Source organism: Rhinatrema bivittatum, chromosome 1 (assembly GCF_901001135.1).
Source record: "Rhinatrema bivittatum chromosome 1, aRhiBiv1.1, whole genome shotgun sequence".
Lineage (NCBI taxonomy): Eukaryota > Metazoa > Chordata > Amphibia > Gymnophiona > Rhinatrematidae > Rhinatrema > Rhinatrema bivittatum.
Genome location: NC_042615.1, coordinates 669,485,252 through 669,557,340, shown reverse-complemented (window position 1 = coordinate 669,557,340; position 72,089 = coordinate 669,485,252).

Here is a 72,089-nt window from a genome sequence, read left to right as displayed (position 1 = left end):
TTGTTCATTTTTTTTTATGCTTAATTACAGCCACCAGGTTTTACTTGCTTGAATCTTTAACACACTCTCAGATATTTGCATTACACATGGAAATTATCAGTCTTTGGTTAATCTTCAATAAAAGAAATGTTTTATCCATATTAATACACTTACGGTAAATAGGAATAGCCTAGTGGTTAGAGCAGTAGACTATGAACCAGGAGACCAAGGTTCAAGAACCGCTGTTGCTCCTTGTGACCTTGGGCAAGTCACTTTACCCTACATTGCCTCAGGTACAAAAACTTAGATTGTAAGCCCTCTGGGGATAGAGAAATACCTACAGTACCTGAATGTAAACCGGTGTGATATCTCAATTGAGATGAATGTCGGTATATAAAAATAATAAATAAATAAATAAAATACACAGAAATATAAGTTGTCACACTTGAGCTGAATTGTATAAGGCCATCATCTATGGAAATCCATACTGGAACTGTAGGTAGCATTGAAGTTTCAGGCAAAAATAGGACAAATAAAGTACAAAATATCCCTGAGACACTGCTCACACATGAGTACATTTTCAATGGCTTTATGCATGTGCAGCATATGTACATATACCCGGCTTTCTAAAAGAGTGACATATGTGCATAGAATCACGTCCACGAGCAAAAGTATGCAGTTAATGAAAGGAGATTAATACTGGCCACATGGCTAGTATTACCAGACACCAATACTTGCAGTTAATGGTCAGAACAATGAAGCATGGCAAATGGACATCATGAACATATGAGAAAAAATGCAGTTAATGAAAGGAGATTAATACTGGCCACATGGCTAGTATTAATCTCCTTTCATGCAGTTAATTAGAGGAGCAGGACTTGCTGACCGACTAGAGGCCTGTAATGGGCAGCCACACGGGGCCACCGAGCATAAATCATGGAGGTTCCCGCTTCTTTCCTGGACATCCATGACTCTGAGCATCTCTTATGGGCCTGTGCCGGGCTGCTCGAGTCATGAGCACTGAGAAAAGGAGCAGGGCCACCAAACATAAATCATGGAGGTTCCCTCTTCTTTTCTGGGCGTCCATGACTCAGCATCCCTTACGGGCCTGTGCCGGGCTGCCCAAGTCAAGGGTGCTGAGGAAAGGAGCATCCATTACTGCGTCTCCTAGTTGTTGAATATTAAGCGATGCTGATGTTGATCTTGATCTTTCTATTCTGCTAATATGCAAGTCACCAGTTCACATTGGGTCTGTATATAATACAGACCCAATGTGAACTGAATTCAAAAGGACAGTTGTACTCTGAGCAGTGATTTATATACTTCACATTAGGGGAGAGCAAGTCATGAATGTCCAGGGATCTATGATAGATAGCTATGATAGATTTGAAAATGGATACATTGGAAATTCTTTTCTTATTATTTTGTCTAACATGTATGCCCGTCTGACAGACGTTCAACACGATCACAAGAGCACTCAAGATACTATATGAACGTCCGATACAGCAAAATGAGTTGGGTTATGGATGCTCTTTTTTTTACCTCTGCGTGCTTTTTTGGCGCCATTGTGATTTGTGTTTTATTTGAATACTGTATTGCATGCCTAGGAAAGCAGGCTGTACGCGCATTGAAAGAGTGGGCGTCCATAACAGAAGCACTTTTTTTTACCATGCCCGTATTGTATTGGCCTTTGTGTGAGAACAAAATGGATGTGTTTGGGATGGGTCAGGGAATGGTTTGCAACTTCATGAATACTTCACTATTTTGCAAAGAACATGTATGTGAACATTATCAAGATTGTGTGAACACTATTTTACGCGCTGTGTGAAGATTGTGTGAAGCTATTTTATGAGCTAATTTATTAACTTGGTGTTTGGCAGCTGGCTTTCCCCTGTAAGTGGTCACTGCAACAGAATATGATTAAAGCAGGGGAGGAGGGGAAATCAGGAAAATCATGACCCTTGCCAGGAGTGTGTTTGCCTATAATCTTTAATTTAGTATGGTGTGCTCTGAGCCAGATACAAGATTTGCTGGTTTTCGTCAGGAGAACCTGTTAGTGAATGGAAGTGCATTCCAGTGAAGATTAGTATGTGTTTGCATACAGTGACTGGAGCGTACTGGGCAGGGGGAGTGAATGAGTGTGACTGGGGCATACTGGGAGGGTGAGTGACTGTGACTACGGTACACAAGCAAAGACTGGGGAATACTGGGGGTGAGTGTGTGTGACTGAGGCATATGGGAGGGTGAATGGCAAGAGAAATAAATTCCAAAATGACAATATTAAACTTATGGATACTCATAGCACAATGGTTAGGAGAGGGTAACAGAATAGAGGAGGAGGAGGAGGAGGAGAAGGTACCTCCTACAGATATTATACAGTCCAGGGTGCAGTTTTTGGATTTTTCTGAGGATCAAGTCATCCGCAGGTTAAGGTTCAACAAGGAAACCTATGACAGCAATTAGAGCAGGAACTGCACCCTTCCACCCATAAAGGCCATGCCTTACCAGTTTACCATAAAGGTCAATAAGGCCCTAGCCTTTTTGGCCACTGGAATAAGCCAGTCAGCCACCTCTATATGTTTTCATCATTTTCTGGCTGCTTTTCTCAGAGAACACATTACTAAATATCTTTTCCTCAGAGAAGAGAGCATCAACAACAAATTATATCTGATACCTACCAAACTGCATGCTTTGCTTCAGTTTTGGGGGATATTGATTGCATTCACATCCCTATAAGAGTACCAAAGATTGATGGGGCCATGTCAAACAGAGTAATAAGAAATAAGAATGTCCAATTTATCCATTTTCAAATGTATCATAGCTATCTATCATAGCTCTCTGGATGTCCATGACTCCTGCTCCCCCAACATGACATCATGCTGCACGTCATAATCCTGCCTGGGAGGTATATAAATGGCTGCTCGGTGTACAATTGTTCTTTTATATTCACTTCAAATAAGGGCTTCCACTACCTTAATATACAAGAGGTCTGTGATGCCAAAAGGATCATTATGGATATCATACCCAGGTTTCCTGAATCCTGTCATGAAGTCTACATTCTCTCACAGTCAGGAATTTATGACTGCTTCCAGGAAAGTTACATCACTGGGGGTGGATTCTAAGTAGGTATGCTGCTCTCACTACAATGTCACATCTACTAAGCTCTGCCACATTTCTCTCCATGATATCTAGGTGGACTTATCACTTAGGTTTAGGTGGCTACTCCATCCTCTACTTGGGAAGAATCCTGGAACCTACCATGGGATATTTCAACCAGCTCTTCACTGCCTTCTCTCTTACAAGCAATAAAGGATATCCACTCAAATTCTGGATCATAATCCCACTGGCCTAACCACAGACTGCAGCAGATGTATGCTACAACAGGGCCCACCACAGACCACCAACAGTTATCAAGAGAACCTTTGGCCTACTGAAAAATCATTTCTACTGCCTGGAAAGATCCCGGGGATGTCTTCTCTACAACCCCACCAAGGTCTGTAAGATCTTTCTAGCCTATTGTGTGCTCTATAACCTCACTAAAACTAGAGGCCTGCTTCCTCTTGAGGGACTAGATGATCATCATGAGGATAAGGAGGCATATGACTTGAGCTCAGAGGAATTGCAGGAGATGCATTGCCAAACTCACCTGCAGGCTGTAGAGAAAAGGAACATTCTGATTGAAAGAAATTTTCAACAGTGAAGGTGCATTTATTTACAAGATGATGGTAATAGTGCATATACCATCTCTGCATTCATAGAGGGAGGAATTTTCCTTTGTAGAGGTAATTGAGGTGTAGCTGGACGAAGCATTGGTGCAAGTGATATACACAGTGGAGGATGAGGCCTTATCACTGCTGGTGGCAGGTCCACTGGAGGAGCCTCCTACAGGGCTAGTGGAAAAACAAGTGGTGGAACAATCCAAGGTGGTGGTGCTGCTGCTGCTGCTGCAAATGCTGGGGTAGGCAGCAATCAGGGGATTGGTGTCTGCCATGGAGCATTCCATCGGGCTGCAGTTGGCATGTAGTCATCTCCTGTAGCATCTCCCTCCAGACAGAATTTATGCTCTGAAGTACCACCTGTAACATTTTACCTAGGCCCTGGATCTCCTAATGGACACCATGAATTTCCTCATGCACCACTTTCTTATGGCCTTGGATGTCTGTGCTATAAGCCCACAAACTGGTCTGCCACTCTCTCATTGAAACAGGATTCGGCTCTCTGCTGGAGTTTAAGGCACCTCATCATCTCTACCAGAGAAGCTGCCCTCTTCAAATTCCTTGCCTCCCCCTCTTCTCCAGCATACTTCAATACCTCAGGAGTAGGTGGCTAGGTGTAGGTGACCCTTGGCTCCTCCTCCTCCTTCCTCAGCAAAGCCTGGTGGAGCACAGTATGCTCCACCAGGCTTCCCTCTCATTCTCATGTCAGCCCTGGACTCTGCTGACCCTCCTTCTTATCCTCGCTTTCACTGGACTTTCTTGCAGTACTCATGCACACTGTTTAGCCCTTCCAAGGCCACAAGTTCCAGGACTGTCATATTCTTGACTAGTCTTCTTTCCCTGTATAAAGATAAAAGTATACACAATGTCACTACATACTCTGTCAGTTTCTCTTTTCTGCCACTGTTTCTTCCTTATAGCCATAAGGGTAGATTTTTAAAAAATTGCGCAATCGCGTACTTTTGTTTGCGCACCAGGAGCAAACAAATGTACGCTGGATTTTATAAGATACACGCGTAAGGAATTAGTTTTATAGGGCCGGGGTGGGTTTAGGGGTTGTTTGGGGGGGCTGGTTTTCCCGCCCTCCCCCCAAATAACTCGTGAAAATTTCTATTGTATCGTGCACTGTACCGATTTTTGACAATTTAAAAAATATCAGACAAATTTTTAAATCGTCAAAAAAAGATTCACATCCCTATCAAATTGCATGCATACTTTCCCTTTGAGAACTGGTACAAAGTCTATGGTGGAAAGTGTCCATGGAATCTGCACCTTATTGCATAATTTTGAAAATTTCCACCATAGAGGGTAATTTTTCATGCAATTTCAACAGGTAAATCAGTGCTTTATCCATGCAAAATGTCCTTTCAAGAAATTGTCCACCTGACATGTGGGTAAGCATACACATGCATGGTCTGTATGCACATATGTTCGCCTCCAGTGTGCAGTGGCTTTCCCTGGGGGCAGGGTTGAGTGGGGTTTACACCTACATGCAAACTTGCATTTTCAAAAGTATGCACAACGTTTTTCATGAAAAAAACTGTGCACACAATACCAGATGTAACTGTGTGTAGGTAGTATTAGTGGAATAATTTTCAAAGGGAAAGTACATGTATACTTTTACTTAGACGCTTGGTGTAAAGTAAGTAGGCAATTTCATTTAAATGTATTCAGGCTGTTACAAACTTTTCCCCATAAAGTTTATCCATAAAGCAGGAAATTATATAATATATGTATATATATATATATATATATATATATATATATATATATATTGCAGGGGAAGCGCTCAGTAACCCACAATCCAGTGGGAGCACCGAGAGGAGAGGATATCCTTGCTGGTGGCTGAAAGGAATCAGTTAAGTTTTGCTTGGGAAATGTTTTTAAAAGTCTTGGGGAGAAGTAAACTATTGGGGTATATTATTTACTGTGTTTGTATGTTTGTGCTTTTAATAGTTAGTAAGGCAGCTAATAAACAGAGGTTAGTGTGTTTGTTTTTCCCAACCCCCCCAACCCTCTCCCACCCACCCCTAGCCCATCCTTTAATTTATAGGCAAGTACCACTTTCACACTAAAAAAAGATTCAGCCTTTTAACTTCACTTCACAAATTCCTCACACCTTATTGAGAGTTTGATCATTCCCCTGTAGGCCACTACCAGACATATAGAGGTAGATTTTCAAAGGGGTACGCGCGTAAGATACGTGTGTGCCCCCCGAAAACCTACCCCAAACCCCCCCTCCGCGTGCCGAGCCTATTTTGCATAGGCTCGGCGGCGCGCACAAGCCCTGGGACATGCGTAAGTCCCAGAGCTTGCAAAAAGGGGTGGTCAGGGGCGTGGCCAGGGGGCGTGGCTAGGGATTGGGGCATGGCCGTGGGTGTGGGCGGTCTGGGGGCGTGGCCGAGTGCCCCGAAACAGCGGCCTGTGTCGGGGCCTGCCGTGACAGCGCGCGTAAGTTACTACTGCCGCGACGGCACGCGTAAGTTACTACTGCCCGGAGGCAGTAGTAACTTCTCCGATAAAGGTAGGGGGTCTAGATAGGGCCGGGGGGGGGGGGGGGGGTGTTAGGTAGGAGAAGGGAAGGGAAGGTGTGGGGGGGTAGAAAAAAAGTTCCTTCCGAGGCCGCTCCGATTTCGGAGCGGTCTCGGAGGGAACGGGCAGCGCACGCAGGGCTCGGCGTGCGCAAGTTGCACAAATGTGCACCCCCTTGCCCACGCCGACCCCGGATTTTATAAGATACGTGTGGTTACGTGCATATCTTATAAAATCCAGCGCGAACAAAAGTACGTGCGCGCGTATGTTTTCAAAATCTACCTCATAGTGAATACACCAATACATTTAAAGGATGCTAATTAGACACATTCCTACTCCATTAGCAACCTAAAACTTAACTAGGAACTGAACAAATTTGAGATGAAAGCAGCAGTCCAGCAGCAAGAGGGGGGCCTCCGAGTCTTTTGCATCAAGTGTCACATGTATGAATTTTACCCACCGGTGAGAAGTTGTATGTGTGCATCCGATGCAAAGAACTCCTGTCTCTCAGAGAATGAGTCCGATCTCTGGAGGCTAGATTGGCAGACCTGGAGGAGCTGAGGCAGACAGAGAGGTATATAGATGAGATCTTATTGGACATAGTTGCCAAATCCCAACTTCAGACTTATAGCCCTGGTGCTGGAGGAAGAAGGTCTCATGATTGGAGAGCATCAACCTGGTACAGCAGGAAAGGATCCTGTAGCAAGGATCTACTTTTGAGGTGGTGCATTGTCCTTTCACACCAAGGATGTGTCTCCCAGGGCTACTGCCCAGGAGGGAAGGGTTAGGCCGGCCGTCATAGCTGGTGATTCGATTATTAGGAATGTAGACAGCTGGGTGGCTGGTGGGCATGAAAATTGCATGGTAACATGCCTACCTGGTACAAAGGTGCCATGTTATGCGTCACCTAGATAGGATTTTAGACAGTGCTGGGGAGGAGCCTGTGGTTGTGGTATATGTGGGCACCAACTACACAGGAAAATGTGGGAGGGAGGTTCTGGAAGCCAAATTTAGATACTTAGGTAGAAAGCTGAAATCCAGAATCTACAGGGTAACATTCTCTGAAATGCTCCCTGGATTGGCCACTGTTGGAAGCAGGATGCTGGGCTTGATGGACCCTTGGTCTGACCCAGTATGGCATTTTCTTATGTTCTCATGCTCCACACACGGTCTCCAGAGGCAGCAGAACTCCAGAGTCTCAATACGTGGATGAGACAATGGTTCAAGGAAGAGGGATTCAGTTTTGTAAGGAATTGGGGAACCTTTTGGGGAAGGGGGAGTCTTTTCCAAAGGGATGGGCTCCACCTTAACTAGTGTTGAACCAGACTACTGGCACTAACCCTTAAAAAGAAGATAGAGCAGCTTTTAAACTAAAGCAAAGGGGAAAGCCAATAGTCGCTCAGCAGCACATGGTTCAGAGGGAGGTATCTTTAAAGGATGCCAATGATGCATTAGAATTAGGGCATCCCAAAAGTGAGTTTCCAATAATAAGAAAAGTAGTCCAAGAACCTATAATTAAAAACTCACCTGAGCTAAAAAATTCCAATTTATCCCTATCAATTAAAAAGCAGAATGAGAATACAAACAAAAAACACACTTTGAAATGTTTGTATGCTAATGCCAGAAGTCTAAGAAGTAAGATGGGAGAATTAGAATGTATAGCAGTGAATGATGACATAGACTTAATTGACATCTCAGAGACATGGTGGAAGGAGGATAACCAATGGGATAGTGCTATACCGGGGTACAAATTATATTGCAATAACAGAGAGGAGCATCTAGGAGGCGGCATGGCACTTTATGTCCTGGATGGCATAGAGTCCAACAGGATAAAGATCCTGCATGAGACTAAATGCTCAATCAAATCTTTATGGGTAGAAATCCCTTGTGTGTTGGGGAAGAGTATAGTGATAGGAGTATACTACCGTCCACCTGCCAAGATGGTGAGATGGACAGTGAAATGCTAAGAGAAATTAGGGAAGCTAACCAAATTGGTAGTACAATAATAATGGGAGATTTCAATTACCCCAACATTGACTGGGTAAATGTAACATTGGGACATGCTAAAGAGATAAAGTTCCTAGATGGAATAAATGACAGTTTTATGGAGCAATTGATTCAGAAACCAAAGATATAGAGAGCAATTTTAGATCTAATTCTCAGCTGAGCACAGGATCTGGTGAGAGAGGCAATGGTGGAAGAGCTGCTTGGCAATAGTGATCATAATATGATCAAATTTGAATTAATGACTGGAAGGGGCACAGTAAGCAAATCCATGGCTCTTGTGCTAAACTTGCAAAAGGGAAACTTTGATAAAATGAGAAAAATAGTTAGAAAAAAAATTGAAAAGAGCAACTTCAAAGGTAAAAAGTGTGCAAGAGGCATGGACATTGTTAAAAAATACCATCCTAGAAGAACAGTCCAGATGTATTCCACACATTAAGAAAGGTGGAAGGAAGGAAAAATGATTACTTGCATGGTTAAAAGGTGAGGTGAAAGAGACTATTTTAGCCAAAAGATCTTCATTCAAAAATTGGAAGAAGGATCCAACAGAAGAAAATAAGATAAAGCATAAGTGTTGGCAAGTTAAATGGAAGATATTGATAAGACAGGCAAAGAGAAAATTTGAAAAGAAGTTGGCCATAGAGGCAAAAACTCACTGTAAAAACTTTTAAAAATATATCTGAAGCAGAAAGCCTGTGAGGGAGTCAGTTGGATCGTTAGATGATTAAGGTGTTAAAGGGACACTTAGAGAAGATAAGGCCATTGCGGAAAGATTAAACAATTTCATTGCTTCGGTGTTTACTAAAGAAGATGTTTAGAAGATACCCATTCCAAAGAAGGTTTTCATGGGTAATGATTCAGATGGACTGCACCAAATCACAGTAAACCTAGAAGATGTGGTAGACCTGTTTGACAAACTGAAGAGTAGTAAATCACCTGGACCAGATGGTTGTGAAGGAACTAAAAAAATGAAATTTCAGATCTGTTAGTAAAAATTTATAACCTATCATTAAAATCATCCATTGTACCTGAAGCTAGAGGGTGGCTAATATAACCCCAATATTTGAAAAGGGCTCCAGGGGCTAACTGGGAAACTACAGACCAGTTAGCCTGACTTCAGTGCCAGGAAAAATAGTGGAAAGTGTTCCAAAGATCAAAATCACAGAATATATAGAAAGGCATGGTTTAATGGAACAAAGTCAGCATGGCTTTACCCAAGGCAAGTCTTGCCTCACAAATCTGCTTCACTTTTTTGAAAGGGTTAATAAACATATAGATAAAGGTGAACTGGTAGATGTAGTGTATTTGGATTTTCAGAAGGCATTTGAAAATTTCCTCCTGAGAGGCTTCTGGGAAAAGTAAAAAGTCATGGAATAGGTGGTGATGTCCTTTCGTGGCTTACAAACTGGTTAAAAGACAGGAAACAGAGAGTAGGATTAAATGGACAATTTTCTCAGTGGAGGGGGGTGGGCAGTGGAGTGCCTCAGGGATCTGTATTGGGACCCTTACTTTTCAATATATTTATAAATGATCTGGAAAGGAATATTATGAGTGAAGTAATTAAATTTGAAGATGATACAAAATTATTCAAAGTAGTTAAATCACAAGAGGATTGTGATAAATTGCAGGAGGACCTTGGGAGACTGCAAAATTGGGCATCCAAATGGCAGATGAAATTTAATGTGGATAAGTTCAAAGTGATGCATATAGAGAAAAATAACCCATCCTATTGTTAGACGATATTAGGTACCATATTAAGAGCTACCACCCAGGTAAGAGATTAAGAACATAAGAAAATGCCATACTGGGTCAGACCAAGGGTCCATCAAGCCCAGCATCCTGTTTCCAACAGTGGCCAATCCAGGCCATAAGAACCTGGCAAGTACCCAAAAACTAAGTCTATTCCATGTAACCATTGCTAATGGCATCATAGTGGATAATACATTGAAATCGTCGGCTCAGGATGCTGCGGCAGTCAAAAAAGTAAACAGAATGTTAGGAATTATAAGGAAGGGAATGGTGAATAAAACGGAAAATGTCATACTGCCTCTGTATCACTCCATGGTAAGATCGCACCTTGAATACTGTGTACAATTCTGGTCGCCACATCTCAAAAAAGATATAGTTGCGATGGAGAAAGTACAGAGAAGGGTGACCAAAATGATAAAGGGAATGGAACAGCTCCCCTATGAGGAAAGATTAAAGAGGCTAGGACTATTCAGCTTGGAGAAGAGATGGCTGAGGGGGCGGGGGGAGGGTATGATAGAGGTCTAGAACGGGTAAATGTGAATCAGTTATTTACTCTTTCGGAGAACAGAAGCACTAGGGGGCATTCCATGAAATTAGCATGTAGCACATTTAAAACTATTCGTAGAAAGTTCTTTATCACTCAATGAACAATTAAGCTCTGTAATTTGTTGCCATGGGATGTGGTTAGTGCAGTAAGTGTAGCTGGGTTTAAAAAAGGTTTGGATAAATTCTTGGAAAAATTCCATTACCTGCTATTAATCATTGAGTTAGAAAATTGCCACTGCTATTACTAGCATCAGTAGCATGGGATAGACTTACGGGAGGATTTTCAAAGCCCTGTTCGCGTAAATCCGGGCGGATTTACGCGAGCAGGGCCTTGCGCGCCTATTTTCCATAGGCCGCCGGCGCGCGCAGAACCCCGGGACGCGCGTAGACCCCGGGGTTTTCGGAAGGGGGCGTGTCAGGGGCATATCGGGGGCGGGACCCAATGATGTGGCGTTTCGGGGGCGGGGCGCGGCGTTTTGGGGGCAGGACCGGGGGCGTGGCGCCAGCCCGGGGGCGTGGTCCAAGCCTTCGGACCAGCCCCCGAGTCGGAGCACGGCGCTCCAGCACTCTGCTGGCGCGCGTAGATTTACATCTGCTTCTCGCAGGCGTAAATCTACGGACAAAGGTAAGGGGGGGTTTAGATAGGGCCGGGGGGGGGTGGGTTAGGTAGAGGAATGGAAGGGAAGGTGAGGGGAGGGCGAAAGAGAGTTCCCTCCGAGGCCGCTCCAAAATCGGAGCGGCCTCGGAGGGAACGGAGACAGGCTGCGCGGCTCGGCGCGCGCCGGCTGCCCAAAATCGGCAGCCTTCCGCGCGCCCATCCAGGATTTTATAAGATACGCGCGGCTACGCGCGTATCTTATAAAATCCAGCGTACTTTTGTTTGCGCCTGGTGCGCAAACAAAAGTACGCGAACACGCTTTTTTTTAAAATCTACCCCTTATTGGATACTTGCCAGGTTCTTATGGCCTGGATTGGCCACTATTGGAAACGGGATGCTGGGCTTGATGGACCCTTGGTCTGACCCAGTGTGGCATGTTCTTATGTTCTTAAGAATATATTTTCTGAGTTAGATATCTGACATTATTATTACTACTACTTTATTGCAAAGGGCATTAACATTGTACATCAGTGTTTCCCAACCCTTTCTGGGAAACATACCTAACCATTCAGGTTTTCAGGATATCCATAATGAATATGCATGAGCTAGATGTGTATACACTGGAGCTCAATGTATACAAATCTCTCTCATGCATATTCACTCTGGCAATCCTGAAAACCTGACTTGGTATGTGTGTCTCCAGGAAAGAGTTGGGAAACACTGTTGTAGATCACTACAGTAAAAATATAAAGCTTGTTATACTGAAAATGTGACCATAAAACTAAACCTTACAACACAGACTTTTACAAAAAGCCACTTAAACAAATTGACTGGAAAATGTTACCTTAAGATCTTGAGTAAATAGCAATCATTTTAACACTGTGCTAGATCAGAAGGAAAATATAAGCAAAGGCCTTGGAAATTATTGATATAGAAAGAAATATGCAGCAAAAACAAGCATGAAAGCTTCCTATGCTTTAACATTAATCTTAACTTTAGCCCAGCCTAATTGCCAATTTGTCTGTTTGCCAGGTTGATCCACAGCATGGTTTCCTTTAACAAGAATAGGGGGTAATTGTCATAGCACCTGACAGGAGGATACTGCACAAAACAATGTTTAATACGGTAATGACACCTGGGGGGCAGCTTATGAGTTTTGAGAACAGTGTTAAAGAAGGTACAGCCTGCTTTCAAATTCATACAGGGTCACTTGCACAAACAGTGTGAGATGGGAAAAACATATTGAAGGCTGCAAATGAAGATTCTAAATGTATCTTGGTGCCTCGTTACATTCAAACTGCTATCTACTTTAGCCATTATAAACAAAATGTTCTTTGTAATTGAAAAAGAGAATTTGGGTTTATTCTTAGTGGGTAGCTCTATACTGCAGAGTTAATACTGTTAATACTGACTTAAAGGTGAACTTTCAAAAGATGTACCCATAAAAAAATAGCATGTGTGCAACTGCGCATGTAAAATAGCATCTACGCGAGTATATGCCATTTTAAAAATAATAACCTATGCGCATAAATCAGGATCCACGAGTAAATTTGTGCGGGCTAGGAGTGTTCTGAGGATGGACCAAGATTTCCTATTGCTATTTTACAACCTGCCAAAGTGACGTGTGTAAGTCTTTCACTTGCATAAATGATCATAAACATCTTAAAAGTGAAAAAATGACCTGGGTGTGTGTGTGTGTGTGTGTGTGTGTGTGTGTGTGTGGGAGGGGGGGAGGGGTCTGGGTGAAATGAGGAGACTTCAGGCTGAAAAGCCAAGACAGTCTTTACAAGCTGCAGATGGACTGAACGAACTGGTAGACTAGCAAAACTAGATATTTCATTGCCTTGTGCATGTTAGAAAACCCTCTGACTTACGTGTGTAAAAGCCAATTTACAGGGGGGCCAATAAGCTAAATAATGCATGTACACACACCTATCCAGCTAAATTCCAATTTTCTGGTTAAGTAGTGCGTCTCATGCTACTTAGATGAACAAATTTGAACTTATCCAAATAAGTAGTGGCATTCTTTTAGATGTATTTGTCTATTTTATATACTCAGACAAGTTCAAAAAGTGTTATTAGACAGACAAGTGGTGCTTTTCAGACTTAGGCCTAGATTCATCAAAATGCTATAAATACAGCAAAAATAGTGCCTGCGATAAAAAAGGGTGTGTGATTATGTAAATGTGATGGCTATAGCTAACTAACACATGGGCCGATTCAGTAAAATGTGCGGGAGAGCCGGCGCTCCAAGGCGAGCGCCCGCTCTCCAAACGCGTGCCCAGGCCACTCTCCTGGGCGCACAATTTTGTATGCAAATGAGGACCCGCGGTAAAAAGGAGGCGTTAGGGACACTAGCGCGTCCCTAGCGTCTTCTTATTGGCAGAAGCAGCATCTGTCAGTGGGTGTGACAGCCGACGCTTAATTTTACCCTGGCGTCGGTTATTGAACCTGCTGACAGCCACGGGTTCGGAAAACGGTCGCCGGCAAAATTGTGCGTCCGTTTTCCAACCCACGGGCCACAGGCAGATTTTTTTTTTTTTTGTGGGGGGGACTCCGACTTAATATCGCTATGATATTAAGTTGGAGGGTGTACAGAAAAGTAGTTTTTTCTGCTTTTCTGTACACTTTCCTGGTGCCGGCCGAAATTAACTCCTGCCTTTAGGCAGGTGTTAATTTCTGAGAGTAAAATGTGCGGCTTGGCTGCACATTTTACTTTCTGTATTGCATGGGACTAATAGGCTCATCAACATGCATTTGCATGTTGAGGGCACTATTAGTTTCGGGGGGGGGGGGGGGGGGGGGGTTGGACGCGCGCTTTCCATGTGTTATTACCCCTTACTGTATAAGGGGTAATAATAGCGCATGGAAAATACGTGTCCAAACAGGGGCTAAAGGTGCGCACGGCCTGAGTGCACTGTACTGAGTCGCCCTTACACTCAGCCAAGTTGACGGCCCAAAACAAACACCGAAGAATGATAGGAGGAGGAGCTCCATGTCCCATAGTGCTCACAGAGATAGAGAATCACCTAATACAAAGGCTGGGACCGGATGTATTTGAGGGAATGGATGAGCGGCTGGACACCACAAGAGATATAGCTGGTAATAGGGATGTGCAGAGCAAAATTTTATGTTCATATTTTTTATGTCCGAAAGGGGGTCCCACTTGCGGCCAATATGGACATAAAAAAAATCCAATGAGTTGGGTATATGTACATATCTGCAAAAAAAAAATTTAAACCCCCTCACCCTCCTTAATCCCCCCCCCAGACTTACCACAACTCCCTGGTGATCGAGCGAGGAGTGAGGACGTCATTTCTGCAATCCTTGGCGAGAAGCATGTGACGTCGGTGGCACGTCGAGTGACGCGGCGTCACGTGATTCCCAGCTCGTTCGCGCCGGACGGCTCGTTCGGCCCAAAAAGAACTTTTGGCCAGCTTGGGGGGGCCTCCTGACCCCCCCAAGCTGGCCAAAAGTTCTTTTTGGGCCGAACGAGCCGTCCGGCGCGAACGAGCCGGGAATCACGTGACGCCGGCGTCACGTGATTCCCGGCAAGTTCGCGCCGGACGGCTCGTTCGGCCCAAAAAAAAACTTTTGGCCAGCTTGGGGGGGCCTCCTGACCCCCTCAAGCTGGCCAAAAGTTCTTTTTGGGCCGAACGAGCCGTCCGGCGCGAACTTGCCGGGAATCACGTGACGTCGCGTCTGAGTGACGCGGCGCCACGTGATTCCCGGCAAGTTCGCGCCGGACGGCTCGTTCGGCCCAAAAAGAACTTTTGGCCAGCTTGGGGGGGCCTCCTGACCCCCTCAAGCTGGCCAAAAGTTCTTTTTGGGCCGAACGAGCCGTCCGGCGCGAACGAGCCGGGAATCACGTGACGCCGGCGTCACTCGACGTGCCGCCGACGTCACATGCTTCTCGCCAAGGATTGCAGAAATGGCGTCCTCACTCCTCGCTCCATCACCAGGGAGTTGTGGTAAGTCGGGGGGGGGGATTAAGGAGGGTGAGGGGGTTTATATTTTTATTTTGGCTCAACAATCGCGATTTCCCACATATCGAACATATCTATGTTCGATATGTGGGAAATCTGATCGTTTATGTCGAATCAATTTTTTAAGTAAAAAAAAAATATGAGTTGCGTTTTACTAATGCAGTCAATCCGAATGCACACCCCTAGCTGGTAAGTTTATATCACCTATAAAAAGCAAGGCAGCAATAGGTGTACACATCATTTGGCATCAGATGCTCACAATGCAAAGAAGCAAAGTGCACCTCTGATGTCAAAAGAAAAAAGGTTTCTTACTCCCATTGGTACTTTTGTTTTGTTTCCACAGCTGTCACCCAGCAACATACTGGTTCCAGCCAGGAGGCCCCAGGGACCAGCCTGCAAGGGCCATGGCTTAGCCAGCCACAAACTGCTTTTCAAAAACCTTTTGTCATGGATGCAGAGATGCAGATCAGCACTGAGGAGGAGGAGGTCGAGCATCAGGAGCAGCCTGTTGCGTCCGTCACTGCTCGATGCCCTCATTCCGCTCTCTTTACCTCTGTGGCGACTCCCTCCGGGTCTGATGGACGGCTGGCTGCCGCAGCATCTCCATGCCATCTCCCTCTGGTGTCCCCGGACCGGCTCGACGTTGCAGTTCCACTATGTTGCCTGATGACCTGGGGTGCGCGCGCGTGTGCTCTGATAGAAGTACCAGCAAGAGCGTGAACCTCAGGGGCGTCCCCCTGAGATGATGTAATCCACTTCCAATATTTAAAGGTCTCTAATTCACTATCTAACTGCGTTAGCAAGGGGATTGCTTCGGCTTTACTCCCAAGCTCCTCTGCCTCCTCGGACTTACCAGAGGTACTCGCTCCTCAGGGGCCTCACTCTTTTCTTTACTTTCAGATTACAGATAGTAACCGGTACTCGCTCCTCGAGGGCCCATGTTCCTGGACACTCTGAAGATTCTCTATTGCCTGGAAGCTACCGCTGCTACAAACATGTGAGTTACCATCGCTCTCTCAGAGCTTTCCCTGGAACCAGGTACTCGCTGTTCGAGGGCCTAAGCCTTTCCAGCTCCTGAGCTTCCTCGAGACCTTATGTGAGTTTTGTCATCTAGTTCTGTTCATGAACCTTGTCTATTCTACCTACTCACTTTCTACAGTTTCTCAATAGCTCAGCCATCCTGGATCGCGGTTCCAGTGCCTGAGGGACTACAGCCCTGCCGGGCATATCAGCTCACTACTGCCACCTCTGGTGGTTTCCAAAACCTGTTTAATAAAAGAACTAATGTGTGTCTGTCTCCATACTCAAGCCTAGCCGGTGGTCCCTCTCGGGATATCCTCCAGGGGGCGTGGTCATCTGGCACCATCCCAGGGATTCACCACTACTATCTCAGATTCATAACAGATTGCTAACTACCAGCTGTTGGAAGACTGGCTGCTAGATGAACTCGGCCTTCACAGCTTAAAAGGTTAGTGTGCTGTTGAAAGGGCTCATAGACTGGGGGCTAGAGGGACCAACAACAGCAGGCCCTGGGTAGTCATTGCCCGCTTCTTGAACTATGCCCACAAGATGTCCATTTTGCAAGCCTACCGCAAGAAATCCACCTTAGAGTTGGACAAAGCTAAAATTCTTATTTTTCAGGATTTCTCTGCCCTGGTCTCTGCCCAAAGGAGAGAATACTTGGGGATATGTAATACTTTGTTCAAAAGACACATAAAATTCACCTTGCAATATCCGACGAAACTTCAGCTAGAGCACAAGGGAGCCTGGCGTACCTTTGAAACAGCTGCCAGTGCCCAAGAATTCCTAAATTCTCAGTTGGACACCTGAATGCATGAGATAAAGTATATGCTGGAACGTTTTCCTGTTTTTCTCTGGTTTTTGTTGTGTTGAGGATACACGCCTGATTTGGGTTGCGAAGCATCTGAGCAGTGACTGTTTTTCAAAACTGCTCAGTGACAGGCCAGCCAAAGTCTACTTTTGGCTATTCGGAGGTTTACCCTGTTTCTGTTCATGTTCATGTTTCTGTCTGGTTGGTGTAGTGGAGGGGGCACTGGACTGGGTCGAGAATGTGGTCTCTGTGCCTCTTAATTTTTGAGGCCCTTTGTTTATTGGGTAATTACTACAGAAAATTAAGGGGTTGGGAGGGAGGGAGGGGGAGGGAAAGGGGAGGGAGGGGGAGGGAGTTAAGGGATTAGGATCATCTCAGGCCTCTATGTGTCGTCAGAATAATAATGTAAGTCACTATATAGTGAAAAGTGGGAGGTAACTCCAAAGGTTCATTTCCTAGGCTGGGGGGAATGGAACTTAACTATAATGGCAAGATTTGTGCTAGAAGCGGTATCACTGAGAGAAATAACCGCTTATATGATTTGGAAATCTAAATTGCTAACTAACGCAGTCTCGAATTAGAACACCACTTATGTAGGGCAAGAGATAAACTGATCAGTCAGCCCTCAGAGAGTAATAAGCAGGCCTTTCGAGAAGTGCTATATTCTTTAAACTGTTATATACACCAAAGAACGGCATACTGTTGTATGCCTCTCATAATTAACTATACTGATTTGGAAATCTGTAAAGTATTTAGGGCGAAGAGTGCAACTGGAGGGACTTTCCTCCCGCTGGAGGGAACTACGGCGAGAGGGTCTGCTCAGAGGCTGCCAAAAACACCTGAAACTATTTTCTCCATGAAGTGAGCTGAGCCAAGCCTCCTGTAACGTCATCGGACCGTGACTGAAACTGGTTAAAACCAGGGGTTTGTGAGAGGTATCCTGACAGTGCAACTGGAGGGACTTTCCTCCCACTGGAGGGAATTACGGCCAGAGGGACTGCTCAAAGTCTGCCAAAAACACCTGAAACTATTTTCTGACGAATATGAATCCCGAATGCAACGTATGGCGTCCCTCTGCACATCCCTAGAACTATATGTTAAGGGCATTGAATAGATATGGATTTGCAGGGGATATTATTCGATATATTTTTCTCCTCTACCAAGCACACTCCTCTAGTATTTTAGTCAATGGGATCATGTCTCAGGCATTCAATTTGCATCGGGGAACTTGGCAGGGATGCCCATTATCGCCACTGCTCTATATTTTGTCCCTGGACCCTCTCCTGAGGAAAATTGCTATGGATCTGGAGATACGGGGGTTTTAAGATCAGTCCTTCAAAATTGTGGCCTTTGCTGATGACATATTGATATTTCTAATGAATCCCATGCATTCACTGGCAAAAGTGATGGAACTCCAGAGGCAGTTTGGCACCTTCTCGGGTCTAAAAATTAACTTAGACAAATCTGAAGCCCTGGATGTAACTAATTCCCTAAAAATGTAATGGCCAGGCAGCTTCCCCTTGAGGTGGATCGCCAAGGAGATGAAATCCCTGGGGATTAAGATACCTAGTAATATAGACCATGTTTATGACCACAATATTATGCCTCTATTGGCCAAAACTAAGGGGAGGCTGGAAGGGTGGAGAGCACTCCCTCTCTCTATCAGTGGCAGACTTCAACTATTCAAAATGATGGAACCCCGCGCTGGATCTATGTGTTGCAGATGTTGCCTATCTGGCTTAAAAGGAAGCACATAAAAGAGCTGGAAAGGTGATTAAGCTCCTTCATCTGGCAGGGGAAGCGAACACGGGTGTCCCTAATGATGTTACAGCTTCCATGGGACAGGGGGGGTATGGCGTGCCCCAACATTCAAGATTACAATTTGACATGCCTTCTTAGGCATATCCAAGACTGGCTGCTGGGGTCTGAAGTATACTCATCGGTTCGTATCTTGCAAGCCTGCTGTAGTCCATATCACCTTCAGAACTTGTTACAGGTTCCAAGGCAAGCCTTACCTAGTGGGATCTCTCAGAACCCTCTTCTTACCCATTGTAGGATAGCGTGGTGGGGGCTCTGTGATAGACTCGGAGTCATCAGGATGGTTTCCCCATTTATCACCATCCAGGACCATCCGGGATTTCTTCCTGGTTTGGAAAATGTGGTCCTTGATGCATGGGAGAATAAGGGGTTGGAATATTTGCCACAATTCCTGCATAGTGATACATATATGACACTACCTTTCAACACTTTGTGAAAGACTAATGATCTCTCACACAAAGAATTTTAAGTATACCTGCAGGTTCGACATTTCATTGAACAGGACTTACTTCCCAGGTCTAGCTCATCTAACATGCCTATCTTCCTAAATTTCTTTGCTATCCCAAAGGAACATAAAATGTCATGCACTTCTCTGCATAGGGCACTGCGGGGGCTTAAGGGACCCAGCCAACTGTCTAGCCTGATGGATAAATGGAATAAGGAGCTAGATGTTATGATTCCCATAAAGGTCTTGGGTAAATGCTTCGCAGACCTGCAGAAAGTATCAGACAATGTCTTATTGAGGGAAACACAATTTAAATTCCTGAGACGATTATATGTGTCCCGTACAGGGGCATTTAAAATCAAACTTAGTGACACCGACCTTTGTTCTAAGTGTAAGTTAAGCCCCAGTATGTTCTTCCATCAATTTTGGGGATGTGTTAAAATGCATGGGTTCTGGCTCAATGTTCTAATGTATCTTAGCAAACTTTTGATTATTCCACTCCCGGATCACTCACACTTCTGTTTATTCGAAGTTGTGGACCAGGTAGTTCCTAAGGTTTCCGTCAGACAACGGGAATTTCTACAAAAAGCCTTATGGCTGGCCAAAAAATCGATATTGGACATGTGGCTCAAGGAGGAAGCTCTGACAGTGACGATGTGGAAGCTGAAATTACTTCATATGGCAGTATTGAACATATATCCGCTAAGAGCGCCACCCCTGAAAAATACAAGGAATTCTTGGACAAATGGACTGTTTATCTAATGTCTCTAAATGTCAAAGTTAGGAGCAGATTGTTTGCCATGCAGTGAGGGCCCCTCACCATTCCACTTCCAAAGAGGAGTGACCACTCACAAGATCTGGCGGAGCTAGGCTCTCCCTAGGATGACAAGTTTGACGACTCATGTATAGGGATGGGGGAATGGGGAGGGGGTTGGGATATTCTGGGGATTTAATGAGTGCATCATACATTGTTTGTACTTTGTAATGGGTTGGTGTTTGAAAAATTGAAAATAAAGAAATACAAAAAAAAAAGAGGTACTAGGCATAATAGTGTGTGTGTCCCTGGTACCTCCTTTTTATGAGAAACCCAGGAGAGGTGGCTGTCAGCAGGTAAAAATAAAGTGATGCTGATGTTTCCAAGCATGGCTATTCAGAACCCACTGACAGCCATCGATAATGAAAATGGAAACCGTTGAAACAGTGTGTCCGTTCTCCTAACCTGACTGTCTGCTATATGTTTTTTAATAACATTTTGGTTTATCTGTATTTTTTTTTTTTTGTGTGTTTCTCTGAATTTGTATAGCTAGGATATTAAGTCAGAGGGTGTAAGAAAAGCTTGTTTTTCAGTTTTTCTGAACACTTTTTTGGGCTGCTCAGAAATGTATGCCTGCCCTTAGGGCAGTCATTAATTTAAAAGCATTAAATGTGCAGATTGGGCACACAGTTTACTTGAAGTATCACGGGTGAATAAATATAAGCATCATTAATATGCATTTGCATGAGATGAGTACTATTAGTTTCTGGGGGTTGGGCTGCGCATTTTCAACGTGCTACACCCCTTACAGTGGAAGGGGTACTGGATGCGCATTTCAAACACGTGTCAGAAGGCTTGATAAACTGCTTTCGGCCAAGTGCACTTTACAGATTCATCCTGAATGAAAGCTGCCTATCTGCTGGTAAGGAAGACAGGCAGAGGGAAATAAGAAACACTATTTCTTACTGCACTCTTGTTGCCTTATTCAGACTGCATTCCGTTTGGTTCCTTCAGCTTACATGTGCGTGTATGTTACATGCTGACTACTAGGGGTGTGCATTCGTTTTGAACGCATATGTAAAACGCAACTTTTTTTTTTTTTAACTTAAAAAAGTGATGAGGCGCAACGATCGCGATTTCCAACTTATTCAACATAGCTATGTTGAATACGTCGAACCTAAATAAACACTTAAACCCCCCACCCTCCTGACCCCCCCAAGACTTACCAAAACTCCCTGGTGGTCCAGCGGGGAGTCAGGAAGCCATTCCTGTATTCCTTTGCGAGGAGCACGTGAAAGTGACGCGGACGTCACGTGATTCACCGCGCCTCCGCTCCGGGACCCCCGTTGGACCCAACCGGAACTTTTGGCCAGCTTGGGGGGGTCAGGAGGCCCCCCCAAGCTGGCCAAAAGTTCCGGTTGGGTCCAGCAAGGGTCCCGGAGCAGAGGCACGGTGAATCACGTGACGTCGGCATCACTCCGCTCCGGCGTCACGTGCTCCTCCGCGCCTCCGCTCCCGGACCCCCACTGGACTTTTGGCAAGTCTTGTGGGGATCAGGAGGCCCCCCAAGCTGGCCAAAAGTTCCGGTTGGGTCCAACGAGGGTCCCGGAGCGACCTCCTGCCACATGACCTACCTGTCACGTGGAAGGAGCACAAGATGGCGCCGGTGACCATGTGACAGGGGCTGACCAATGGCACTGGCAGCCCTGTGACACAGGCTATCGGCGCCGTGAGGAAATCACAAATGAGTGCAGGGATGGCTTCCTGACTCCCCGCTGGACCACCAGGGAGTTTTGGTAAGTCTTGGGGGGGGGGGTTAAGGAGGGTGGGGGGGTTTAAATTTTTATTTAGGGAACCGGGAAACGTATTGACGGATCGGCAACTTATGGAATTTTCCATACTTCCGCATGAAACGGAATCGGCCATCCACGAATACGTATCCCGAATGCGACGAAAACATTTGGCCTGCACATCCCTAGTGCAAGGCCTATGTTCCTGCAATGTTTGTCATAAAACTACATAGAGGTGTGTGCTTGCTTGCAGTAGCAGCTAATGATGCTAGGTGAATCCTTCCTATACAAACATTATCTATATCTGGCCTCAGGAAACAATTCTGTCAGAGACATATATCACCTGTACTTAGCGCAATGGTGTGACATGGACCCCTCAAGGCCATAGGTGACAGTAAATACGCCTCTGTGAAGACAGAAACACAGAAAGCCCATCAACTATCATGGCAAGCATATGATATGTGTGGTAGGAGTAGGCCTATACATTCCTGACTGTGGGGAAGTTCGTCTGAGCAAAATTGATTATTGATGCGAGGAATGGGGAATACCAGTTGTTGATGCGACACACTGGGGAAATTTGTTTAAGCACGCAAAAGATGTGGAAGACTGATTGCTGTTGTCAGGAATGGGGAATATTGATTGTTGACGTTATATATTATGGTTTGAGACGTTTGGGGCAATTTTTGATGCAAGAGGTCTCGTCTTTAACTAGTTGATAAGAATTGTTTCCATGATGTGATAGACATTGTGACATCTGTAATACATGTATTAGATCAAAAAGTAATTTTATGAATGAGGGGAAAATGTGTAATTTGTGATATATATGTATATTAGATTAAAGGTGTATATATATATATATATACATGTATTAAACCAAAGGCATTTTCAGGAATGATGGAATAATGTAGAATTTGAGGCATTTTTTGTATTTTGATTGTAATTGTATTGTGATTGTATTTGTATTGTGATTGTATTTTATACAGTGAAGCATAGCTTTTTTGGTGTGCTTCTGTTTTTATTGTATGAATGAGGAGCGAGGGAGATAGTGTTGTATTTATATATGTTTCAAGCTGCTGTAATAACAGAATTTGTATATTGTTTTGTAAAAAACATTTTTGTATTTGTATGGATATTTCCCATTGTTTAAGTGTTACTAGTATAAATTGTCAATAACATGCAATTTTCACCCGTGAGATAGTTCTTTACCTGATAAATTTCCGGCATTTAGTATAGAGCCAGCTCATAGGCTCAGAACCAGTTCAGCTGACCATACTTGATCAACATTGAATGCAATATACAGACGAGTATATCGAGTGAGTGGGACCCAATCTCATTTGCTCACAACTAACTGTAGAAGTCATTAACAGCACTTACTGCTGAGCTGTTCATCTGTACACAGACCTGGGCACAGGCATGTGCATCTGCAACACCATGCAACCTTGAAAGCATCAAAATGTGTGCAGCGATGTGTGTTCCTGTACGAATGTCGCTGCCCGACGTCTCCACTCCACCCTCCTTACCTCTCTGGCAACTCCTGCGGTTGATGGACATTTGGCTGCCGCAGCATCTGCCTGATTTCCTCTTGGCGTCCCTGGACCGGCTTGGGCGCTGCCTCCCACCATGCTGTTCAGTTGCCTTAGGGCACGCATGCCGCGTGGCCCTGCTTCAAGTACCTTCAGTGGCGTGAACCTCAGGGGCGTCCCCTTGTGATGCATCATGCATCCAGGATACAAAAGGCCTATGCGATTGCTAGCTAATCGAGTTAGCAAAGGTTTCCTATCAGATGGGATTCGCTCTCCGTACCTTGCAACTCTGCCTCCTTTGGACCTACTCTATTTGGGGTACCCGCTCCTCGGGGGCCTCTCTCTCTTTCTTATCTTTCAGGTCGCAGTCTGGAACCGGTACTCACTCCTCGAGGGCCCATGTTCCTGGACTTGCTACTTGAACTCCACTTCTGCCAGGAAGACACTGCTGCCTATAACATCTGTGAGTTACCATCTCTATCTCTCAGAGCTATTCCCTGGAACCAGGTACTCGCTCCTCGAGGGCCTGCCTTTACTCCAGCTCCTGTGCTCCACACTGAGAGACCGCTGCGTGAGTACATTACCAACAAGGCTCTATTCCTGAACTCTGCATATCCTGCTACTACTCACAATATCAGTTCTCTCTATTACAGCACAGCCATTGTGGGATCGCTGTTCCAGAACCTGAGGGAGTACAAGCCCAACCAGGCTACTTTCCAGCTCACTACTGCCACCTCTGGTGGTTCACCAATCCTGTATAATAAAAGAACTAGTGTATGTGTGTCTCCTACGCTGAGCCTGACCTGTGGCCCCTCACGGGACTTCCCCACGTGGGCTTGGTCATCTGCCACAGGTCCAGGGATCCACCCAAAACCCTTACAAATAATAACAGTTCCTCATCACTATCAAAGCATTTTGGACAGGAGTGCTCAGCCAATGGACTCTAACACAGATCACTGCTGCAGTGTAAGACATAGTAGGTATAGGTAAAGCGTGAAGAATTTGCATATGTTTGGTGTACATATATATTTGCTTACTGCTGCACCACATGACTATCTGTGACACATAACGGACTATGACCTTGGAGCTACCTGATATGTCCCCTTCACAGTGAGACTATGTGTGACATGACAGTTTAAGACAGGAGTTTCACACACATATAAATGTGGAAATTGCTTGTGAAGGCCGGACAGTATCAGATTTCCAATCCTGCCTTCTCAGAGCAGGACATGTATCCTTGTGTTGGGTCTCGGAGAAGGCAATGATACCTACATGACATCCCAACAGGAAAGGCCCTCGCCTTTTCCAACTAAATATGACTACATTGCCTAGCTTGGGGCCTCATTTTCTAAAGTATCGCAGGCCTGCGATACTTTAGGTAATGAGGAGCGGGGGGCTAAAACGGGGGGCGGTCCTGCGCTAGCCGGCAGCGATCACACCACCGCGGTGCGATCACTGCCGGTTTCGCACCCAATAGCGCCACCATAGAAGGTGTAGCTATTGGGCACGAAATAGGTTACGAAAAGGCCCTTACCTTTTCGTCATCTGCGGCTTCTTCGCGGAGTCGGCCCCGGTGACGCCCCGACTTTTCCTCTTCCGGGGCTGACTCCGCCCCCATCTTGGTATCGCATGCGATAAGGGACTTTTCGCGTGCGAAACGGCCCTTATCGTGTGCGATCCACCTGGTAAATGACCCCCTTGGTGTAGTACGGTGCATGGGTGTAGGGGTGAGGAATGCTACCTTTGAAATAAATGTGCATATACAGAAAACTGCACCAGGTACCAAAGATGCTTTCAGCAATGCTATAAGGAAAGTAGTGATTCATCACCTGTGTGAGGTGTGCACTATTGTTGCTACATAGCTCCTATATTGTGGACATTAAATTCCTGTGCAGTTTTTTGTAATGTTCCCATTGCAGCACAATTGCAAACATTTTATTAAACTAAACCCATTTCTCTGTGTACCTGCAGCCTTGTGAGTAAGATTTATTTATTTATTTATTTATTTATTTGTTGAGTTTTATATACCGTCATTTGGTAAAGCCATCATAACGGTTTACAAAATTTAAATTGTAACTCTCTTAACAATTTTGGAAAAAGTATTACAATGTGCATATTAAACAGAGGTTAAACATTTCAAGTCCAGAAAGTATCATTATGTGGGAGGAGGAGGGATTGTTTGTTCTGGTTAGAGAGAAGTTATTTTGAGGTTTTTGGATGAAAGTTCGATTGGGAGTTAGGATGTTCAGAAGTATGAAGGTTAGTGTAGAATTTGCGAAACAGCAATTTTTTAGGTCTCTTTTGAACATTTTGAGGTTGGGTTGGGTTCTCAGATCTTTAGGTAGGGAGTTCCAAAATTTAGGTGAGGCAATGGAAAAGGCTCTTTCTTTTGTTGTTGTTAGATGTGCATCTCTGATGGGGGGGATCTTTAAGCATCCTGAGTTGTTTGAACGTAGGTTTCTTTGAGGATTCTGGGGGGTTATGTTTAAGCCATTTAGTCCTTGATGATCATTTTTTAGAATTTTATGAATGATGGTCATTGATTTGTGTTCGATGCGTGCTTTAATTGGGAGCCAATGAAGTGAGATCAATATGGGCGTTATGTGTTCATTTCTTTTTGTTCCTTTCAGAACTCTGGCTGCTGAGTTCTGCAGAATCTGGAGCGGTTTGAGGTTTGAATAAATAGTAAGGAGTTGCAGTAGTCGAAGGTGGAGAAAATGAGTAGTTGTAAGACCGTTCTGAAATCATAAGGGCTAAGAAACGGTTTTAAGTGTCTTAGGGTTAGAAGTTTGTGATATCCTTCTTTAGTTTTATTTGATATGTGGTTCTTAAATGAAAGTTCTTTATCGATGATAACTCCAAGGTTCCTGGTGTGGGTGGTGGGGAGTATAGAGTTCATTTGTTTGTCAAGTAAAGGCAGGTGTGGCGGAGTTGGATTGGGTTTTTTGTCCATGAGTATTATTTCAGTTTTGTCTATGTTGATTATGAGCTTCAGAGAATTTAGGAGATGTTTAATTGAGATAAGTAGAGTCGAGATTTTGGATGGGAATTAGAAGTTGAATGTCATCGGCATAGAGGAAGTGGGTGATTCCATTATCTTTTAGTAATTAGCAGATGGGGAGAAGATATATGTTAAATAGGGTGGCGGATAACGCTGATCCCTGGGGAACTGCAGTGTTGAGGTTGATCTTTTTGGATGGGTTGTTATTGATTAAAACTTGGTAGGTTCTGTCAGATAAATAGGAAGAGAACCATTGTAGGGTGGTGTCAGTTAAGTTAATTTGAGTCAGTCATTCTAACAGTATATTGTGGTTTACTGTGTTGAAAGCAGCTGATAGATCAAGGAGGATGAGTAGGTATTTTTCACCTTTGTCAAAGCCCCTTAGTATTATGTCATTTAGTGAGAGAAGGAGAGATTCTGTGTTTAGGTTTTTTCTGAATCCATATTGAGTTGGAGGTAGGATGTTTGTTTCAAGATAGTCGTCAAGTTGGGTGTGTACGACATTTTCAATGGTTTTGGCTATGAACGATAGGTTTGAGATGGGGCAATAGTTAGCGAGGATTTCAGAATCTAAATTGTTCTTTTTTAGAATAGGTTTGATAACTGCAGATTTGAGGCATTTGGGGTAATTACCTTCAGTCAGGGATAAATTGACAATTTTGGTGATAGTTTTAGATATGGTGGGTTCAATTGTTTTGAGGGTTGTTATAGGGATGTTGTCTATTGGATGGCTGGTGGGGTTCATTTTATTTATAATAGATTGAATTTCGAGAGTGGAGACGGTATCAAAATTTGACCATGATGAGGTTATCTTAGTGTTCAGTTTGATGTTTTGGTTGTTGTTGGTTATGTTGGTTTGTATTAGATGAGATATTTTGTTGTTGAAGAAGTCAGCAAAGTCATCACTTCCATGTTTGGTACATGTAGAATCTTGGGTGGTTTTAGTAAGTTTCTGAACTATTGAGAATAACATTCTGGGGTTATGATGAAATTTGGAGATTTTGTTGGAGAAGAATTCCTTCTTTGTATTGTTGATGATATTTTTATATTGTGCTAAGTGGCTCTGATAAATATTTAGTGTGGTTATATTTTTGTTTTTTCTCCATTCTCTTTCTTTTTTCCTGAGTATATGTTTGGCAGTTCTGATGTTATCATTATACCACTGGTTGTTGTGTTTGGATTGTTGTTTTGTCTTTGTTTAAATGGGATTGATGCTGTCTGCTACTAGTTTCGTGATATTTAGCCATGATGTTGTTGCATCCTCAGAGTTAGATAGATTTATGTTGATTAATTCGGCTTGAAGAGTTTTTTGTAGAAGTTCAGTGTTGAACGGAGGACGGTAAGATATTTTGTTTGGAATGATTTGAAGTGCTTTAAGGTTGAAGTTGATAGATAAGTTGGCTTGGATTAGGTGGTGATCAGACCAAGGTATCTCTATGGTTTGAGTAGTATTTGATTGCCAGACTTCAGTGTTGATAAAGATGAGGTTGATGGTGTGACCTGCTTTATGAGTTGGAGATTGGATTATTTGCTTTAGGTTTAGTGTTGATAGTGCATCAATGATAGTTTGGCAGGTTTTTGAGTGGTTGGGTAAGTTGAAATGTATGTTAAAGTCACCAAGGATGATGATGGGTTTGTTGAGAGATATGTTATTCATGATATATTCAATTAGTGGGGAGCAGTTTTTTTCGAGAGCTCCTGGAGGACAGTAAATGAGGCAGATCTGTACAACAAGTAGCTATGATGAAAATAGGTATGTGTTTATAAATCCTAGTCTACACTTGGTGTTTAATTGCTGAAGCACTGGTGAGACTTTGGTCATGGAATGCCTATGTGACTGTATGCACACTCAGTACAGAGCAATTACTTCACCTGCATACCTTTAAGCACTTATGAATGAGTGTGCAAACATCGTTTTCTGTCACTGTAACATTAAATTGTGTACTGGTTACTTTCCCATGCAGGGTTCACCTTCACTGCTCTTGGAGCTTAACATCATTAGCATAGGTATAGTTCTGCAAGGTCGCCATCCATGTGGGCTGCCATCACACTTATGGCACTATGTCATTCTCATGTGAGCAGTAGCATGCACTCTGTTGGTGAGGACTCTCAGGCCATAGATATTGCACGCTGCGCTACCACCCCCTATTTTACATTTAGCATGGCTACACTCCACCCACATGAATACAAATACCTTATTTGCATATGCAATTTGCGATAACGGCCTATTGCAAAATGATGAATGACCCTGTCATATAGCTAAGTGCTGCTACATAACCGCGTACATTGGAACTTATCCAGACAAGTACCGCCATTTTTCCAGATAAGTCTGAACATGTGTGGCTCATGGCTTATATGCATGCATATGTATTCATATTTTATAACCTGCACATATTGAATCCATGCAAGTTATAAAATACAGTAACAATTTTGCTTATGCCCATATACATGAATGTACACATGCAAGCAGTTTTGAAAGTTATCCTTCCTGTCTCCATTAATCTGCATTAACATTAACAAAGACTTAAATCAGCCTATTCCAAAAGAAACTGTAATGAGTTGTGTCGCATGAAAATTCATACACAGCTTCTCATTAATTTTAAAGAAGGTAATTTAAAAGCTATTTCCATGGATAAAACCATGCTTCGCCTGCAGAATTGGGCTTTTCAAAATTTCCTTCCGTATGTACGTGTAGAAGTACATACAGAAGGTCTGTATGCACATACTTTTATCCACAGTGTGAAGAGGTGTTCCTTTGAATGGGATGGGGATGAATTTTCAAATGTTTGTACAGATTTTGTTCTCATAAAACTTACCTGTACAAATTAGCAAGTGTAATTGTGTTTGGGTAATTTCTCTTTAAAAATTAGGGCATGCACATCCTCTTTAATAAAGAGTGTAAAGTCTGTGGGTAAAAAGTACCTATAAATTTTCCATAAATGCAGTTTTAAAATGACCCCCAAAATAGATTAACACAAATCACATGAATCATTTTCTAACAATTCTAAATGGCGATGTATTATTAAGCTATATTTAACAAAATAATTGTTAGATGCTTGTAAAGATGTTATTTGAGTAGTTATTACCTTAACATTTTCTTCAATTTGATTTATCAGAATCTCATGTCTTTCTATCTTATTGTTAATCTCAACTGTATCTTTCTTAAATTGTAAACTAGAAAGTTTTCTTTACGTCAATGAGTACCCTCCAAATATCACCTAAAGTGATATTTTGAGGATCCAATAGTTCTGTTTTCATATTACCATCTATAAACACTTCTTGTGATATCTGTGCATCAGAACTATCTTGTATCCTTGGTCCTTTTCATTTTAGAGACCTCTTCCCTCAATTTCTTTAAGAACAGTATGGTGCATAAGTTTTGTGTTCAGGTATGTATTTATTTACTTATTTACTTATTATTTTATACAATTATTTTTTTCTTTTCACTTTTTGTCCATATATATATATGTATATGCATGGGACCACTTGTATTATATTTTTTTTCCAGTGTTTGCTTTTGATTTTTGTCATTTATATGTATGTATATGTATGGGACTACTTGTACCTTTTTCTACTGTTTGCCTTTGAATGTTTTCATTTAAGTATTGATTAATTTTCTTTCCTCCTGTTTCTGTTTTTGCTTTCATTATTAGTGTTGTCTATTACTCATCATAATTCATTTATTCTAGCCCCGACTGGTTTATCTGGGGTGTTACAATTGTTTCCATGTATGTCCTTATTTTTACTTACTTAAATTTAAATATTTTGACATTTCACAGAGGCGAACTCAATTCTTTTGTCATTTTTTGGTCCATTCTGATGAACTTTTGTTTTTGTTCCCGTTTATAGGTCTGGTCCTTCCCAACACAGTCAAACAAAACATGGTCCATGTCGGGAGTCCGTGAACATGATTCATTAAGATGTTATCTCCAGTTAATGAATAAAACACCTCTTTGAACAGCTATTTGAGTTCTGTGGACTATAACTTTTGCCTAAACATTATTACTATAACTTAAGTATACCAGTGATTTGGGGTTTTCACCTACTTCATTGGTCAGTAACTAGGATAGAAATCTTGATGTTTGACACTATTGCTCACATATTTCAAAGTTGTGCTAATTCAACATCTCAGTTTGATTCAGACTTAAAATCACCATGTGGTGTAAAGTAATAATAGTATTCTGGCTTCCCAAATTTATTCTTGCAGTCTTAAAGGTGAATTTTAAAACTCCGATACGTACATCAATTGGGGTATGTGCAAATAAGTTAGGCTCACCAAGTGGATTTTAAAAGATGCTAAGATACACGTGTATCTCCTATAGCATGGGAATCTCAAGTTTTCAAAAAGAATCTGGGAGTAGTCAGGGCATGGGTGTTTTCAGGGCATGAATCTAAAATGTCTGCATAAATACTAGGGATGTGCAGACAAAAGGTTTATGATCATAAGTCCATAAGTCGAAAAGGGGGGTCAATTTCGGTCAATATGGACATATGGAGAATTCCATAAGTTGAGTCTATGTCCATACGTGCACCGGTTCCCTAAATAAAAATTTAAACCCCTCACCCTCCTTAATCCCCCCCCCCAAGACTTACCAAAACTCCCTGGTGGCCCAGCAGGGAGTCAGGAAGCCATTCCTCTATTCCTTTGTGAGGAGCACGTGACGTCCGCGTCACGTCGGAGTGATGCGGCCATCACGTGGTCCACCGTGGTTCCGCTCCCGGACCCCTCGTTGGACACAAACGGAACTTTTGGCCAGCTTGGGGAGGTCAGGAGGCCCCCCCAAGCTGGCCAAAAGTTCCGTTTGTGTCCAACGAGGGGTCCGGGAGCGGAACCACGGTGGACCACGTGATGGCCGCGTCACTCCGACGTGACGCGGACGTCACGTGCTCCTCGCAAAGGAAGAGAGGAATGGTTTCCTGACTCCCCGCTGGACCACCAGGGAGTTTTGGTAAGTCTTGGGGGGGATTAAGGAGGGTGAGGGGTTTAAATTTTTATTTAGGATCAACGATCGCGATTTCCAACGTATTCAACATAGCTATGTTGAATAAGTTGGAAATCCGATCGTTTTCGCCTCATCACTTTTTTAAGTTAAAAAAAAAAAAAAGTAGCGTTTTACATATAAGTTCAAAATGAATGCACACCCCTAATAAATACTGACATGACCAGGCACGTGCCGAGCCCCCTGTCATGTAACTTTACTTCTGCTATGGATGCTGTATAAGTTAAAATTGAAAGAAAACTGGAGGACAAAATAGGTGGCATGTTAAGACGCTACAGATATCAAGAGGAAGGGGTGACTTAAGGGTGATACCCCAGCTACCCCCTGAGCTCCCCAGGCCAGCAGAAAATAGTGTGCGGGAGCGGAACCACGGTGGACCACGTGATGGCCGCGTCACTCCGACGTGACGCGGACGTCACATGCTCCTTGCAAAGGAATAGAGGAATGGTTTCCTGACTCCCCGCTGGACCACCAGGGAGTTTTGGTAAGTCTTGGGGGGGATTAAGGAGGGTGAGGGGTTTAAATTTTTATTTAGGATCAACGATCACGATTTCCAACGTATTCAACATAGCTATGTTGAATAAGTTGGAAATCCGATCGTTTTCGCCTCATCACTTTTTTAAGTTAAAAAAAAAAATAAGTAGCGTTTTACATATAAGTTCAAAACGAATGCACACCCCTAATAAATACTGACATGACCAGGCACGTGCCGAGCCCCCTGTCATGTAACTTTACTTCTGCTATGGATGCTGTATAAGTTAAAATTGAAAGAAAACTGGAGGACAAAATAGGTGGCATGTTAAGACGCTACAGATATCAAGAGGAAGGGGTGACTTAAGGGTGATACCCCAGCTACCCCCTGAGCTCCCCAGGCCAGCAGAAAATAGTGTGCTTTCTTACTTTGGCATCAGGTGGGGCTGCGGAGCGAACTGTCCTTCTGCTTGATACCACTCTCACTCCCAGAGCTCCTCGAACTCCCTTCCTACTGAAATTAAACAACTTGATCAGAGAGGTCCTGCCTTTAAGCTTTCCAACAGTTTGGGATGAGCTGACAGCTGTGGCTAGGATAACCCCTCCTTCTGATGTCATGGGATTCAGAGCAGGAAGCATAGCACAGTTTTCGGGAGATTAATCGGCCGCGTTTGGAAGCGGCAATGATCGTGGCCCTTCCTTCCTGTTGTCTACTCAATTCGCCAGTGGGACTATGCTAAACCCAACGCTGTGTTGAGTGAAGATATCGATGGTGAATCTTTGAATTTGGGAGCTTTCAGAATCCTGCAAAAGCCTGCTACTATTCCTTTGGACTATTTTGGAAGGGCTCTTACTGCATTGGAAATGTCTCCTATTTAACCACTATTGCTACTGATATACACAGATGGATCCAGGCCTCTGAGATCTTGGCAGTAACATAAAAAAGGAAATTAGAAGACTTGGAAAAACAACTTACTGATATTTGTAATGTTCAAACAAAAATGGTGCAAGGAAATATAGTTCAAGGTAAAAAGTTGGAAAATCTAGAGAACTCCTCCAGATAACTAAACTTCAGAGTATTACATTTTCCTTTACTGGATTATATTTCTCCATTAGATCATTCTAAAAATTATATGGTAAACATATTGAAGATTCCAAATGAAGCTATTTCACCTATGGCCAAAGTCTATTTCTCCCTATGGAAAGAGAGGAGGCCACTAGTGATAGGGCTCCTGTGGATCCCCGCTCTGCTAAGCTGGGTAATAATTTGACTGATTTCCTTGAGCATTGAACATATTTGCAAATAACTAATAGAGGTAGTCTTTTGGTCTCAATTGCTTTTCAAGATTGAGATTATAGTATTTCTTTATAAATGTTTGTCCCATTTAAAGCCCAGAAAGTTTGGATTTATCCAGATGTTGCTAGAGTAACTCAGGATTGTTGTCAGAAATTTCTGGCTATGAAAAAGGAAGCTATGACTTTAGGGGCACAATTTGTAGATCATTATCCTTGCAAATGTATATTAAAATTCCAGGATACTGTTGTGTTCCGCGGTCGTGGTTTGCCATGACCGCGGCCCCCTACCTTATCTGCGGCGTTCCTTTGCCGCGGGAGCCCGGGGGAGGGCTCTGACTCAGGCCGTCACTCCCGTGCGGCCCCCGGTGCTGCTCGCTGCAGGGGGAACTGTCCTGCTCCCCCCTCGTGGCATCCAGTGGCGTCTCTCTTCCGCGGGGGAAAATCAAAGATGGCCACCGCCATCCTTAGGCGAGGCCGCGCCTCCTGTGCAGATTTAAAGGGACCTAATCCCTTTCAAGGGAGACTGTGGCGACTGCCTCCGCAGTCGCCACAGTCTCCAGTGCCGAGGGTCAGCTGGTCCCGTCTTCCGCTCTGCCTGGCCACCCGACGAGAGAACCTACGGATCTTCCGGATCATCCTCCTGTCGGCCAAGGGTTCACAAGCCTGAGCATAACAGATACTAGAAATGTTTATTTTGAGACATCCCAATTAATGATTTTCTTGGACTCTCACAGGCCCATGACACCAAATTCTCATGAGGTTGAATTCAATTTGTAATTATCTGATGCTTTGTCTTGCATAATTTCCTTCTCCCTTTTCTTAATTGCAATGCTCCTGTGACTCTTGTCCTCCTTTTTACTTTTAAGTAGTTGGGTATTGGAATTGGTAAGATTTTCCTGTGTTTGATGATTTTATGTACGGTAAAATTTGTGAATTCCAGTTGCTCCATGATTTGTGTGTCAAGTATATCTTGTGCTAGCAATAAAACAGGGTCATTCATCATTTTGTGTCAGGCATTTATCGCGTTTGCAAATTGAAAATTAATATTAAAGTAGGCAGAGTGTAGGCGGGATAAATGTAAAATAGGAGGTGGTAGTGCTGCATGCGATACATATTGCACATTATCATGTGTTTTTTTCTTGGGAAATAACTACACCTTTTTTCATGGTGATATGGGCTGAAAAATATTTATCGTAGCTGGTATCGCGGACCATGGTGTTATCGCAGCACGTATCGCGAATGATAAAAACTTCAAACATTAACAACACACCTATCAGGCCTTCCTGGACCAATAAAACACCTGTTTTTACTGGGTCAGGCTTCCTAAAGCCATTTTGTTCATGTGTACTTGTGTTGGCATACTTGATACTTCACAAGACACAAACATGAGGATCCTAAGTACCTTATTAACTGAGATTTGTCCGGTGAGAAATACACAGTGGGGCAGATGTGCAGCCGCGCACATGTTATAAAATCTGGGGTCGGCACGCACAAGGGGGTGCACACTTGTGCACCTTGCACACGCCGAGCCCTAGGGGAGCCCCGATGGCTTTCCCCGTTCCCTCCAACCCCCCCCCCCCATCTTTCCCTCCCTTCCCCTATCTAGCCCTCCCCCCAGCCCTACCTAAATCCCCCTACCTTTAATTCTTTATTTATGCCTGCCTCTAGGCAGGCGTAGGTTGTGCGCGCCGGCCAAGTGCCGGCACGCGAGCCCCCGGCACAACCACTGTGCCGGAGGCCTCGGTCCCGCCACTGCCCCAGCCCACCCCCGGCGCGCCCACTCCCCGCCTATGCAAAATAGGCTCGGCGCACGCAGGGGCACTTTCTCTGTGTTATGCACGTAAGTTACGCATGTAACCCTTTGAAAATCTGCCCTAGTGAGAATAACTTTAAACTTACTTACTGAACTGTATTCCCTCCATTTTTATTCTTTATTCAAAACATATTTTTTTGTGTTTAGTTTTTATTTTCTTGGTTTTTATTCTCAAATTAGTTGCTTCTGATGGTTCTCAAAAGTGTCTTGAAAGTGAAAAGATTCTCGTTTTTTTTATTTAATTTTTTATTTATTGAATTTTCAAAATATAAAAGAACCAATGTTCTTAACATTAACTGACATCAATATTACAGAAATTTTCTTAATCACAGAAAAAATAAGAACTCGCAGCTGGGAATGAAACTCTTCTACTGAAAAGGCCAGTGATTCCAAAGCTTGGTGATGTTCTTTGACTGTGGCGGCCAAACCCGGTAGGGCCCTGGAGGAGGGAGACTCTGCCGAGTCCATGGCCTTGGCAACCTGTTGTGCTCGGGGTGGACCCTTGTTCTGGGCCAGTGGAGAACTGTTCCCTGGTAGGGACCAGGAAGCACCTGCCCCCAGGGGGCGGAGCACTGGAGGAGACAGATGCTGGGATGAGCTTCACCACTGGAAGCCCACAGTCCCCCCATAGGGACCCAGGCCGCTTGGACTTAGGTGGGCCTTGCAGGGTCTCCTGGAGTGGTAGTAGACAGGCGTGCCCATGGACAACAAGGGAGCGAGGTCGGACTCGAGGCTGTAGGTCTGATGGAGCAAGGAGGACCAGAACAACGTAGGCGATGACAAGGATAGAGACAGAACCAGAATCAGAGCCGTGGTCAAGGGCAGCCAAGATCAGAATCCGAGGATCAGTCTGAGGAGAGGTCAATGAGGCAGGGGTCAAGTTCCAGAGTTCAGACAAGGTCACAAGGCAGGCAGAGGTCAGGATCCAAGCAGCAGGCAGAATGGTCGAGGAACAGGCTGAGGTCAGTACTAGAGAGACAGTCCGAAGGTACTACCTGGGGAGATGAGACCGACGGACACTGGAACGGAAGGACGTTGGGACAAGGCTGGAACAGTAGGATGCTGGAACAAGGCTGGAACAAGACTGGAACAAGACTGTGAATGTGGAGGCAACCTTGCACACATGCAGTGTTGACCCAATTGCCAAGGCAAGGAAGTGCAGGCAAGAACTTCCATATATTGGCCAATCAATCAGGAAGCGTCGCGGAGCTAGGACCCTCCCCCAGCCCTACAAGGTACCGAGCGGAGCGCGTGCGTGCACGTAGGGGCGTGGCAAATGCCACTGAGGATGCCGAACTCCGGCGTGAGGCCTGGTGCTCAGTGGAAGGCCCGGCGACCGCCGCCGCAGGACACCGAGGCCTGGAAGAGCTCGTGGCTACTGCTGGGGAGGCTAACCCTGCAGAGGAACCAACGAGGTGAGCAGGCCCGTACACGGGCCTGGCACGGACGGGGAGCATAACAATGATATGGGTATCCTCTTATGATGAAACATTTTTTCATAACGTCTACTTGTGATTTGAACTCGTCATCAGTTGAGCAAAGACATCTAAGCTATAAAAATTGCCCCGTAGGTACATTATCTTTGAGATGTCTAGGTTGAAAGCTATCATAATGTAACAGAGTGTTCCGGTCTGTGTCTTTATGCAAAATGGTGAAATGAAATCCTTACTTGGCTAAAAGAATCTGTATGTCAAGGTAAGAGATTTGTCTGGGGTCAAAATTAAATGTGAACTGAAGATTAACATCACAGGTGTTAAGCCACCTCATATACTTTTGTAAATCTGTAGTATCTCCTGACCATAGCATGAAGATGTCATCAATATATCTTTAATGGTATTATATCACTGAAGGTACACATGTTCCCCAATACAATTATATACTTCACACAAAGGAAACATTTATTTGCTTTATCACAAATGAACTGTTTAATAATACAATGTTGTATACAACCACATAATCTAAAAATACCCACTCATATCCCCCCACATTATCTTATTCATACCTACACCATTCATACCATTTTCTTAAAACCCACAAATACAAATGCCCAACACTATAGGATCCTATTTGTTTCACCTTCCTTGGGCTTCCTCAGGGGTTATAACAAACAATTTTTTCATTACATTATCCTTAATAATTCTTATATGCTGATTCTCCTATTGCTTTCTTCTCTTGTCTTCTTTAACCTGCCATAATGTTCTTCACATATTATTACTCTTGCATACTATATTGTTGTGTATTCTTCAAAAAGCCTTAACTTTAATGACAAGATAGATCTTTTATTTTTCTCTTCAAATTCTCCTCACAATGTTAAACGGTGCCAGAACACTGGGTGCCTGCACATAGGGATGCCACACACCATCACTACCGGGCTCCCTGAAATAACAAACAGTGATGAGAAAGACAGAAAGAAAGAAAAAAAAGGTGAAAGAATCCATCTGGAATTGATATGGGAGGGGTGGTGTGTGATCCTTGATTGGGAGACCCGCCCCCTCTGATGTCACTGAGGACTGTGATGGACGTTAAACGGCGCCAGAACACCAGGTGTCACGCGCCATGCGTTGCGCGCTGAAGGAGTGCGACAAAGGGGCACTCCCCTTTGTGCACCTCTTCGTGCATCCCATAGTGTTATCCATTCCCCATGTTCTTTTATATCCTTTGTTAACAATCCCCATATTTAAAAGTTTAATGTATTTGACAAAGGTAACGCATGAGTTCTTGCAAATTTTGTTTAAATGTAAACCGATGTGATATGTAAAATTGAACACCAGTATATAAAAATTAATAATAAAAAAAATAAATAACATTTACCCACAAACTTTTCTGCACTTTATTTCCTATGGCAAATCTCATCCTCATCCGGTTCCATTCCACCAACCGGGTACTGCGCTAGGGATGTGCAGACAAAAAGTTTATGTTCATAAGTCCATAAGTCGAAAGGGGGGGTCAATTTCGGTCAATATGGACATATGTAGAATTCCATAAGTTGAGTCTATGTCCATACGTGCACCGATTCCCTAAATAAAAATTTAAACCCCTCACCCTCCTTAATCCCCCCCCCCCAAGACTTACCAAAACTCCCTGGTGGTCCTGAAACATTTTATCGTCACCTGACCCCCCCAAGCTGGCCAAAAGTTCCGGTTGGGTCCAACGATGGTCCCGGAGCGAACGCGCGGGGAATCATGTGACGTCCGCGTCACTCCAACGTGACGCCGACGTCACGTGCTCCTTGCAAAGGAATACAGAAATGGCGACCTGACTCCCCACTGGACCACCAGGGAGTTTTGGTAAGTCTTGGGGGGTGGATTAAGGAGGGTGAGGGGTTTAAATTTTTATTTAGGATCAACAATCGCGATTTCCAACGTATTCAACATAGCTATGTTGAATAAGTTGGAAATCCGATCGTTTTCGCCTCATAACTTTTTTAAGTTAAAAAAAAAAAAGTTGTGTTTTACATATGCGGTCAAAACGAATGCACACCCCTATACTGCGCCATAAGCTGCCGCTTCTTCCATTTGCCTTAAACACACATGTAGTTCTATATGATCCCCTTCCCTTAATTTTCAACTCTGACTCTCTATTACTGTTCTTCTCTTTTACTCTTGATTTCGCCGTTTTTCTACTCCTACGACCTCGGCCACGCCGCGCCTGCGTACCACAATAATTTGTGATAAAGCAAATAAATGTTTCCTTTGTGTGAAGTATATCAATATATATTTTCCAAAACTTCACATAATGTTGATATGGAGAGGTAGAAATGTATTTCTTTTCAAAATTGCCTACATACAGGTTAACTATATACGGGACCATCGAGGCTCCCATAGCTGTACCCTTTATTTGCAGAAAAAATGTTCCATTGAAACTAAAAAAATTAGGGATATGATGTGAGGGATTTCTTTGTGTAAATGTCTCTTTTTGAGAAATATTTGTGTAAAGTGATATTATATCTATCATGACCATATATAAATCTTGAAATCTTGAAATGGTCCCTGAAATTGTTCTAAAAGAGAAATAAAATGTGCCGTGTCCCTGATATATGATGGTAGCAATGGAATATATTTGTGTAATAAAATATCAACAAATTTAGAGACCAGTTCCAATAATGACCCTTTTACATAAATAATAGGATGCCCAGGAGGATTGGTTACTAATTTGTGGATTTTAGGTACCATATAAATTACTGGGTAAATGGGATTTTGAAGATGAAGAAACATGCTTTCTTTGTTGTTAATCCTGCCTTCTTCTAAGGCTGTTTTGATCTGCCGGTCTATTTGTTCTTTTAAGACTGGTGTCAGATTTTGTGTCAGGTGACGATAAAATGTTTCATCGCAAAATTGTCGCATAACTTCTGATTCATAGTTTACTGCATCTTGTATGACAATAGATCCACCTTTATCAGCTGGTTTTATCACTATAGAGGAATTGCTACTTAATTCATGTAGAATTCGAATCTTGTCATTTGTCAAATTGTTTTGCACCTTAATGTTGTAATTAGGTTGTTTCTACAGTGAATGATAAGTTTGGTTAATTATTTTGCACAATTTTTTGCACTTTTCACACCAAAAAAAACATTGTGGATGGAAGGGGAGATGTTAATGATTAAATACATTGAATAACACCTGGGTGGTGTTGTATAATACAATATGGGGCGGATTTACAGAGCCCTGCTCGCGTAAATCCGCCCAAAACCGGGCGGATTTACGCGAGCAGGGCCCTGCGCGCCGGGAAGCCTATTTTACATAGGCCTCCCGGCGCGCGCAGAGCCCCAGGACTCGCGTAAGTCCCGGGGTTCTCGGAGGGGGGCGTGTCGGGGGCATGTCGGGGGGCGGGCCCAGTCGTTGCGGCGTTTCGGGGGCGTGTCGGCAGCGTTTTGGGGCGGGTATGGGGGCGTGGCTATGGCCCGGGGGCGTGGCCGCACCCTCCGTACCCGCCCCCAGGTCGCGGCCCGGCGCGCAGGAGGCCCGCTGGCACGCGGGGATTTACGCCTCCCTCCGGGAGGCGTAAATCCCCCGACAAAGGTAAGGGGGGGGTTTAGACAGGGCCGGGCGGGTGGGTTAGGTAGGGGAAGGGAGGGGAAGGTGAGGGGAGGGCAAAGGAAAGTTCCCTCCGAGGCCGCTCCGATTTCGGAGCAGCCTTGGAGGGAACGGGGTAGGCTGCGCGGCTCGGCGCGCGCCGGCTATACAAAATTCATAGCCTTGCGCGCGCCGATCCAGGATTTTAGTGGATACGCGCGGCTCCGCGCGTATCTACTAAAATCCAGCGTACTTTTGTTTGCGCCTGGAGCGCAAACAAAAGTAGGCTATTCGCGCGCCTTTTAAAATCTGCCCCTTTATGAAACGTTCCTGCCATTCTTAAAAAAAAATTTTCTTTTGTAAATTTTTTGGAAAATTATTTTTTGAAAATATATAAATATTGAAGGTACCCCTGGTGGGATTTGAACCCTTTTGTTTGGTGAAATTTGTTTCAAATATTTTTTAAAAATTATTTCATCAAGAGGTGATACGTTTTTTCGTTTTAATGTGTAATTAGATTCATGCATTTCTTACGCACTAATAACATCAAAATGCATTATGGCATTAACACACATGATAACATGTTAATTAACGCCATAAAGCATGCAAAAAACACTGTAGCACACTGCACAAATGTACATTTTGGGGTGGGTGGGATTTAGGTAAATGAGGGGCAATATCGCAATGAATTTTTGGAATTGCATTTTGGCCATGGGAGGGGAAGAGAGAGAGAGAGAGAATAGGGATTATTGCACCGCACTGTAAACTTACCACGCCATGTGATAATATCAATGCGAAACAGTAAGTTACTGCACCATGCGGTATCTCAAAAATTTCCATAAACACACCCCTTTTCCTTATCATGGGCATTATTAACACTTTTTGATGAATGTTGGGGTAAATTTGTAAATATGATTATTGCTGCATCAGTAGGGCCCTGAGGTATTCACCTAGAGTGATGAAGAACTTCTGTCTGCTCTGAACCTACAGGAACAGTAGTAAAAAATAACCTTAATTTAAGTTTCTAATAAATCTTTGTAAGTACTTTTCTTCCTCAAATGATGAGTGTGAATAGCAGGAATAAATGATAGCCCTTTGTTCAAAAGTGATTCTTGTGCCGAAGTAAGTGATTCTTGTGCTGAGCCTGATGTGAAAGATTAACTACCACTGTATTGCCCTAGATTCCCAAGAATTGGTTAGTATCACAGTTGCCACAGACATAGATGAATTCTTTGATCTATGCGTGCTATCCCCATTTCGTGCTTGGATCCGCTGTTTGTGGGTAAAAGAGGCCGCTCTGTATTTGTGGTACCCTGATTTGGTGTGTCAACACTTTCTGATCTTTTCTTCCGATAAGTTGCATGTTGGTCTTCACCTGATGAATCATCAGATGAATCTTGGAAAGTAACATGTTATTTCTTATTTTTAGAAAAGGATGTTGATAACTTATGTATACTACCCTTCTTATAATCCAGTTCATCTCTTTGGAATATGGCTAACTTCATTTGCTTGATGTCTGCTTTAAACTTGTGCATTTGGATTTGGAACTCATTTAAGGAGCATGTGTAATTATCTCCCAGTTCTTTTTCTTACAATGATTTGAGAGATGTATCAATTTCTTCCTTTAAATGTATTCAAACGGTCTAAGCCTTTTCAATAATCAGAATCATTAAGTGTAATGAACATTTATTGAGAAGTTTGTTTCAATCTGTACAAAATCTGAATATTCTTGATATAGTCTAGGTTCCTTTTGAATCCTAAGGCCTCTAGGAATCCGTTGCATGCGGCAATATTCAATGAGGGTGCCTTGCCAGGCTCACCGCAGACAACAAGATGAGGAAGAAGAGGAACTAGAACAACAGCCAAGGCCACTTCTGAGACCTCCGAGGGAAGTACCAGCAGCGCAGGCAGAGGTTCTGGTGCTTCCGGCTCAGGATCCACTCCAGCATTCTACACACAGGCTGCCACAGTGCTGGAGATACAGGGAGCGTAGCTTTCCTACACGCACCTCCTTGCTGGGCAAGCCAGAGGACTTTGTGGTTAGCAGGTATTGCCTCAGCACTTGAGCAATCCAGGAATTATATGAAAATATCCAAGGAGATCTGGATCCAGTCACCCGTCAGAGGGAGGAGATGTACTGCAACAAAAAGCTGTTCCACTCCCTCAATGTCCAAGTGGTCTGTGACGCTGGAATGAGCATCCTGGACGTGGTGGCAAGGTACCCGGGAGCTGTGCACAGTTCCTTTTTTCTCAGGCATTCAGAGCTGTTTGAGAATTTTGAGGCCAGCCTGTACGGTGAAGGTTGGCTAGTAGGTAAGACATACTTTTCTTTGTTAATTCCATGTCTGCCTATGTGTATGTGGCTAATTGCACCCAAATGGGGGGAGGATACGACCAGTGGCATGTCAAGTGCCCTGTGCAGTCATGTACGCAGGCCATTGGCCCAGGCCTTTCCTTTATGTCCCCATGTTTCAGAAGCTCACAAAATAAGTGAGGGCAAACAATGCACGGGAGCTAAAGGTTGCTGAGTGAGGAACCACTGTACACTTTGGACGTCTACATTAGCATAAGAGTCCCATTCCTATCCTCCCCTTGGGAGCTCTTACAATGTTACTGGTGAATCTGAAGCTTGACCCATCCACTCCACTGGCACAGTACCATCACATGTGGCCCATTACTGACACATCAGGAAGATTTATGCACATTGTATCTGTTCAGCCTGACACACTGGAACCACGATCAATATCCTGTGCATATTGGTGGCCTGCCATATTCCCTGTGTGGGCTCACTAATGGGTTTCTATGGAGGACAGACTGCAGAGCATGCACAGCATGAGGTACGGCTTTTGCTGCTAACATAGGTGTATCACCTCTTACATATCTCTTAAACGTTGGCAGCCAGCTGCACACCAGTAGCCTTTGCTATAGTCATGCAATACCTCCAATAGCCACATCTGATTTAGTAGACATGAAGAGATGAGCTCCTTATGCCTACAGCTAGCCTGCACATATTAGAGATGTGAATCGTGTGATCGATCGTCTTAACGATCGAAATCGGCTGGGGGGGGGAGGGAATCGGATCGTCACGGTTTTGTTTTTTCCAATATCGTGTAAATCGTAAATCGGGGGAGGGCGGGAAAACCAGCACACTAAAACATCCATAAAACCCACCCCGACCCTTTAAAATAAATCCCCCACCCTCCCGAACCCCCCCAAAATGTCTTAAATTACCTGGGGTCCAGTGGGGGGGGGGTCCCGTTGTGATCTTCCACTCTCGGGCCACGGGTACGTTGATGGAAATGGCGCCAGCGCTACCTTTGCCCTGTCATATGACAGGGCAAAGGTAGCGCCCGACATCACGGGCAAGTCTTGTGGGGGTCAGGAGGCCCCCCAAGCTGGCCAAAAGTCCATGGGGGTCCAGCGGGGGTCCGGGAGCGATCTCCTATGCTCATGACGTCGGGGGACAGGAACCAAAATGGCGCCGGCGCTACCTTTGCCCTGTCATATGACAGGGCAAAGGTAGCGCCGGCGCCATTTCCATCAATGCACCCTTGGCCCGAGAGTGGAAGATCACAACGGGACCCCCCCACTAGACCCCAGGTAATTTAAGACATTTGGGGGGGTTCGGGAGGGTGGGGGATTTATTTTAAAGGGTCGGGGTGGGTTTTAGGGATGTTTAGGTGTGCCGGTTTTCCCACCCTTCCCCTTCCCCTCCCCCTTCTCCTCCCCCTTCTCCTCCCCCTTCCCCCGATTTACGATTTTTGACGATAAATCGGGGGAATTCCTATTAAATATCGCCTCCAACGATTTTTGACGATTTAAAATATATCGGACGATATTTTAAATCGTCAAAAAATGATTCACATCCCTAGCACATATAGTGGCCAACAATAATGTGAAAGCCATTTTGGCCACGCTAATCACCCTTTAAGGCTCAGCAAAGGTATATGCTACCTTAACAGTCTTATTGGATGCTTTGGTTTGCCACTCACATCTGCAACGCTATCAGTCATGTGTTTCTTCTATCGGAGCCACAGGAGATTCAGGGTACGGTTGCAGGCCCTGGCTTCTCACCCCCGTTGCCATTCCCAACATGCTGGCAGAGATGAGAGATGCATCTTCGGCCTTCTGAAAAGTAATTTTTGCTGTTTGGACAAGACGAGTGTAGCTTTAATGTATGCCCCACCCTAAGTTGCAAAGATTGTGCTGCTGTGCTTCATATTCCATAATCTGGCTATATGCCATGGATCCATATGCCATATTCCATAATCTGGCTATATGCCATGGATCCGTATCTCCCCTATGATCCCCCATGTCCCCCTGCATGAGCCCAGAGACCATGCTGAGTGGCAGCCAGATTCGGCAAAACCTTATACAAAGACACTTTGCCTGATAGGCCTCACCTACCACTTCCCCTTGCAGGGGAGGGCTGCCTGCAGCCTATTAGCAGCTCCTCTTTTCTCTAGCCCTTTTCTTTCTCACACTGCTTGGCTGTGTAGTTCACCGTGTTGCATAAACCATGTATGGCTACTCTGGATTTGTATTGACAAAGCACCAGTACACTGTACTTGAAAAGAAAAGAATAGATGCCTGGTATCATTATTTGTTTATCCAACCGTGGTGTCTTTTAATTATCCACTGAGATTGTCTTTATTTTAGGCAACTTTTAAATATGCTAGTTCTCGCACGATTTATATACTCTACATGTTACCTTGAGTTCTCTATATGTCACGTTGAGTTTCTTGTTTATTCACTCATTCATTTTTTATTTATTTATTTATTTATTCTTTGTATTTATATTATATAGTGGTTACAATATTTTAGACATTCATTTTAGACATTCAAATATGATGTTACTCTTAGTAATGTAAATTTTATTCTTAAAGTTTTTTATTTATGTTTTAGCCCCTGAGGCAGCCGTTTTGTGACGGCGAAACTCGGCCAGAGTCGGGCTTCCCTTGTGTCTCCACTTCAATAAAGGATTAATTTTAGACTACAGGCATCTATTCTTTCTTTTTATCCTGACGGCTGTTATAGATCGCCTTCCTTTGTGCTTTTTGGGTCCACTGTACTTGAAATACAGTTGTGAAAGTAAACATTACATGAAAGACATGTCACTGCCACCATGTGTTCTGCCTAATAGTGACAATAAAAGAGACATGTGTGGCATTCACTTAGTAGCATACTTAGCACGGTGTGGCCTGCGAGCCCTCATGAGCGAAGCACATTCTAGCACTCATATATGGATGACATGTTGCCATAAGTGTGATGGCACCCCACAAGTTCCTCAACCCTGGAGAGCTACACCTATAGAAATGCTGTAAATCTCAAAGAGCAGTGAAGGTGAAACATCCATGTGAAAGTAAGAGTTAGACAATTAAATGTTTGAATGATAGATTTCCAATATTACACACTTATTATGAAGGCTTAAAGGTGTGCTGGTGAATTTATACCTCTGTAGTGGGTGTGCTTACAATAACATGGGCATTACCAGACCGACATCACACCAGTGCCTCAGCAATTAAAGAGACAGTGTACACTAGGATTCATAACAGCATACCGATGAGCAGCAAATATACATCTAGTCCTTGTCTTACTGGCATGCCTGTAGGTATAAATGTTATGATATCGAGGTGTTTGGTGGATTATCAGGGGCAACAGTGATGGTATCTCCTATGGGGAGGAGCCCCGTAGGGAACTGAAGCACCGGGCTAGACTGAGATGCACAAACACAGAGAATATATATTTTATTATACAGCTAGTGTGGTCCACCAGAGGTGGCAGTAGAGAGCATATTAGGTAGTAGAGATGTGAATTGGAACCGGAATCTGATCGGTTCCGGTTCCAGTTCCGATTCAAATCTTAAAATTTTTATCGTCCGGCTCGATTTTTTTTTTGTTATCGGCTGCTCCCGATCCGATAACAAAAAACCCTCCCCCACCCTCCCGAACCCCCAAAAAACATTGAAAATTACCTGGTGGTCCAGTGGGGGCATGGGGAGCGATCTCCCACTCTCGGGCCATCGGATGCGTTAATAAAAATGGCGCCGATGGCCCTTTGCCCTTACCATGTGACAGGGAAGCCATGCCATTGGCCGGCCCCTGTCACATGGTAGGAGCACTGGATGGCCTGTCACATGGTAAGGGCAAAGGGCCATCGGCTCCATTTTTATTAGTTGCAGCCGATGGCCCAAGAGCGGGAGATCGCTCCCCGCGCCCCCACTGGACCACCAGGTAATTTTAAAAGGTTTTGGGGGGGGGGTCGGGAGGGTGGGGGAGGCTAAGGGGTAAGTTTTAAAGGGTCGGGTGGGGTTTTTTTTTATCAGGCGATCGGCGCCATTTTTATTAGTGGCAGCCAAAATGGCGCCGATGAACCGAGAGCGGGAGATCGCGCCGGGAGCCCCCCGCTGGACCACCAGGTAATTTAAAACATTTTGGGGGGGTTCGGGAGGGTAAGGGATTCATTTTAAAGGGTTGGGTGGGTTTAGGGGTTGTTTTGGTGTGCCGGTTTTCCCGCCCTCCCCCCAAATAACTCCCGTACCCGATTAACGATTTTTCATGATAAATCGGGGGAATTTGTATTGTATCGCGCACTCTAATGATTTTTGACGATTTAAAAAATATCAGACGATTTTTTTAAATTGTCAAAAAACGATTCACATCCCTATTAGGTAGCAACAGTCTGTGATCCTTGGCGTAGGAGACCCGTCCCACAATGGTGGTGTAAGGCCCCGATGGAGATGTCCAGTAAGGCACTGTAGGAGAGACAGACTGGCAGATGTTATAACACACTCCCTGGTAGCTGAATATATAGAGTTCCCAATGAGCAATAGAGAGAGGATAGGTATTAACAGTCTGTAATCCTCGGCAGAGGAGACCCGTTCCACAATGCAGATGAGCAGTGATGAGCTGTAGATAGACAGACTGGGAGAAGTTGTACTCACTCTCTGTAGCTGATAGGTAGTGTTCCAGCAGGTTGAAGAATTGGTAGCAGGCACCAGGATAGACACACAGGCCCTCGAGGAACGAGTACCTGTATTTAGAATAGGCACCTGGAAATAAGCAAAGGGCCCCTGAGGAGTGGGTACCCAGGTTCGTAGAACCCCAGAGGGTGAAGGTGGCTTCCAGCAGTGTAGAAGTGGCAGAGCAACTTCAGACCGGAGCGAATCCAATCTGTTGCTAACTCGGTGAGAGTCAGCAAATGGGCAACCTATTGTATGCAGAAGCAGTGACGTCACTCGAGGGGGACGCCCCCGAGGTTCGCGCCAACACTGCTATAAGACATGAGGTGTGCGCATCCTAGGAGGCTTCAGGTCAACATGGCGGGGCGCTGTGCCAGAGCCGCTCTGGGGAAGCCGGAGGGTGCGGCAAGGAGATGCTATGGACGCCATTCTCCCGAGGCTGATGGAGAAGGCTTAAATAGAGGTGAGGCATGTCGAGCAAAGCCACCTGAGACCATCGGATGCAACAGTACCCCCCCTTCAAAGGGCCTCCTCCAGAGCCCCTACCTGGTCTTGGTTTCTGAGAATGTGAATGATGATACTGCTTCAACATCTCTTTGTCCAAAATGTTAGACATCAGTTCCCATGAGTTATTTTCTGGTTCAAAGCCCTCGCATGGCAGGAGGTGATCCCATACTCTGCCTCTCTTCCTTATATCAACTATAGCATCTACTTTGTACTTGAGGTCCTCTTCTGTGTCAACAGGAGGGGGATCTAGTGTCTTGGTGCTGAATTTGTTTAGTATGAGCAGTTTCACTAATGAGACTTGAAACGCGTTACTGCACACCCACCTGACGGACCAGGCCCATACCACAGCCAATATTCTAGCATGCATCAGACAGATGCTGGAGGGCTGGCAACTACACCAGCAAGACAGGAAAACTCAGGCAGGGTTCTTTGTCACAGACAATGGTGCAAACATGGTTAAGGCAATAAATGACGGGCGCTTTAAGAACATCCGATGTTTTGCACACACTCTGCACCTGGTAGTGAAGTAAGCTCTGGGGTTGGATTCCAATGACAAAGAGAATGAATACCTGCATAGGTTAATACACAAGTGCAGGAACATAGCAGCACACTTCCACAGAAGTGTGAAGGCGGGGCAGGTTCTCCGACAAAAGCAGACTGATTTGGAGATGCCTCACAAACGTCTCATTCAAGACATTGCCACAAAGTGGAATTCCACCATTATGATGCTGGAGAGGTTAGTGGAGCTGCAGACACCCCTTCATGAACTTTCTGGTACAATGGATAAGGGTGTGCAGAATCCCCTAGGGCATCATTATTGGTTAGTCATGAGTCAGCTGGTAAAAATCCTGCAGCCCTTCAAGGATGTCACGGAGGAGCTGACTTCCAAAAGTGCCACCTTGGCTGACATCATCCCTATAGTTAATCTCCTGGATGAACATTTGGAGGCCTTTAAACAGGATGAGGGAATGTCAGTTGAGGTGCTGCATTGTCTGGACGTTTTGCAGCAGCAGGTGCAAGAGAGTTTAAGGCCTTTAACAGAACAGAACACATACATGCTCGCCACAGTCTGTGATCCCTGTGTGAAAGGGAAGCTCGCCCTACAGTACAATTGTCTCATATTGGTGAAGGACCTGCTGTTAACTAAAGTCCGTGAACCGCAACGCCATAGGCAGAGACAGATTAGGCTTCAAGCAGAGGTGGAAACAACGGGCACTTCAGAGAGTTTTGCTGCTAGCCCAAGCAGGAGCAGCACTGTGTCAGCGACAGATAGTACCTCCTCCTCCACCACGTCACAATGCCCAAGGCTCGTTGCCCTTAAAGATTCATCTTTTTGCAATGGGCAAGAGAGAAAGCAGCTGGCATGAGTGACTCTCAGCCCGCCCAAGCAAAGGAGACACCAGCACAGCTGTCAGTAACACGGTATCTCTCAGAGCCGATAGAGAACATGCAGACAGATCCGCTGGCATATTGAGCATACAAGTCCACTGTCTGGCCACGCCTAGGCAAAGTGGTTCAGCGATATCTGTCATATCCACCAACCAGTGTGCCCAGTGAACGTGTATTTTCAATGACAGGGGATATCATGAGCCCTCACCGTTCAAGGCTGGCACCAGAGTTGATGGAAATGCTAGTGTTTAGGAAAGTAAACCTGTCTTTGCTTGGGTTTCCAAATTTTCCCTGTGAATGGCAAGAGGAATAAAAGCAATTGAAAGCCTTGCAGCAGCTCCAACTCCCTCCTATGCTCCAGATAATATAAGCACTGCAGCACATGTACCTGACCTCAAACGCTGTGCCTGACCGTCAACTGTCCAGGCCTTATTTTCCTACAAGGGTTTGACTTGGATTGTAAGCCCTCTGTGGATAGGGAAATACCAACAGTACCTGAGTGTAATTGACTATGAAGTGCAGTAAACGTTTGAAAATAGCAAGATAAAAAAATAAAGAAGAAAAACCTGCTGTGCCTGTCCATCCAGATCTTATGTTCCTACAAGGGTTTGACTTGGATTGTAAGCCCTCTGTGGATAGGGAAATACCAACAGTACCTGAGTGTAATTGACTATGAAGTGCAGTAAACGTTTGAAAATAGCAAGATAAAAAAATAAAGAAGAAAAACCTGCTGTGCCTGTCCATCCAGGCCTTATGTTCCTACAAGTGTTTGACCTCGATTGCTCTGCCTGTCCATCCAGGCGTTATGTTCCTAAAAGGGTTTAACCTCGATTGCTGTGCCTGTATGTCCAGGCCTTATGTCCCTACCTGGGATTGACCTCTGTCCTCAACTGCTCTGCCTGTCAGTCCAGGCCTTATGTTCCTACAAGTGTTTGACATCGAATGCTTTGCCTGTTCGTCCAGGCCTTATGTTCCTACAAGTGTTTGACCTCAATTGCTGTGCCTGTTTGTCCAGGCCTTATGTTCCTACAAGTGTTTGACCTCGATTACTCTGCCTGTCCATTCAGGCCTTATGTCCCTACAAGAGTTTAACCTCGATTGCTGTGCCTGTCTGTCCAGGCCTTATGTCCCTAGCTGGGAGTGACCTCTGTCCTCAACTGCTCTGCCTGTTCGTCCAGGCCTTATGTTCCTACAAGTGTTTGACCTCGATTGCTCTGTCTGTTCGTCCAGGCCTTATGTTCCTACAAGTGTTTGACCTCGATTGCTGTGCCTGTCTGTCCAGGCCTTATGTCCCTAGCTGGGAGTGACCTCTGTCCTCAACTGCTCTGCCTGTTCGTCCAGGCCTTATGTTCCTACAAGTGTTTGACCTCGATTGCTCTGTCTGTTCGTCCAGGCCTTATGTTCCTACAAGTGTTTGACCTCGATTTCTCTGCCTGTCCATCTAGGCCTTATGTCCCTACAAGGGTTTAACCTCGATTGCTGGGCCTGTCTGTCCAGGCCTTATGTCCCTAGCTGGGATTGACCTCTGTCCTCGATTGCTCTGCCTGTCCATCCAGGCCTTATGTTCCTACAAGTGTTTGACCTCGACTGCTTTGCCTGTTTGTCCAGGCCTTATGTTCCTACAAGTGTTTGACCTCGACTGCTCTGCCTGTTCATCCAGGCCTTATGTTCCTACAAATGTTTGACCTCGATTGTTCTGCCTGTCTTTGTATGCCAAGCAGTACTCTGACTGCTCTCCGGCCTACCTGTCTTTTGTCAAGGATATTCTCACACTATAGTCCCTGGGGATCCCGGGTACAGCCAACCTGATTTTTAAAGACTAGCGAGAGCCCACTGGACCCCAATGGAAACCCCCCACTTTAGGGGCGAACCCATTCTAGGGAGCCCTTTCCTGCTCGTAGGAAAGGGAACTCTCCCCGGGTGTAGCCTGCCTATTTCTACCCTCTGACCCATGTTGAACCGCTGTTTAGGGGTGAACCCATTCTAGGGAGCCCTTTCCTGCTCGTAGGAAAGGGAACTCTCCCCAGGGCTCTTGTTTGGATATTTGCTACTACCACCAAAATCGGCACCCGCAGATGTTCCACTCCACCCAGGCATAGTTCATCATGTTTCAGGTCCTAGCACTCGTGTTAGGCTCCCTGGTCCCTGTTTCATGATGGGTCGGGTGCACAGTACGCCCAGTTGACAGTCCCACCACATGCTGAGCCTCGTCTTGTCTTGCCTCCTTGTCTTTCCCTTATCAAACAACAGGGACCTGACTCCCTCGGCTCTGCCAGTCTGTCTTGCCCCTATCAACTTTCTGCCACTCTGCCTTGCTGCCAATCACCAGATGACTCACTTAACTCCTTGTGGTGTTCTTGCCACTATCATGGTTCCTCAGTGTGTTGGTGCTAGTCTTTCTGCTTGCTATGTTCCCTCTTCATTGTGCTGTAGGATGTCAATGCCACTTGTTTTGCCGCTTTGCCTGTCGTGCTGCCTTCGAGGGTTCATGCATCTGTTATCGGTGCTCTCTATTGAAGCTGTGGTGTATTTTTTACACTCTCATTGCACTCTTGTCACTTCTGGTACCCCTTTGCACCTTTACAGTGCCTTAGGCTATTCATGCCACTTTGGTGCCACTTTGCCACAGTCTAAGTACCTTGGAGCTCTTTTGTTGTTGTGATAATTGCTCCCCAGAAGTTTCATCAAAATTGATAATAAAACCCCAATTCTGCAGCCAAAAATAGGCTGGAAATCCTTTCCCCATTGACTTTAATTGGGAACCAGAAAATGAATTCACATATCAACATATTGGGACGCCATACGTCCGAATGCAATGGAAATGACCCCCGACGAATATGTATCACGAATGCAACAAAAAAGTTTTGACTGCACATCCCTACCCCATCCCTTCCATGCCACCTATCTCTACTCCTCAACACCTCTCCACTCCTCCTCACCACCTCACCACCTCCATTCCTCCTCACCACCTCCACACTAAAAACAGACTGACAAACTGCACTAACAAATAAAAACTTTCACTCTCACAAAGGTGTCAAAAGACAAAGGGAAAGGGAAACAGATGACAACAGCAAACAAGACACCACAATCGGTAATCATTATAAATCTCTTAGAAATCACCAACAACACCTACCTCCTCTAACCAAACTCCTGGCTCACCTCAAAGAGGCACGTGCAGGAAGGCAATATTTATAGTGGACAAAAAAATAACGAGCTACACGATGAGTTAAGTGGCGCGTGAATTCACATCGTGGCACATGAAGCTGCAATGCCACATGTGTTATTTAACAATGCAATGCAGCTGGCCAACAATTTGAATATATGTGCCCCTTCTTTTATCACAGGCGCTATTCATGCAAAATTTATGACAAAATGATGAATCTAGGTCAAAATTTGCAATAAAAGAAATTGAAAGAAAACTAGGCAGATCTTCAGGGTTTTAAGGGTCAGGGCTAACTGGGGTGAGTGAAGGCTATCTGACTAGGGGGTTAGAGGACCTATCGCTTAAATGGGCAAACTGGGGACAAACTGGTAAAACTGGGATTGGCATCGGCGTATGCTCCTTTTAAAATTCCTGATTTATACGATAGAAGTGGGATCTGCAGACACATGCATGCGCTCACTTAAAATTTGGCACACGTGTGCACAGCCAGACTATTTGATAACATGCGCACATATACGCACGCAAGTTATAAGATAACCATGTTCCTGGGCACGGGCCAATGAACGTGTGCATGTGTGCACCCACATGCTGGTTTGAAAGTTACTGTCCTTTAGTATTGGGCTCATAAAGCTTTTTGTTGCTTTTTTTGCCTCCCCCCCCCTTTTTTTTTTCTTCTATGTGAGGCTATCTCCCATACGAAAACTGCCAGAAAATGAAACTGAGGCCTTGTTTATGATCCCCTAAAATCTACAATCTGATAAGTGTGCAATAAATAATTTTTAATAATATCCTACCACCCTCTACCAAAAAGGAGCCTTTTTACAAGAGCAATTAGTGTACCTTGTGCAGTGTTCATTCTTCCTATATTTTACTTATAAATGCAATCAATACTTGTAGATAGAATTAATAAACTGTGGCCAGACTACTCATTTGTGGCATAACATGACTTTAAATTCTGTCAAATTTATGTCTTTATTTGATTACAGACTCCAGAATATTTTTAAAGTTCTGGTCATCATCTACTCTAACCCTCTGCACCAGCAAATTTGGATGCACGAACTAACAGTAAAGTATCTATTTTGTTGCTGGATTAAATAGAGCATATGATTGACTTATTTAAATTAAGAAGTCTCCCATCTAACTTAAAATGGATTGATTATTATGGTTGACTTAGAAACACAGATGATATCAGCAACTAAGAACCACTTAGTAAGCTCATTCTATTGTTTTTTAAAAACTGGAAAGTGTAAAAGGCAACATGGATATTTCAAACTTCTCTTGCCATATTACCTAGGCAGCATGCTAAAGTTCATGGCAACAGCTGAACACATTGTGCTGTACTCCCAGCCCATTGCACCATCCTTCTTTTTACATCCATTGTAGCTTGAGTTCTGGTGAAAAACTATAACTAGATCTCAAGATTCCCAAAAATGCTGACAAGGGGTCTTGAAGAGCCAGTGCCTGAATCTGTTCCCAAGGACCCTACCAGCCTCTTAGCCCATCAGAACTGATTCTCCCTGACAGACCATCTGGGCTCTTTCTACCTTTCATCTTTGCAGGAGCCAGTCCTTGTGTCAGCCTGCCTGCTGGCCGCAGTCACTGACCAGACAAGTTCTCCCTCCCCTCCGGTGACATCATCGGTGCTGGATGGGTTTGAAGAACCTAGTGTTAGAAGTGTTGTGCACAAGAGGGGTGAATATCAAAAGGGGGTGCATACTCCATCATACATCTGAAGAAGTTTAACAAAGGAGCTCTTTTGTGTGCTCCTTCATGCACACTGCATGTCACTGAGTATTTCTTTGCCTTGGTCTTTATGGAGGAGGATATTGGGGACATATCTGAATCTGAAAAACACTTTAATAGTGAAGATTCTGAGCAACTAAATCAAATATCTATGACACTGGAAGATGAAATAGATCAGACTGACAAACTAAAGAGTAACAAATCACCAGAACTGGATGGCATCCACCCCAGCATTCTAAAAGAGCTAAAACATGAAATTGCTAAGCTGTTATTAGTAATCTATTGTTCCTATCTAAGTGAATTGGTTCGGATGTGGACCCTTGGTCCAGAGGGTACTCACCAAGGATCAGCCTTGAAGAGCTCTTCTCCAGAAGGGGGAGTAGAGTAGTCCAGGCGGATGTCAAGGCGGGCAGCAAGCAACTCAGAGACCAAGTCCAGGCAGGGTCAAGGCAGGCGGCGGGCATACACAAAGTCCAAATCCAGGCAGGGTCAAGGCAGGCGGCAGGCAAACACAAAGTCCAAATCCAGGCAGGGTCAAGGCAGGCGGCAGGCAAACACAGAGTCCAAATCCAGGCAGGGTCAAGGCAGCACCAACAGAGAAGCACAGGGAACAGCCACTCTGGAACCTTGTTGCAAGGCATCTGCTAGGTCGCAGGGAGAGGATTAAATCTCCCTGGGTGATGACATCATCTTCCGGGGCCGGCCCGGTCCTCGCGCCATGGCCCCTTTAAGAGGCGGGGTTTGCCATGCTCTCTTCGACGCTGCAGTGCCGACGCCAGAGAAGTTGTGCCGCGGTCCACGCGCCGAGGGAAGGCCCCGCTCTGCCGTGCGGAAGGAGGTAGGGGGTCCTGGCCGTGGGCTACCTCGGCCAGGAGTCACAACATCTATAAACTTTCATTTAAAATAGCCATGATTCCTGAAGGCTGAAAGGTGACCAAAGGGATGCCTATTTCTAGAAAGGGCTCCAGGTGTGATCCTGGAATAGACTACTGAGCCTGGCATTGGTGCCAGACAAAATGATAGAAGCCATTCTTTAAAAAAGATATATCTTTGGCCATTTTGATAGATGTGGCTTAATAGAGAAGAGTCACCATGGTTTTAGAAAGAGGAAGCCTTGTCATACTAATTGTTTAGAATGTTTTGAAGCTGTAAATATACATGTAGATGTTATAGTTTTGAAGTTGTGAACCCCGCACCGAGGTGAGAGATGTCTCCACCCACAGGGAGGAGCCCCGTGGGCCTCACCGTCGGTGGACGTGGTCTCAGCGACATAGGACACAGTTGTGAGAGAGACTTTATTAGGGAGAAAAGATAGTACATAACCCGAGGAGCGGGAAATGTAATATACACAGTCTTTGAGCAAATACAGTAGTCAAGATGATAATGTAGATAAGAAGATCCAGTAGTGGCCCGCAGCACGGGGTACACCAGGAGATTCATGCAGGCTGATGGAAATACCTCTGAGTGCAGATCTAGTAGTGGCCCGCAGTGTGGGGTATGCCAAGGAAACTGTACTATAGATTGCAAGGAGGCAGGGGTCTGTGATACAGGAACCAGGCCATAGACCTTGTATAGATGGAGCAATATTCTGAGGCACAGAGTGAGTGGCGTAGACAGACTGAAGAATGGTAGTGGCCCGAGAAACGGGGTACGCCGTGGAATCTTCACTGAGGTTGATAGAAGTTGGAGAATGTACCCGAGGTGCGGTTCAGGAAGTCCTAGGCAGGAGGGCCCTCTGAGGAGTGGATAACCAAGATGCGGAAGAGCCCCTGAGGAGCGGGTACTCAGAGCATCTGAATGCCAGTAGGAGAATCTGGAACAGAAGATCCAAGTTAGAGCAGATTTAACTCCTTGCTAACTTGTCTTAGAAATGGGCCAGTCATTATAAGTATACTAGCGGTGCTGATGTCATCGGGAGGGGACACCCCCAAGGTTCCCTCCATGATGTATACATAAGGAGTCCCTGTGTGCGCGCATGCCTAGGTGATGCCGGAAGTAAGATGGCAGTCAGCAGCACCCACGCTGTCCTGGGGATGCCGGGGAAGTCGGCATTGGTTGGTGGAAGCCACCATTCTCCCAATGATTGATGGTGCAGGGAAAAAAGAGGTGAGCATGAGAGGTCATAGCCATCTGTGACCGATGGGCAAAACAGTACCCCCCTCCTTAGGGCCCTTCCCCGGAGGTTTCTGCTTCCTGGAGTGAGCCAGATGGAATTGCCTGATTAGTTCTTTGTCCAGAATATTACTTGCAGGTTCCCAGCTGTTTTCCTCTGGTCCAAATCCTTCCCAGGGAATAAGATATTCCCATCATCTCCCATGTCTCCGCACATCTAAGATGTCATCTGCCTGTAGGTTATGTCTTCCTCTGCAGAGAGGGGCTGCAGTTCAGGTGTCTTCTTAGAAAACTTGGACAAGATGAGCGGTTTCAGCAGGGAGATGTGGAAGGCTTTGTGGATTTTTAATGATGATGGTAACTGCAAGCTGTGACTGGACCCAGGTGACGTAGTATAGGAAATGGTCCTATATACCGAGGTGCAAAATGAACTGAAGGCAATTTGAGATGAAGGAAATGGGTATTTAACCATACCTTATCACGGGGATGAAGTTGTGGAGCTGCTCTATGATAGGCATCATAAAACTTCTTCGGAGTTTTATGATGCCTTTCGTGTGTTCCCACAGCTGATGTAACTCCTGTGCTGAAGCTTGAGCGGCCGGAGAGGTCACCGATAAGGGTATCAGTAATGGAGGTAAGGGCTGGTGACCATAAACTAATTGAAAGGGCGAAGAACCTGTGGAAGCTGAAGGATGTAAATTCAGTGTGAATTCTTCCCAGGGGAGCAGTTTGGCCCAATTGTTCTGTCTTGAGTTGACGTAGGACCGGAGAAACTGCTTTAAAGTGTGGTTCATTCTTTCAGTTTGTCCATTGGCTTGTGGGTAATAGCCAGAAGTCAAATCCAGAGAAATATCAAATTTCTTACAGAGAGATCTCCAGATCTTGGCTGTGAATTGTACTCCTCGGTCAGAAAGAATGTGCTTTGGCATGCCATGTAAATGGAATATATGATGGGTGAAACGTTTTGCAAGTTCAGGAGCTGAAGGTAGTCTGGGTAGAGCCACAAAATGTGCCATTTAGGAAAACCGATCAACGGTGATCCTTATGGTCTTGCTACCATTAGACACAGGGAGATCAATGATAAAGTCCGTGGATATGTAGGTCCACGGTTTGATAGGAGTAGGCCCCAGGGATGACCAGTAGGTGATTTATGTCTGGTGCACATAGTGCAAGAGTCTACATAGGTCCGGACGTCCTCTTTCATTGAAGGCCACCAATAGTATCTCTCCAAAGTGGACAGAGTTCTGAATTGCGCAGGATGACTGGCAAGACGTGAGTCGTGAGCCCATCTGAGCATCTTTTTTCCTGAGTGCCTGGGGTACCACAGTTTTTCTGACCGGCACTGTGTGCATGGCTGAGAGGAGCACTGAGTAGGGTCAATGATATGCTTCAGAGTGTCTGGGATATCTTCTGGTGTTCTTGTCTGCTGGGCAATATCTCAGAAGGAAATTGAATCTGTTAAAAAGCAATGACCAGCGAGCTTGTCTGTGGTTCATGCATTGTGCATGATGCAGATATTCAAAGTTTTTATGATCAGTAAAAAACGTTATCTGGTGTTGAGCACTTTCGAGCCATGGGTGCCACTCCTCGAATGCCAACTTAATTGCGAGCAACTCTTTATCTCCTATTCTATAGTTTCGCTCAGCAGGGGAGAAATGAGAGAGAAAAAAGAGCATGGGTGGATCGTATGAGTATCACTGTGCTGGCTGAGGACAGCACCAACTCCGGCATCCGAGGCATTTACCTCGACTATGAAAGGTCATCGAGGATCAGGGTGGCGAAGACATGGCTCCTGAAGGAAGGCCTTTTTGAGTTCCTGGAAGGCTGTAATGGCTTCAGGGGACCACTGAGAGGGATTGGCTCCTTTGCGTGTCATGGTGGTGAGAGGCATGGTCAAAGTGGAGTAGTGATGAATGAATGACCTATAGTAGTTGGTTAATCCTAGAAAGCGGCATAGGGCCTTTAAACCCATAGGTTGAGGCCAGTCTCGAATGCTCTTAGTTTTCTGCGGATCCATCTGAAAGCCCTGGCTGGACATGATGTATCCTAAGAATGGAACTGACTCCTGGTGGAAGGCACACTTTTCTAGTTTGGCATCCAGATGATTATCTCTGAGTTTCTGAAGAACTTTGGAAACATCCAAATGGTGAGTCTGGAGATCCCGAGAGAAGACTAGTATATCGTCCAAATATACTACTGCGCAATCATACAACATGTCTCTGAAGATTTCATTCATCATGTTTTGGAATACTGCTGGGGCATTACAGAGGCCGAAGGACATGACCAAGTATTCAAAATGGCCATCATGGGTATTGAAAGCTGTTTTCCATTCATCGCCCTAGTGTATACAAACAAGATTATATGCTCCTCTAAGATCCAGCTTTACAAATATTCTGGCTCCTTGGAGCTGATCATAAAGTTCGGAGATCAACAGCAGTGGGTAGTGGTCCTTCATGGTGATCTCATTCAAACCCCAGTAATTTAACACATTCCTTCTAGTGAGGGAAACCAAAGGTTCCCTACACTTGGATCAGGCATCATGAACCTTAATTTACAACTAGCTCTAGATTTTATCCCATTTTATATAATGCTGGGGAGGAGCTGGCTGTCTTGATGCATATGGGTACCAATGACATAGGAAGGTACAAAAGGGATGTTCTGAAAGCCAAATTTAGGATTTTATATAGAAAACTGGAATCCAGAACCTCCAGGGTAGCATCCTCTGAAATGCTCTCCATGCCACATGTACAACCTCAAAGTCAGGCAAAATTCTGCAGTTGTAATGCGTGATTGACACGATGCTGCAGGAAAGAGGGTTTTAGGTTTGTCATGAACTGGGCAACATTTTGTGGAAGGGGGGACTTTTCCAAAAGAATGGGCTGCACCTTAACCAGGGTGGATCCAGGCTACTGGCACTAACCTTTAAAAAGGAAATAGAGCAGCTTTTAAACTAGATGATGGGGAAAGCTAACAGTAATTCAGAAGCATATGCTTTGGAATGACATATCCATGAAGGATACTAACATTGCAGGGAAGTTAGGGCTTCCTGATAGAGAGGCTGCATAATTGCAAGTGGACCAGATGTTGTTAAGTAATGAGCAGAATTAAAAATTCCAAATTACCCTTCTCAACTGATAAGCAGCTGGTTAATTCAAACAAAAACCATACTATCTTTATACAAATGCTAGAAGTCTAAAAAATACAATGGGAGAGTTAGAGTGTATAGCACTAAATGAAGAGGTAGATATAATTGGCATCTCCTGGTGGAAGGAGAATAACCAATGGGATATTGTGATACCAGGGTACAAATTACATTACAATCTTAGGGCCTCATTTTCTAAAGTATCGCAGGCCTGCGATACTTTAGAAGATGAGGGGCGAGGGGTCGAAACTGGGGGCGGGCCTGCACTAGCCGGCAGCGATCGCACCGTCGCGGTGCGATCGCTGCCGGTTTCGAACCCAATAGCGCCACCATAGGAGGTGTAGCTATTGGGAGCGAAATAGGCAGCGAAAAGGCACTTACCTTTTCGCTGTCCATGGCGTTGGCGCAGAGTCGGCCCCAGTGACGCCCCGACTCCTCCTTTTCCGGGGCCGACTCCGCCCCGACTCCGCCCCCATCCTGGTATCGCGTGCGAGCGGCTTGGAAAATGAGGTCCTTAGTATAGATAAAATTGGTGGAGGTGTGATACTATATATTCAGAAGGGCATTGAGTTAAACAGGATAAAGGTGCTGCATGAAACTAAAGGCACTATAGAATACTTACTTATGCATAAAAATGTAATATGAAAAGGGGGATAAAATAGAATTGGGGGTGTATAACTGCCTGCCTGGCTAGAATGAACAGACAGACAATGAAATGCTAACATAAATCAGGGAAGCTAACAAAACTAGCTCTTAGTAATAATGGGTGACTTCAATTACCCCAGTATTGACTAGGCAAATATCACATCAGGACATACTAAGGAAGTGAGGCTCCTAGATGAAATAAATGATTACTTCATGAAGCTGCTGATACAAAAGCCAACAAGGGGGGGGGGGGGGGAGCTATTTTAGTCCTAGTCCTTAGTGGATCACATGATTTGGTGTGAGAGGTAATGGGTTGGAGGTAACAGTGATCATAACATGATCAAATTTGACTTAATAACTAAAAGGAGGACCCTTTTGCTTTGAAGTGTGAAAGGCAGAATATAAATAAAATAAATAAATAAATCTCCCATAATAGCATTTAACTTCAAAAGGGAGAATATAATATTATGCAAAAAATGGTTAGGAAAAAACTAAATAGAGTAGCTGCCAAGGTTAAGAGTTTAAAACCTTGTTTAAAAATACCAATGTGAAAGACCAGACCTTGAAATGATGGAACAGAGTGATGAATTACACGTATATAAAGAGAAAGAGGATAAGAGGACTGAATAAAGTGTATCCTGGTCTTTTGTTTATAGAAAAACTTCTAGTCTTATTTACACCACTATGTCCTAATAGAAAATGGCAGGCAATTTCTGTTGGAAAAAAAAGGCAATGCATTTTTATTGGACTAACAATACATTTCTTGGCTAGCTTTTGGGAACTCTTCTCCCATCCTCTGGACAGAATATAATGAATGTAAGAGAACATCAGCAGAAAATAGAAGTAAATCCTAAAAGGCATTCCAATGATAGTGCAAAGAGAAGGGGAGTTGGGGGAATGAATTGGTGATCAGAAGGTGAATGTATTAAAGAAACATAGATCATTTTAACTTTAACAATCTTACATTTCTGGACTGTTTAGCATTTTTCTTTAATTATCCTAATTATATTCAAAGACCAGCCGGCTAAATTAGAAGAATATTCAGTAGCATGGCCATGCTGCTGAATACACTGGGCAACAAATTTTCACAAAAGTCATGTTACGGAAATGAAATTAGTCAATTCTTTTTTTTTTTAATTCTTTATTTCTCATTTTCAACAAAATACAAACATAAAAATAGTATTGCATTTGGAAATACATGAGTTGAGTTGCAACTATAAAAGAAATTCCATTTTCTCCATTAATTAACAATTTAAATCTTGGGTGCAACTTCAAAATCATTAGTATCAAACAGCCTTGAGAGCTTGTTGAAGCGTTAGATAGAAACCATGGGGAATTTATAAAGAAAAACTTTTATTGAATTGTAATAGGGTATCTCATAAGTTCTACTATAACACATATCATCTTACTAACTTGAGACTGGGGATGAAGATGGAACTTGTCTCTGTTCGAGAAAATCTTTTAATTGTTCCGGTATGAAAAAAAGAAAAATATCATTCTGTTTTCTTAATATACATTTACACGGAAATCTTAGTGTAAAGGTATATCCTAACGAAATCACCTCTTGGCGATAAGCCAAAAAGGCTCTCCTTCTTAATTGGGTAGAATATGCCAGGTCAGGGAATATCTTTATTGACTTTTCCATGTAGTTGACTGGATATTTTTGAAAATAACTTTTCATAATTAAATTTATATCACTAATTAAGGAAAAATTTATTAATAGGGTTCCCCAGTCAATTATCTGAGCACTAGTCTCAAGAAAGTTGGTGAGGTCTCCTTGAAATGGCAACTCCTCTCTATTATTAATGTTTCTGTTTTTTGGCAGGAAGTAACAATTTACTATAGAAATATTTTCTCCAGAGATTATGCCAAGTATATCCTTTAGAAATTTTTTCAGAGTGACTGAGGGTAGTTCCCCAATCACTCTAGGAAAATTCAAGAATCTTAGATTATATTTTTTGGCACTATTCTCTAGAGTCTCCAGTCTCCTAGTAATTATTCCCCTGTCTTTAACAACTGCTACTTGAAATTCTAAATTTTTCTTATGAGAATCTTCTAGTCCTTTTATCCTGTCAACTGACTCCTTGATCTGTTTCTGAACTTGCAACATATCTTGTTGATTCCCGATCATTGACGCATCTACTTTCCTTTCTAAAACCTTTATATTAGCTGACATTCCCACCATCATTTCCCACAATGTCTCAAGTGTTACCACTGCAGGACGGGCGGGTAGTCCTGGATTATTACCTTGGGATAGTTGTTGCAAATTCCCATCTAAAGGAGTTGCTAACTCCGAATCTATTCCTACAATAGATGGAGTTGCACTCCTGGTAACAGGTGCTTCACCTCCGATAACCTCGGCTGAAGCTCCCTCAGGACTTAACTCCCCCAGTCTTTGTGCAGGTGGTATGCCGATATTAGGGCTAAGAGAAGTCTCATCCGCAGGCACACTCAACCTTCCCTGGTTGAGTGGCACACCGGAATCCTTGGTCTTCTCTACATTAATAGCAGAAGAGAGCATAAATCTACTTATTTCCTGTTGTATTGGTGATGGTAAGGGAAGTGGGGGAAAAATCCTCACTTTCCCTTTACGCTTGGGAGGCATAATTCTATATAAACAATTCAATTGCAGGATATAACGTAGTTATGCTCTGCTTATGAAACCCAATCACTAACGAAACAACAGAATCTTAAGCAGAGGGATGGTAATAAGTTACAGTCCATAATATTTGAAAATACCTTTGAAAATGTCCAACATAGATGTCTTCCCGACTCCCCGACGAATCCGGGCGAAGCCGGGCTAAGCCGGTACAGCGCGCGCCCCTTGAGCGCGCGCGGCTTTAGCGACGCGCCGGCTCTGCTACGCGCCGCATGTGCCCTGTTTAAATATGGCACTTCCGGGTCCGCCTCCGGGTCCGCCCTTGCAACGTCACGGCGTCGAAATCCACTGCAGCTGAGAGAGATACCGTCGGGCAGGGTCTCTTACCCCGGCTACTCACAGGCAGTTCATGCAGGTATGTTGGAGCGTTCTTTTTCTCTGCGCCCTCGGATTGAGTTCCAAAGCGCCCCGCTTAAATGGGGCACTTCCGGGTCCGCCTCCGGGTCCGCCCTTGCAACGTCACGGCGTCGAAATCCACTGCAGCTGAGAGAGATACCGTCGGGCAGGGTCTCTTACCCCGGCTACTCACAGGCAGTTCATGCAGGTATGTTGGAGCGTTCTTTTCTCTGCGCCCTCGGATTGAGTTCCAAAGCGCCCCGCTTAAATGGGGCACTTCCGGGTCCGCCTCCGGGTCCGCCCTTGCAACGTCACGGAGTCGAAATCCACTGCAGCTGAGAGAGATACCGTCGGGCAGGGTCTCTTACCCCGGCTACTCACAGGCAGTTCATGCAGGTATGTTGGAGCGTTCTTTTTCTCTGCGCCCTCTAGTCAATTCTTATACATTGCCATGTGCTAAACATGAATGTGACTGTGAAAATGCAAAATTGGCTCTAGTTTTTTTGTAATATGCAATAATATAATTACATCTTGAATTGTATGCCAATAGTAGGAGACCTACGGTTAATACCGTTTGAAAAATGAAGTCAGACTACGTCTTAGATTTCTTTGCTTGTCTCTTGTACACCTGTTCGGGAGCATCTCTGCGGAGTGTCCAGCAGTAGTCAGCCAGCATGAATATTTCAAATGCTCACCCTTTCTGACTGGGCTTCATATAGTACACTGCTGACGTCAGCTTACTCAGCAGTAGCATGGCAGTAGAACTGCATTGCATCAGAAAATGATGTAATAAACTCTGGATGATGTGCGCATGATGGTATTATGCAATATGATGCAATATGACATCATTCTATGCTTATTTACAGTCCTACTGGATACATTTACATGACTAAACATAGAAAGTGAACTATATTAAATATCTTCAAAATGAGAGCCAATAAAAACTTTTCATGGTCATATTCGTGTTCAGCACATCAAGATACTACAGAGTAGGACCTTTTTAGGTCAGTACCACTTTCATTGTTGCCCAGTGATATCTGCCTAAAAAATGCTACTTAGCCAGATAAGTTTTATTCGGCTAAGTCTAGACCTGCTCAATAGCAGATCTAGACTTAGCCAGTTAACTTATCTGGCTAAGTCTCAATATCACTACTTAGCTGGATTTGCCTACTTCCCACCCCCCAAATTAGCATGCAAGCCAGATAGCAAGATAATTGACTTATCTGGCTATCTGCCAGCCATTGAACATAACCAAATATTCAGTGGCCGCTAGATAAAGTCCTGTTTATCCAGTTATCTGGCAACTGAATATTGGGCCCAAGGTCATTTTCAGTGGTCTGGTTTCAATAAGAGTTCCCTTTTGGAAGCTGCATTTTGGTTGTCTTTGTAAAGTTTAATTTTGTGTCTATGTGAGCTGATTTTTGCATTTATATCTGGCCTGTCTCACCAAAACAGTATGCTTCTTCACATTTTCTTCATTGAATAATCCATACTACATTAGAGGAGAAGCTTGAGTTGGGTAGTGGTACCCTTATGTTGAATATCTTTCCCATAGAGGTGATTCTGGGCACCTGCAATATGTACTGGTATAACTTGCAGTCTGGTATATTACAGGGCTATATGACATTTTCCTCTTTCTGAGTTTTTGCTTCATGCTTGCTTTATATTAATTGTTACTTCAGGTTAGATTATTGCTGGAAGGCTACAACCAATGGAGTATGGAATATTCCTTTCAGTGACTCTTCTTCCAGGAGTAATAGCTTTAAGTCTTTTATAATTTTTCTTTCTTTGCTTTCCAGCTATGAGTTCAAGTTGTACTCACTCTGTGGTTTTCCTTTCTTTGAATTGCAGTAGGTTCACCCTAGGAGTTTTAAGTGAAGAGGTGATCTTCCTGGAGATGATTTTGGGGTTATAGCTTTTTTGTTTGAAGGATTCAGTGAGTATTTTGAGGTGTTTCTCTCTGTCTTTTGAATCAGAGCAGATACAGTTATACTCTGCGATTTGGCTGTGCATAATGGACTTTTTTGTATGTAAAGAATGAAAGCTGAAACTATGAAAATAGTTGCATCAGTCAGTCAGTTTCTTATATACAGATGCTTGTAGATGGCCATTTTTGAAAGAAACTGTGGTGTCCAAAAAGTTAAGTCTTTCTGTGGAGTAGTCCATTTTGAACCTCATTGAAGGATGCTGTGCATTTGGAGGGTAATTTAATTACTCCCTACATAGTAGTAATTAGTAAAGTCTGTGTGTTCATTGTTCATCCAGGCTTATGAAGATTTGCAAAGTGTACTTCTATGCACATAAGCTCCTTTTCAAAATGTGGGAGTAAGTGTTCATATGCACAGAGATTCACTCATGTAAAATTATACCTCTTTTTCGGAGGGTGCAATTTTAACTTATGTGCATATTTTATTAACTTATTTATTTATATTAAGTGACTGTTCTCAAAGCCCAAGGCAATGTGCAAACAGAATTACATTTAAAAGTATGCGCTTAAGTGCTGACTCTGCACCAACTGTGCTCACTAGAACAAATTTGCTCAGTTCATATCAGAGCTATTTGCATGTATAAAATAGGGTTTCATGCAGGCAAATTGCTTTGAAAATCAACCTCTAAAGGAGTTGTCACCTTCTGATCATCCATCAATCAACCCTACTCCCTCCCCAACGCCTTTTACCATTCATGCTATTATTGCAATGTCGTTTATTACTCACTTACATTTTCTGGTGACCATCATCTCTTGCTTATTCTACTCTGAACTGAAGAAGGGAATACTAACTCCGCAAAGCTAGTCACTATTTTTTATTATGTTTTTTGTTAAGTTTTATTTTTGTGCATTCAAATGGACTAATGTGACAACCACACTAGGCAATCTCTGGCCCAGATTTTCTAACCTACGCGCGGGCATAGATTTCTGCATGCAACCTAGCTCACACAAAACTACGCCCAATTTTATAACATGCGCGCACAGCCACGCACGCATGTTATATAATCTGGGGTCGGCGCGTGCAAGGTGGAGCACATTTGTGCACCTTGCACGCGCTGAGCCCTAGGGGAGCCCCGATGGCTTTCCCTGTTCCCTCCAAGGTCGCTCCGAAATCTTAGTGGCCTCAGAGGGAACTTTCCTTTCGCTCCCCCGCACCTTCCCCTCCCTTCCCCTATCTAACCCACCCCCTAGCCCTACCTAAATCCCCCCCTACCTTTATTATTTAACTTGCACCTGCCTCCGGGCAGGCTTAGGTTGCGCGCGCCGGCCGAGTGCCAGCGTGCGATTCCCCGGCCTAGCAGGCCTTCGGAGGCCTCTGGTCACACCCCCGCCCCCGACCACCCACGCCCTGCCCCTTTTTTCAAGCCCCGGGACATACGCGTGTCCCGGGGCTTGCTCGTGTTGCCGAGCCTATGCAAAATAGGCTTGGTGCACGCAGGAGCGGGTTTTTGGGGTTACCCTCCCCTCTGGTCATTTCTGACAGTGAAAGTAAATAGGGATTTCATATTAGACAAAATATTTCCATCATCTTCTTGCTCGTTTCTCTGAGCTTTCATCAGTTCTCACCAGACCCCCATTTGGTAGATGGTTTGCCTGGTTCCCCTTTGCTTCATTTCACACAGTGTGTTTAAATCATGAATTTGTTTATGTATTATATTTTGCAAATTGCTGTTATTTTGGTACTGCATTGTTCTTTTATGTTTCCATTATTTTAATATTTATACATTTGATTATTGTTCCCTTTAACCTTGTATACATGCAGTTTACAAATCTTTTAAATGAATAAATAAATCCAAATCATCAACTTCTGCATCTGTTTCTTCCGCACTATTAATTCACATGGGACATCTTCTAGCCAGCTAATTAGGATGCACTTCTTTTGCAATCAGTCAGGCTTTAATGGAAACAATTTGCATATTTCCTCCTCTAAGTCAATACTATCGGTATCATTTGGGATGTATAACCTTAAAGACTTAGAAAAGTTTAATTTAGTGATATAGTAGTCAGATTAATAACATCATGCCAAAAGTTTGAGCTCTTCAAGCAGGACTACAAACAATAGATAAAAGGCCCTTGTGAGGTGGCACATTTTAAGCAGATGCTTGGGGATCTTTCTCTCATTGTGTTCTTGTCACAAGTCAGTTTGAGGATAATTCACAGATTCATTGAAACTGATAAGAAGCATTTTGGAAAAGTGTTTGGTATAGCCCTCAAGTTGGAGTCAGACCCCTATTTCATTTCACATAGAAGACATTAGCTGGGATTTAAATTGAGGCCTAGAGGAGGGGAATGGAAACAAAACAGCCACGTGAGAGGATACCGGATTTTTTCCTGGCTGAGCCTCTCTGGTTTCCTTATTGAATAGTTTCCTTGGTTTGGATTGCTATGCCTCACAAGAGAAAGGGAAAAGTAAGGGTTTCCCCTACCGAACCCGCCATCTCTTCAGACCAGCGATCCATCTTCCAATACACGGTTCCCACCCTGGAATTGAGGGTGTCTGCTCCCGCTGTCGCCTGGAAAGGTTTCTCTGACCCCTCCTGATCTGCATCAACCACCATTGACTTCTCTCTCCATGGCCGTTGGTGTCGTTGGGACACCACTGACAGCCGGACAATCCACTGACAGCCGGAGGGGGCTGTCAGTGGATTGTCAGAGTTGAAGGCAAGTTAGGATGGAACCCCGGTTCAGAGGATCCCTGGAGAGAGAGGAAGTATGTTCGGCGTTTCTCCTCTTGTTTCGCCGTTGGAGAGAGTGGGTGCAGGCGGCTCCACCTCTCCAGCTTTGATATCCGCAAACTCCAAATACCCTTGCCCCAAGATAAAGATTATAAAACCATCAGTTGTGACTTTAGAGTCCCTCTGGGATCTCATTGCAGGAATGGTGTCGACGTTCAATCATCACTCTCAACACCTAGATCAAATATCAGGAAAAGTGGACCTAGTCACTCAAGATCATCAGCGCATTCTTCAAGAGCATACTTTATCTTTACAGTCTATTGGAGAGGATGTGAAAAATCTACATTCTTCTATTTGCAATAATGTGTGACTGCACTATTACATCAAGAAGGCTTGAAACACTTGAAAATTCCTTAAAGCATCTGAACTTGAGGTTACTTAACTTTCCTAACGTTCTTGGAGAAATACCTCTGATTACTTTTAAAAAATACTTGTCTGAAGTGTTAAAAATTTCCTCTGATTCTATTCCCCTGACAAGGAAGATAATGTTTCTTCCTCGTAGGCAAAGAGTATCATTCTGATATACAACTGGAAAGGGGTAATATTACCATTCCGTCTGAATATTTGGAAAGTTCTGATGCTGAATTGGTTGATAGATCAGTTTTGCTGGTCTCTCTTTATTGAACAAGATGTAAGTTTGATTATGAAAAATTATTTTAGGAATTTGGAAATAGCATTTATGGGGGACAAGGTTCGAATATACCCTGATCTAGCTAGGCCCATGCAATTACATAGGAAAGTGTTTCTAAATATTTGCTCAGAAGTTGCTAAAGAAGTTGTGTAACGAAGGGTGAAACCACTCGCGCCGTCGGCTGCCGTTATTCAAAATGGCGCTGATAGCCTTTGCCCTTACTATGTCACAGGGGCTACTGGTGTCATTGGTCGGCCCCTGTCACATGGTAGGAGCACAAGATGGTGCCGGCCGTCCAATGAGAAGGAATGTTCTTCAATATCTCAAGACAAAGACAATACACTAACCAGTGAAAGTTCTTCAATATCTCCAGACGAAGATGATACTATTCCTAGTGAACTATTCTCTCTATCTCAAGACTCATTTATCACCAATAGAGAAGATGAGTAGAGAGTCCATCAAGCTAGGTTGAGAGAACATTATACAAATCTCATCTTTGGGTGAGTTTCCTCACTCTGAAGGACATCACATCATCACAAGAGTGTACTGTTCTGTTCATACCTCTCACTCTGAATGTCAAATTGGCCCCTAACCCCTACATTCCTACCTAAACCTTACCTCGAGTAACTAGGTGGGCCTCATATAGAGGTATAAACTATAAATACCTAACTACTATGAGGGCCTTATAACTAGGTGCTCTCTTTCTCTCTCTGTCTCTCCCCACCCCCCCCAACTGGCTGTAAGTAGGAATTACAACAATTGTGACACCGCAAAGTACAAAAAAGTTATCACACTCTGCAGTAATACCTATGTGAAGCACTAAGATGGCAAAATTTGCAATAAATAAGCTGTTACCATAAAACACACCCCTCTTCTTATCACATGCAATAGTTCATGTTTAAAGATAAGTGTTGATTTTTTTGGCTGTGAGAAAATCTTGATGATATTGATTATATTTACATGGACAATATTTAGCTCAGTTAAACATAATTAGTAAAATAAGAAAAATTAAAAATTAATAAACAAAGTAAAATTAAGTATCAAGACAAATAAGACTGACTACAGTGGGTTTTTAACTGATAATAGTGCATTTTTTACCACTTCAAAGGCATGTGTTGCCTAGATTGGACAATTGACATTTTTCCTCTACACTTATAAATATTTTACTTTAATATTGTGTTCCTGTGTGTGCTTTTTTGATAATTTTCTTGTATTTTTCATTCAGTCGCCTCCCAGTTTTTTTTTTAATAATATTGCATACCACATGTAGGTGAGATGATGCACACATTTGCCACATGTTGAAAATTCCACATATGTTCATACTTTTTAAAGATATGCTTAAAACACTTCTGAACTGTCCCTTTTTTCTGCCTGCACCAAATTAGCAAACCAGTGGAAATATATGTGCTTTTTGTACAGTTGGTAAATCTATAATGTGGGGATCGCATTGAAGTACATGGTTTATCCCCTATTGATCCTGTGTACAATGCATCTAAGTCTTTGAAAATTATTCCTGCCCCCTATTACGTGAGGCAAATAGAAAGACAATAAGAGAGAAAACAAGGAGAAAAGATTTAATAATATGTGTTTCAACAATTTAGTATTCCTGATTGCATTTGGATTATTCTTCAAAATGTTTTACTTGCATATATCATCTAAATTTGAGAACAAAATTCAATACCCATTTCTATGTCTTGCAGTTAATCAATCATCCTTATTGTGCAGCTTTCCTTGACAACTGCAGTGGTAAAACTGCTGACCTGAAAAAAAAATTGCTTTTATATTATATATATAGTCTATCAAAAGCACATTTACCTGGCTGATCTATCTATAGGAGAGACTTTTGTCTATAAATTGCCTTCAAGTAGGCAGTTTTTTATCTATTGAAGAAATCTTTCAGATCCAGTCCAGAAAAAAAGTGGTACTAAAAGAAATTAATAAAGCATTTACTGGAGAATAGGAACACTCACAGAAACCTTATGTGTATAATTTCATGAAGTGAAATACTCACAATTGTGTTCATAAGTCCAGTTTTTCTTTTTTTCAAAAAAGCTTTTTTTTTTATGCCAAACTGCCTCCCCCCCCCCCACTACTCAAGAGGTCAATATTTAAAGGGGCTTGACTGGCTAAGTTTGGGTCTTAGCTGAAGAAATCGTGAATTTAGAATTTCTACTGAATGGGTAAGTTTTAGCCAGCTGGATAAAAAGAGGTTTAGCAGGGACGTTCCTGGCATGGTCACAACGTAGTTGACATCTAGTGCTTATATTCACTGATAAACTTAACCAGCTAACTCTGGTCAGAAAAAAAAAAAAAGTCTTAAAATTAGCAGGATAAGTTTAAAGAAAAAAAAAAAAAAACCCCTTGGTGTCCACTGGTGGCCTTACCTCCACCCAACTACCAAAATAAAAAAAAAAGGTTATGAACTATAGCTGTCCAGCCCCCTTCTTTCCCCAAATTGAATTAAAGAAAAAAAAAGGTTGCAGAATGTAGTGGCCCAATCAGTCAGTTTTCCCCCAATTTAAAACAAAACAAATCATAAGCTGCAGTGGCCTGATTCACATGTTCGTCCCCAAGTTTAAACAACAAAAGATTGCAGGTCAGCAATCCATCTCCCCTTTCCCTTCTTAAAAAAGTGGGACACCAGCCCCTAATACCCAAAGCCACAAAAGCCTCCCAGTACCACAACAGATGAGGAGAAGCTCTTACCTCCTGTTACGGTTCTGGCTGCGAGCTCCGCGATCAGACCCTTACCTCCGTGTTCCTGGATCTGTTCCCGCTTCTGTTGGCCTAGTTCGCGGCCTGTTCAGCAGCGTCCCCGCGAGGGCCGCGCCGCCGGAAAGCCTCCCATGGACGCCCTGCTTCTAGGCGCGCACGCGTGCCGCTTGGGCGCTTTTCTAGGCCGTTTCCCGCCAGTGGTGACTCCGCCCAGTTTCTGACGTCAGACGCCGCGGCCTTGATAAGCCGGCCGCAGACACTCAGTCTTCGCCTTGCAACTGGCTTACCATCCAGTTCCCTGTTGCTCCGTGCCCCGGAGTGAGCTGCCTTTGGAACTTGCTCTGTTCCTGCTTGCTTGCTACAGTACCTGCTTGCTTGCTACAGTACCTGCTTGGTTCCTGCTTGCCTGCTACAGTACCTGTTTGGTTCCTGCTTGCCTGCTACAGTTCCTGCCTGGTTCCAGTATCCGAGTCTTGCTACAGTTCCTGTCAACTGTTCTAGTCTGGTTCCAGTTCTCAGTCTTGCTCATCAATCCACCTAAGTCCCAGCGGCTGGGCTCCTACGGGCTCCTCCCGGGGGAGCACCAGCTTCCAGGGTGAAGAACACCTCTCGTCCTGCCTGAACATCTGTCTCCCAGCCTGCGGTGTACCAGAGACATTGAATATCTTTCCCAGTCTCTTGCAGGTCGGCCCTAGGGTCCACTAAACTGAGACTCCATAACACCTCCTCCTACACAGATAAAGTTTAAAAGGAGCGGGTGTGCGCGAAGAAACATGTGTATATGGGCACACACACAAAAGTATTAATCACCCGTGCAAGTTTGGGCGTACGATGTAAAATATGCGTATATTTGTGGTGCAATTTGGGGTAGATTTTAAAAGGTTTATGCGCGTGGCCTGCTCGAAGCAGGCACAAAAGGTAAGACAACACATTTGGGGGTGTTTAGGATAGAGATTGGTGGAGAACACGATAGGAGAAGGGGAAGGGAAGCCAGACTAGGAGGTTGGGAAGTTCCCTCCCAGTCCGCTCCTTAATTGGAGCGGACTGGGAGGGAACTGGGGAAGGCCCCGATGCATCGCAGCACGTAACAGCAAATTCCTCCTCCCATTACGTGCACTGAGCAGGCATTTTATAACATGCGCGACAGCACGCACATGCAATCTTTTAAAACCTACCCCTAAATGTGCTTATATTGGCATAGATCTACATGCACTCCACACAGGCATGCATAGTTCAGCATTCATGCACATGCAAACACAAGGGTGGCTTCCTGTTCCTGGGTGCAACTTTCCAAAATGCTAGCAAGAGCTAGGCAGCCCAATTTCACCGCCAGGAACATCACCCATCAGGCATCCCTGGTGGTGGCTGTTATGCTCTACTCCTCAAGAAGGGAGGAGTTAGCACTCTGTTATGAATCGGCTCCTATGGAGGGAGGAGTTAACAATCTGTTATGATCAGCTCCTGTAGAAGAAGTAGTAAACTGTCTGTAGGTTTTAGACC